Below are 71,207 nucleotides of genomic sequence, written 5' to 3' on the forward strand. Positions count from 1 at the left end.
GGCTGGCATGGCATGGCATGGCATGGCACAACCGGCTTTACTTCCCTGCTCCAGAACTTTCTTCTTGCCGTGTCAGAAATTCACAGCCCAAGTCTATAAAGCTCCTTTTGGCTGAAACCCCGCTATAAAAAAATCCTGTGCCAAGAGCTAATTAGAAATAAAAAGATTAATTTTGAAAAATTAGATGAAGTGGGGTATTTCTGGGTTAGAGCTATTTCCCGATTGCATAAACCCGAGCAAAAAAATCCTCGCATATTAATGACTCCTAAGAGATAAACCAATTTATTTTGCTACATTTAAGAATTAATTTGAGTCATTTTATCACAAGAAGTGGTTTTGCCAGCTTGCACTGCTGGCATTTCCAGCAATAAATGGCTGAGGACTGTTTATTTTGGGATGTCTGTTGCCACCGGGCAGCCGTGGCCGCACAGTGCCCGTCCCTCACAGATGCTCCTTTGCTCCCACCTCAGGAAACCCTAATTTTCAGTGTCGGGTACCTTGTGGGTGATGAAACGGCTCGGGGAGGTGTCCCGGGGGGAAAGGGCGCAGGACAACTGTGGGGTCAGCTTTTGGGTGGGGACGTGGGAGCTGCTGCAGGTGCTGATGGGGGGGTGCTCCTCTGGGCACCCCTCGCTGTCCCCACCAGAGCATGACCAGGACCCTGCCAGGGCGACAACAAAGAAGATAAAGCACATATTCCAGTGTAAACTGCTCTGACTGTTTAATGAGAACCTAGGGAGTGGAAAAACATTAAAAAATCCATATTTGAGGCAATATTCCTGAAGCAGCAGCAAGAATTGCCGTAATCCCTTTGGTAACTCCATGGGCACTGGAGCCCTGTTGGCTTCTTGCATCTATTTTTGATGTGAAACAGCTCAGCTGGTGAAGACATCAGCTAGCCACGCTCACCCTGCTCCGCGAAAAACAAGGAAATAGCTCTCCCCCACACACAGGAAGGGCAGGAAAAAATCCCCAACAAGCGAATGCACGGGTCAGCGCAGCAAAGCCAGGTGCCACCTCCCTCCCTCCCTCCCCAGGAGGCACCTCCGTGGGCAGATGTGCGGGTTGCCGTGGCCGTGGCACACGCTGGGCTCCCTGGAGGTCCCACAGCTCCAGCTCTTGCTGTTTGAGTTCCAAGGAAATCCTGGGGACACTCAGCATCCGCTGGCACGTGAGCGGGCGCAGTCAGGGACGGGCAGCGCTCGGGCCGTGGGCTCCCTGCTGGGGCAGAGCAGGGTGCTGGAAATGGGCCACCACTTAGGGCACACGCACACCCAGCCCCGCTGCCGGGCACTTCCACGCCTCGGAGCAAAACATCCGTCGTGGGCGAGCGGCGCGGAGGGCGGCTGTCTGGGGGGCTGCCTTCGGCCGGGAGGGCAGATTCCCCCCAGACCCCCGAGATCACGCGCGTTCCTCCACCACGGCTGCCAGCTCAGAGGCAAGCAACAGGAAGACCGAATCCTTAACACTGTGCCAGGAAAACACTAATTAGCCACGTTCCATGACCGCCTGCAATGCAGCAGTATCAGACCTTCTTTTCCATTTTTTTCCCCCGGCGACGTTACCGCGCTCCCCGGCCAGACGACACAGCTGCTTGCCCGAGCCGCGGCGGGGAGCTTGTACAGCCTTGGCACTGCCAAAGCAAGCCTGGCAGAGGAGTGATTGCATCTTTTGTTCTCTGCTATTTTTGCTCCTTCAGAGCTGCCCTTGCAATAGAAGAGAAATTAGGAATTGGGCAGCAGCTCCAGGGAGGCTGCGTGATCCTCCGTGGAGCTCCCTGCTTTCCCAGACAAACAAACGTTTCTAACTCTTTATTTCGTGTAGTTCTTGGGTTCAGAATTACCACGAATTAGTTAGGGGGCTTGCTGTCATAAAGGAGCATGTTTTTAAGGACGAGAAAATACATTAATTGGTTTAGGCACTAAGAACATATGAAATAAATTGAATTTCAATTCGGGATTAAGGGGGAAAATCTAGAGAGGCTCCAAGACAAATTTGAGAAAACATGAGAGCTGCAGTTAATTCAAGTGTTTCAAGCGCATTTTTTTCTCAGCCATTTGAAATTTGTTTTCCCAGAGTTCGGATCTCTCAGAGAGCTGCGATTTGGCCTCACACACATTGCTCTGTATCTGATACTCCCCAAACTAGCCGGGATTTTGCATTCAGCTGCAGTACGATGCAGCGCCAGGGTACGCAGATTACTGTCAGCATTTTATTTTTACGTGGGTTTTCTGCTCCTTCTCTCCTTTTCCAGCTCTCCGCTGGCTTTTTCCCCGACCAGAGCGCAGGACAATTTCAGGGACGTTTCACCAGCGCCTTCTGATGTGGCTTGTGCACTCGCTGACATTACCAGGGAGGATTTTTGAGCTGTATGAAATCATAATAAAAATTGCTGTTTTATTCTAAGCCACTTGAAGGCAAAGAACTCCTTTCTGCATGAAAACAAACAGAACAAAGGAAATGCTGGGACCGTGTTCATCCCCAGGGCACACGGTGCAACAGCACTCCTATAGAACTGGTGCAAAATGAGGACCACGTCCTCAGGAGCAGGCCTTGGCAGGCTGCAGATTCTGTTTTATGCAGTAAATCATAAAAAAAAAAAATCCTCTCATCACTATTACTGACATTTGCTCAGCCGACATTAAAAATTGCAGTTAAAAATGAGAAAGCTGAAATCCAGCTGGAAGTTACCTGGGCTCGTTAAGGGGAGTGCGGGCAGAGCTGATGGCTGAGCCCCACAGCAGACCCCTGCCCAGCCCTGGGCACTGCAGCCCCACGGGCACCCACCCTTGGCAGCCCCCAAAAGCTCCGTTGTGGCCACATGCAGCCCCCTGGCTCGGGATGGAGGGGCTGGGGCCGGCCGGGCTCTCCGCAGCCCCTGTCTTCGCCCGTGTTTTTGTGCGGGCACCATTCGGGATGGTTGGCATCTGCGTGTGTACTCAGAGTTATCCTTCCACCCAAACATGGATGGGAGCTGCGAGGCAGGGAAAAGGCTTAAGGAGCAGGCGAGCAGGAGCATCGCTGCCTGGCGTACGGGAAAAGGCGCCGATGAGCAAACCCGGAGCGCACCCCTAAACCCGCGGCAGAGGGCAGGAGGAGGCGAGCACGCACCGGTGGGATCTGCCACCATCACCCCGGTACTGCGGAGAGCAGAGCGAAGGGTGGAGCAGTCCTGGTGGCCCCCCAGACCCCTACGGGGACCCACAGGTGACCTGGGACCACTGTGGATCGACAGCACCCGTGGAGGTCAGGGCAGCTCTCGGAACGGGGCGGCCCTTGGAACGGGGCAGCCGGGCACCCTGGAGGAGCCAGCAGCGCTGGAGCTTTCTGGGATTCGGGCAGAAGCCCCAGGAAAAGCTGTCTACAGCTGCTTCCTGCGGATTTTTGCTACAAGCAGCCAAAACAAGAAGACTAAAACCCTCGTGCTCCGAGCGAGGGGCTGGTGTCCCTGCGCAGGTGCTGCCCGCTCCGGGAGCGGGCTGCGTGAGCGTGCCAGGGCTCTCCGCAGGGTCTGCCATCAGCATCCGACACCCAGAGAGGCTCGTTGCCCGAGGCTGTAGTCAGCCCTTCGAAAACACGTTTTATCAGAGGCCCAAAGCGGCGCAACGGCTTCCTGTTACAACCAAAGGCATCTGGTTTGGGTTTTCGGCTCTGTCCCTCGATGCCCGCCGTAAGGGGCTGGTGCTTTGCCAGCCCATTGTTTCTCCGCTGGAAACAGATGGTGTGGGCTAAATATTTGATTGCGTTCAAACCAAATCCAAAGAATTCAATGTCAAACCGCTGGCCAGATGCGTTTTTAGAGACCTGCCTCTCCACCACCTGAGCGCCCTGTCCCCGGGGCGGTGGTCGCACTGTGGACCCGGGGACAAGGCGCACGACGGACACGCACAGGGTCATGCCACCCTCGTGTTCCCAGGGCAGGCACAGCCTGCGTGTGAAATCCATAACCCATCTGTTTCCATGCTAGAACTGTTTCATCTTCCAGACTCAGATCTACCTCTGCCTGTGGGTTTTCGTCAAACTAAGTGAAATAAAGAACCAAAGGTGATCCGAGAACTTAATTATGACGGAAAGTCTACTCCTTCTTGGAAGAGGATAAATAGATTAATAGTCACTTTCATGGCAGCCTTTCTAAGTCACATTTTTGGTGACTAAGAAACCATAAAGAACAGCTGCTTCTGGGAAGACACGTTTATCCTGATACAACGTTTTCATAAAAATTGATCGAAACGTCGCTGCAGAGTAGTGCAGGAGCTACTGACATTTCAAAGTTTGGCAAATTCAAGCGATGGGGAGAGGTCGTGGTGCCCCGTTGCTTTAATCCCGCACGACGTACTGAAACGAAGCAGGAACAATGGGAAATACTTTCAGAGTGGCTCCGAAGAAGAATTATTGTGGGAGGGTGATGGAAGGACAGACGCCGAGCGCTGCGGGTCGGCACAGCTCTGCTGCAGCCCTGGGATAGGCTCATCCAGCCTAGAGCCCGAGGGCACCGCTGCGGTGGCACAAGTGGCAACGGAAGCCCTCGGAAAGAGACGTGGTCTCATAAAGGCACCCATGCCACAGGGACTTTTCTTCCTCCTTGCTCCCAGGCTTTTCTTTCAGATATTTTATGGCCAAGCCCCGCACTTCAAGAGGTGTCTCGGAGATCTAACATCTGGCCACGGAAGATGGCGTTCTGGATGCTGCTGCGTCAAGGCAACACCTCCACATCCTTCGGGCAGTGCTAATATTTGGACAGCGTTAAAATATAACCAGCATTTCTGAGCTCAGACGGAGGCCCTGGCTGCGCTCCAGGCCTCGCCAACCTGGATTTGCTCCCGCTCCTTGAGCAGCGCAGGGCTGAGGGCTCGACATTGGCACGCGGCGGTTAAACAGAACACGCGCTAATGTCTGCGGCAGCAACGCCTGGGTAATGGCTGCAGGAACAGACATGATTAAGGGCTGTGGAGAAAAACAATTAAGCTCATCAGCCAAAATATTAGCAAACCCACTCTGCAAATACTTGGTTTTTTTCCCTCTTTCGGAAATGAAGAAGGAGCCTGAGGCTGCTGGGAGCTGTGCTCTGAATATTCATAGAATCATAGAATGGTTAGGGCTGGAAGGGACCTTCAAAGGTCATCTAGTCCAACCCCCCTGCAAGGAACAGGGATATCTCCAACTAGATCAGGTTGCTCAGGGCCTTGTCCAACCTGGCCTTGAACGTCTCCAGGGATGGAGCATCCACCACCTCTCTGGGCAATTCATGGTGTACGAGTGGTCCTTGGGCAGCGCGTTGGCACCCAGCGTGAGGACGGGCACCGGCTGTCAACCTCTGCAGTTTATCCTTTCCTTTCCCGCATTAGCATGCCACGGAACGAGCGGGAAGGGGCGGTCATGGCGCATTAGTCCGGATAAGGCTGCGTGAAATCAGGCTGAACTCCCTCGTTTGCCCGCAGACAGGGAGCCCGGGCCGAGGCTGGGGGAGAAGAGGAGGGTTTGCCCACCACCTGAGCGTGCCAGTGGCCCCACCGGGGCTGGGGGGGCACAGCCCTCAGCATGGGGACTGTCGGACATGGACAGACAGCATTCCCGCGGGATGAGCGCTGTGACCTTCCCTCCCGTGATGGAGGTGAACACGCCGGAATCGCGCGCTGAGCGGCCTCGGGGGGGTCACGGTCCTTCTGACTCCCCCGTCCAGTCCAGGGGGAACCCAGTCATTGAAAAATCAGATGCCAAGGGCTGTGGGCAGACACCGCAGGCACGCCGGGCACGCGCACGCTTTGCGCTGTCACAGGTGGGCAAATAAACTGTGGTACCAAATTTGGAGCCATTTTGGGTCAGGCAAACTCCTCGGGAAGTGTTATTTTCCTCCTGCCTGCCTCTGCCCCTTTCCTGGGCAAGTCCCCCTCTCTCCATCCTTCGCGGTTCCCTCTCTGGGTCCGGGACCCACGTGGGTCACCACGTGGTGGGTGCTGGCACTACTCAGGATGGTGCTGCTGAAAGCGAGCGGTTCCTCCCGGAGCCAAACGTCAAACTGCAACGTGGTGGTTGTTTCAAAGACAGAAAAGTGAGCTGCCAAACAGCGCAGGTCCTCTGGGATTGCTCACGCTGTGTGAAGCGAGAACGTGGGAAGGTGTTCATTTTGGGGGGGTTCTAAAATGCAAGCTCGTAGGTAGAAATGGAACAGCCTCTTGCAGCTCACTATGAGCCTGATCCAGTATGAGACGGGGACGCCCGAACGCTCTCACTGGTTTGCAGACCCAAAGAGTGGATCCACGTCCCTCCCTCCGCTGGCACGCCTGCTGTCCCTGGGAGGTGCTGGAAGCACCAGGACGGAGTCGGGCAGTGCCCACGCTGCCCACAGCTGCCCCTGCTGCGTCCCGCTGTGCCCACCCTGCGTTGCAGCAGACGGGCTGGCAGCTGGCGCGGCTGCAGCCGGAGCGGGACATGGGGCATGGGGCACACCGCCCCCCCCTTGCAGCTCTGGTTCCCCCTTGCCGGGCTGCTCGCCGGCGGAGGTGGGGTTTGGCACCGCGGGACGTGGCAACACCCATGGAAAAAGCAACCCGAGAACAGCGCGGCTCTGTCTCTGCGGCGGCCCGGCGTGTGCCGCAGCCGTCTGCTGGCCCTGCTGGGAGGACGCGCTGGGGATTAAGGGCTGAGCAACAAAACGTTCCATTTTGGTTCATGGCATGTGTGTGTGCGCAGGGGCAGCAGGAAGCGCGTTGAGGGCTCTGTTTGGCTTTTTCCCCCCCGAAAAAGGATGATGCAACTCCAGCATCGTGCCCGTTCAAGGCCGTGCAGACACCTTACGTGGTGAACGAGAAAAACCGGCTCTCAGGATGTTCCTGACCACGATCCAGCTCCAGGAGGCAAACACAACCCAAAAAAGCAGCCCCTGCACTACTGGCTGCTGGGATGCTGCCCACCACCAGGCTGGCAGAGCCGGGCAAGGAGGAAGAGGCTCCTGTGCTGCCAATGGCCGCACAGCCGGGCTGGGGGGGCATAGCCCTTCTCCTGCACGGATAACACTGGAGACCAGCCCAGACCAACAGCTGGGTCTCCATCACAGGAAACCTCCCCAGCCACCTGCGCAGGGCAGCAAAGGCTCTGCCCGTGGGATGCAGGGAGGTGATGTCCCTGGGATGAGCGCGGGTCACGGGGCGCCCACCCTGCCTGCGCCGGGCACGGCCCAGCAAACCCGTCCGTCACCACCTGGCTGCCAGGGATGCCACGCTCCGGGGAGCCCGTATGATTTCTCCATCCTTACCTGTCACTTCTTGTCTTTCCGTGAGCTTCTCACCGCGCGATTTAGAACGTCCTTTAGCACCGGAACCGTGGTGGGTGTCTGGAGAGGGACGAGCACAACGGACGTGGTGGGTCTGTAAGGCAGCAGGTAGGGAATAACCACGTGTTAGTCGTGGAGAAGCTCGGGAACATGAGGGGACTCCATAAAGCACAGCTCTGGGACAGGCACAAGGAAACCACCGTCGTTACCCTGCCTGTGAACTGGCTGATGGTGTCAGCAGAGGGATCCCAGGAACGACCGCTCTCTCCGTCCTCCCTCTCCCCAGCGCACCGGCACTGCCGCAGCCGCTTGTTGCGACTCCGGTCTCTTCCAGCCCCAGGAAGGGCCATCCCAACCCCCTGGGGATTTATGGAAACCTCTCAACATTAGGCACAGTCAACTTATCAAGAGTAGTTAATTAAAGGTGACTTGTTGTTTTTAATTTGGAGATTCCCAGAGTAGGTGATTGGTTAGTCCCTGTAAAATCATCAGAAAAGAAAAATTCCTGCAACAAGTTTTCCTCGGATTTGAAAAATGACCTTTCTTTTCTGAGTAAATTCAGAGCTGCAAAATCAGAAGGCTGGTGCCTTCCAGTGGAACGGCTTTCGAGTCCTGTGCCATTAAAAGGTTGCTTTTCAAGCCTTGTCTATCTAAGGAAATTTATTTAGGCAGTCTCGAGGGAAGGTCTTGGCAAAGCATTAATAGGTTTCTTTTATAAAGAGACCTTTATTCACTGGTCTTTACTTTGGCCCGTGTCTCGTTCGGCGCTCGGGGTCCATGTGCAGAGAAAACGTCTGTCTGTGACAGTTTCCACGCCCCAGCCCCGCTGTGGGGCTCCGCAGGAGTTTGCGGAGCCCGTAACGAAACATCTGGCACAACAATAACACAGCTGCACGCGGCGCCAGCGCGCCCCGGGGGGAGCTGCTGCAGCCCCGGCGTGACGGGCACCGCAGCTACTACCGCGTGCGGCTCGGTGCAGCCTGTGGCGGAGGCACGCTGGAAGTGGGCAGCATGGGCAGCATGGGCAGCATGCCAGGTGATGTGCTGGTGCAAAGGCAGACAAGTCACACACAAAAATACCCCTCCCTGCTGTGCAAACTTTCTCACCCCAGCTGCACTGCAGCTCGCTTGCTAACAGTGTGTCGGGACAGGAGATGCTTCATGGAAAAGCCCTTTTTCCCACTTGGGATCATGGATGGAGTTGAAGTGTGGGCAGCTGGAACCCCAGAGGACTGAGCATGCCTGTCGCCTTTGGCACCTGCAGACCTGGACTCCCTCCGCAGGGGTTTTGCCCCGTTTCACCCCACCGCCACCTTCCCACAGCTCTCCCCGACACGGGCTGCTGCGGGGCACGGGGTGCCCAGGAGATCCAGTGGGACAAATTTCTAGCAAAGGCTGTAGAAAAGCAACGGGAGAATTATCCTTGCCCAGCGAGCGGAGCAGGGAAATACGTCAGCACTTTGCACAATTTAAAACAAAAAGTGTAATTAAGAAAAAAGTGCATTCAGGCGCGGCGGCGCTGGTCCTGCGGCCAGCGGGACACGGAGCCCCGGCTGCAGCTCACCCTCAACGTCAGCGACCGGGGCAGGGTCGGGGTGCTGTAGGAGCCATCCCTTCTCCGTGGGGTCCCCTGTCTGCGAGACCCTTGGAGCTGACACCTGGAAGTCGCTCGCCCACGAACAAGTGGCTGCTGGAACGCTGCCCATCACGCAGCGCCCGCAGAGCTCTTTGCTTCCCGGGCAGCCCAACGCCGGTGCCCTGCAGTTTTCCTTCCTTCGCAGCACCGCGCGGACACGTAAAGCTGGAAATCAGGTGTTCCTGCAGAGGGGGAGGCAGGAGGGGAGAGGCACCACCGGCGAGCGCCGCGGGGGCTGCCGGCACCCGTCGCCTCCCGAAATAAGGCAACAATGCATAAAACCCTCAGTGTGGGGAGATTTACTTCTTGGGTGATTTGGCTGAAGAAGTTGAGTTAAAAAGTAAATAAAAGCTCAAATTAGATTTATACAGGCATAATTAACCTCACTTTTTACAGAATAACACGCAGCCATATGAGCTTCATTTAGCTCAGTCCTAAAGCAGCAGCTGTTGCAGGTCCCTGGAAGAGAATTTCCACTGAAACACACCAGCACTTCATGAATACTTGTTTTTGCACCTCTACATTTTTCTCTCTGGGGCTTTTAAGCAAGTTTTACTGCTGTGTTTATATAGCCACCTCAGTCTGCCTTTGGTTTATGTTTTTCTCACCTGAAGCCACTGAATTTTGAGTTTTATTAGTTGTGTGTATCTGAAACCATATTCTTTTAAGAGCTGACTGCACTAATAAAACTCCTTAAAAGTTTCTGTTTAAGGCAATTGTCTTCTGCCCAGGTATCTGATTCTTATGGAGTTATACTCGAGATCAACAAGTTTTCTGTGGCTCTTTGCTACCACCGAGGTAAATAACAAGAATCTCATCGATTCCAACAAGTCAGGACCGAGTCAATTCACCGGAGAAATATTCAAGCAAACTCAAAAGATGTTGGGAAGGAGACCGCTGCGCAGCTTTTCTCGCGGAGGGTGATGCCAAACGCAGCCTGGTCGCCTTCGGTCCACACCTCCGCCTCTCGAGCCGGGGCAGAACAGCCTCTTCCAGGCTGGGAGGAAGAGCCCTGTGGAGCAGCTCCAGGAAAGGGTCAGAAGAGCTGAGTTCTGCCCCCTGAAGGATTTCCACACCCTTTCTGCACGGGCCCAGAGGGGCACGGGGTGCAGAGCTGGCACATCACCCATGTCCTACAGCAACCGGCTCTCCCCCCACCCCTCACTGCTCACTCCTGATGACAAGACTCCTTCTCCACGGGTTCAGGGCCCAGAAACACATCGCAGTGCCCAGATGTTTTCCATAGATCTCTGAGGGAAACCCGTTAAACATCTCCAGATGTGCCTTTTCCCCAGCTCTGCCCAGGGAAACTCGTGCAAAGCAGTGGTGGGAGTGAGCCTTGCTGCGAGGCTCTGACCAGCCCCTGCAACACCGATGGGGTGATGGACACTGTCACTGGAGGTGCAGCCCGTTGCCAGGACGGTACTGGCCTCCTGCCACAGGGGTGGCTAATTTCCTCCTTCCCATCCAACTGAGAAATTCTATTTCAAGTTCTATTGTCTGCCTTAGAATAGGTATTTTAAATACACACAAAGAATTGGCAAGCACGTAAGCAAAGGGCTCCCTTCCTTCAAGCCCACCTCCCTCGCCAGTGGGGATGACCCGGCAGCAAGGGGCGATGCCATGGGCACCCTGGGAGGAGGAAGGCGACCCGAACGGAGCCGCTGTCCTTAAACAGCCTCTGCCTTTCCACTGGCGAAATCCTCCCAAATCACAAACAGACAGTCCCTTTTTCTTCCTCAAATATTTCTCAAAAAAAAAAAAAGAAAGAGGGACCACAAATGAGACAGCACTGCAAATATTTGCAGATTCAGATCAGTTAAGCTCTGAAAAACATCAGCTTGCAAAACTGCAGCTGAAATGTGGTTTCTCCCCAGGCAATGGTTATTTTCTCTCCACCCACGGGCTCTGCCCTCCCTCCCTCCCACCCCAAGGTCCCGGCTGGGTCTGCAGTCGGGGGGAGCAGGTGAAGCAGACTTACAAAGATGTAATGGCATTTCCCTCATAACAAAACAAAGAGGCGGTGATTTAGCGAAGCACTGGGCTTTATTTTTCATCCCCACTTTCCTTATCCAAGGGAGCTTTATTGTTCCTCACACAACTCCAGGTCTACCCACCCTCCCCTGACACAGCATCCCCCCGCGTTTACAGAAGCGACGGCCTCAGGCACTCAGCGCATCCATGGAACAGCTTGGGATGGACACAGACCCCAGGACCACGTGCATGGGATTTTCCTGCTCTGCTCCAGCTCCGAGGCAGCATTTCATTTACCCTCTGTGATCACCCCAGCGCTTCCAGGAACACCAACCACGTCGCAGCCCAGGGCTGGACAAGCCCAGGAGACACTCACACCCCACGTACAGACACGTCTTTACACCACATCGGTCTCGCCTGCCCAAACACAGTGACGGGCGATGCAGGGTTGTGGGGCACCCCCAGACTCACTGCTCCCACCCCGCAGCAGGAACTTCCCCCCAACTCTCATTTGCAAGTTATTTTATCACGAGCAAGCAAACACCCACAGCACAGAGCACGCTTGAAACAGCAACCAGCGTCTTCTGCACCAGAAAGCCCAGCAATTGTGAGCTCCTTGCACACCCACCTCCCCCAAAAATATTCCAGTTCTCTGGCAAACAATGCAGACATTTAACATAAGAAGAAAAGAGTGAGCACGTGGACATCTACCAGCCTGGACTAGCTGATGTTTTCAGGGACTACCAGAAGCATCGCTTAATGCAGGGAACAAACATCTGCAGAGACTCAGTGCTGGATCTGGGATAGTGCCACCCCTATCAGATCCAAAGGGGGATGGGGACCTTCCCCAGGGACAGGAACACCACTCGATGAGTGGGGCAGAGCCCAGGACGAGGGTGCTGCCAGCTCCAAGGGGAGGGTAGGCTCCCCCAGTTCTTGGAGGGGGACACTGACGCATTACGGGGTAAAACTGGCATTGCAGCGGCTCAAGCACAAACTCCCCTAGGACAGCCTAGGCTGGAACACTGTTTTCCTCGGAATTCCTGGTCAAACCCAGCCAAAATAAAGGACTGTACTTTAAATGCTTAATGACCTCCAGCACAGCGGTGGGGACACAATGCCGCTCTGTGGACACGCACTCGGCAGTGGTGATGGGCAGCTGTGGCAGCCAGAGGCTGGGAGCTGGGCTGGCAGGACCTGCCAGGAACGCTTCTGCATTCCAGTTTCAGGGCTAAAGCTCTCGTGGGTCGAGGCAGCGGGCTGCCCCGGGGCAGAGCTGTGCCTTTCCCACCTCACCAGGTTTAAACCTATCACCCCACGTGCCAACTCGTTATTTTAACATTATCGAACACTTGGGAGGAGAAAGCTGCAGCTACCTGTCGCTGTAATTTGGTATTGTTTGCTTTCAGACAGTAATCACCCAGCTTCACCAAATCCTCCAAACCCACTGCTGCAGCACAGTTGTCAGCAGCCTGCTAGTGTAAACTTCCAGTACGGATTTCAAAAACCACCAACAGCCCTTCTTTTTGACCATGACCAGGGTTTAGTATGCCACAAGTTACTTTTGAGATGCGTTATTTCCAAAAGACTCTTGAAAGATCTTAGTCACAAGAAGCTTGGAGAGACTTTATAAAAAAAGCAGCACAACAGAACCTCCTTTTCAGTCCCTCCTAGTGGGACACGCCGTGTACCTCCCACCCACAGGCGTACGGATTTCCTCTGCTTCCTCCCCAAGGAGACACTCTCCTGCAAGCTGTGCTGGATGCAAGGGGGCTCGCTCTTGATTGCAAGTCAATAGCCAGGCTCTAATTTTTTTTTGTTTTTTTAACCTTCCCCTTATCATGTACTTGTCAAATGACCCCAAGTCCAGGTGGGACGTCGGGCAGCCCGCTTCACCCCAGGGTGCTCCCTGCTCAGAGGCGTTTGCTTTTGCTGCAGGTCGTGCACAGGAGGCTGGTGTTGTCCAGAACGAAGGGTTTCCCGGTCAGCAGCGTCTCGCACTCCAGGCAGGCGAAGTGCTGCTTGTGCCAGGCCATCCCTTCTGCCCGCTGGTAGTCCTCCGAGAAGATGATCTACAGGACAGACAGACAGTTGCTTATTCCCACCATCGCACCGAGCTGGCGCAGGGCAGGAGCAGGGAGAACCAGCCCTGCACCTCCCACCACGAGAGGCCGGGCTTTAGGAGGGGTGAACAAAGGGCACGGGACCGATCCTGAGCAATGAAGCCAAAGCCATGGGCTGCAATTAAGCCCTACAAACCCATCGGGCTTTAGATTGTTGCTCTGGCAGATGTGCCACAGCTAGCTGAGACTGCCATTAACATCCATAACCTTTGGGCAACCCCCCAGCTCCCCAGAGCAGCCCTGGGGACCAGCACCAGCAGGATGCTGCTCCCCAGGGGGCAGGTGAGCAGGTTAAGACGGGTGCTGGAGAAGCCCTGAAGGAGCCCGTGCCAGGCCCCGGCGCAGGCAAGGAGAGATGGCAGCGGGTGCCTACCTCGTCGCAGCCGGCGCAGCGCGGCCGGAGGCTCTCGCAGTAGTGACGCCCGCACCAGGCGGCCCCGCTGCTCCAGAAGTAGATGAGGTCGACGAGGGGCTCGGAGCACTGGCAGCACACGAAGCACGCCGGGTGCCACTGGCGCGAGTAGCCGGCGCGGTCGGCGTACACCACCGGGCAGTCCCCTGGCACCGCCTGCTTGCAGGTCTCGCAGCGCTGCAAGAGAGAGCCGGGCAGTGAGCGCGGGGCAGCGCGCGGGCACAGCAGCGACGTGCAGCACACAGGATGGATGTTTGCTTCCCACACCGACTCATGGCATCTTTTCAACGCATCGCTCCTAACGGCGCGGCTGGCACGAAGCGCGGTTGGCGAAACAGGGCGACACAGAGCCCGACCCCGCAGCAGCCTCCACACTGTGTCCCGCCTGGATAAACCACCAGCCCCATCCATCCCAGCCCTGCTTATCTTGCAAGATTTAACAGCAAGAACAAACATGAGCAGCTTCCCAACCCCCAGCTCGAGTTTCTTGCCAATAAGGACTGTTAAAAAACCAACTTATTTGGCTGTTGCTTTCCATAGCAGTTATTGACAGGGCTTTTCCAAAGCATCAGAGAGCTTCCATCCCCCTGCCACTGACACACTAAGAAAGCTGCTCTTCAGATTTCAGATGAGATTACAGCTTAGCACTCATTTTACATCTCCATCGTGTAGGACAAGGAGTGAGGACTGTATTAGCAGTTACCAGAGGTGTTGGCCAAGCAAGCAGCCCTTTCTCCTACGCTTTCCCAAACCTGCCCTCTCTCCACTGGCTGTTTTGCCATGACAGCTCCCACGGAAGGAGCTCCCCGGGCACCACGAGGCTTCCCCGGAGCACCCACTGCATTGCTGGCCTCCAGCTTTTTGAGCTGATGGCTAGTTCTGACCAACTGCTCCAGGATTTGATTTGACCCACCACAGTGGCTTATAACACCAGGAGACTTTCCAGTTCTGGGAGGGTTAAAGATGACTTTACGCTCGGTGGAGAACGTTCAGCTCGTAGGACAGACTCACTACAGTGATGGGGCCCCTCTCTGCAGCCGAGACGAGTTCAAAAAGCTGTTTGAGCTCAGATGCCTCTCATGGTGATTCACATCAGCACTGTGTGTTTTCCTTTACACACCAATTCCAACACAGCTTGCCCAAGCATGCAATAAGAGGTTCAACAACTTCAGCACAGGGACCACACAAACATCCAAGGAAACCACTCCAGCTCGTTTCTGGGTGCAGCATTGGTGCTTTCTGGGTTTGTTCTCTTCTACAGCAGGGGTGGTGGTTTTGTTTTGTTTTTCCACAATCCATAAGTCTGTAGTTCAGACTCACACTTTGATCTCAAATAAGGTGAAGTCAAGCAGCTGGTGCTGATAAAGAGGTTTGGTATTTAACAGATTCAAATCTGTGTCCTACTTCTAAGGGACTCAGTGAAGAACCATCACACAAACTACCTGAAAATGAATCTATGAAAACCAGCTCTCCAAAATAAGCTGTTCAGCACTGTATTTCCCCCACTACGTCCCTGAACCAAAGGCACTCACATCTCCTCAAAAACCCTTCTTCATTGCTGCAATCCTGCAGGTCTTTGAGGGTTGGGACAAACACAGTCCCAGATGAGGGCAGCATGCCCTGCAGTGGCCACAGGCAGGCTGGTGGCACTTGTGGGCATCACCTGCAGCATCCTGGAGAGCAGCGGTGCAGGCAGGCTCAGAGGAGCTTCCTCAGGCTTGGGAGCAGGTGTCACGTTTAACACCCAAGTTTTAGGAGACACACAGGAGAGGGTCACACAAGTGGAGAGGTACCTAAACCTCCACAGTGTGCTGACCTACAGTTCAGCCCTGAATACATCGACATCAACACCTCCAGTGCCAGTGGCTTCGTGCCCTTCATTTCTCAGCCCCTTCACATCCAGTCTCAGTCTTCACACACTCACGTCTGCTTTCAGCCTCACACACACTACAAAGCAAAGTGCTGTTTCTCAGCTTTCTACGGCAGAACTTCTCTTCCAGTGCAGTTTTGTGAAAGCCAGCAGACCTGGAAGTTTAGCCCACTTCAGATCTTGGGACACAGCCCGTTGAGATCAGGCCAGCTGCACTAAATCCTGCACAGGAGATAAATTAAGATGGGCACTGGTTTTGCTGGAGTGAGATACAGGAGGGTCTGTCTTCAGCACAGCAAGAAACCACGGCACCGCGCAGCCTGCTGCGCGCTGAGCCGTGCCGCTTGCCGTCGCAGTGGATCTTCTGCAACTGCTTTTGAAGCTGTTCCATGTTTCAGCCAGTGCCTCTAGAAAAATGATGCTTTAAACTACGAAGGATAACATCACAGTTATGTATTTATTTGGAAGGGCAAACTCACAGTCTAAATAAACCCTCATTGCTACGATGACTTATTGATGTGTTTAATCGAAACCTTCCTTTTTTGGCTATTTTTTTGAGTTTAAAATTCTTTGTCCAATTCAGTATTTTGTTGCAATAGTGAAAAACTTCTACTGTATCACTGGACCCTGAAAGTGTCAGATGCATGTTAACAGAAAAGGCCATAGTGGAGGGGAGACATTACCCAATATGGAACGAAAATGAAAACCACTCTTAACATGTTACAATCTCAGTGCAGCAATGCCTAGAAAAATCTTGCCTTAAAAACACTCAGACATCATTTTTTCCCAGCTTTGAAGCCTCTGCTGCAAGTGACCCTCACAAGGGCTGGCACGAAGTATTTTCACTCACTGTGCTTTATGATAGGCCTTTGTTCAGCAGCCACAATGGCCACTCCAGAGGGTGGAGTGGCAGGGAATCTCAAACATTTCCCTGGGGAAACATATTTTCATGCCTAGAGGCATGCGTGGTCTGTTCAAAGTCTCCCAGAGTGATTACAGCCCTGGGAGCACTATCTCCATGTTCCCAGCTTTGCATCAATTAGCCTGAGCCACCACCTACTGTCACTCATGGTCCTTCCACTCCCACTGGCCTGGAAGCCGAGCTGGAAACACCCACTGAGGCACAGCAAGACACGGTTTCTGATCTTGAGAATCTTATTGACACACAGTCACCCAGGGACATGTCATACCAAATCTTTCAGAGCTGCCAAGAACCCAGAGATGAAATCAGCAGCTCCCACAGCTAGCAGAGAATTTACCGGCCTCGCTGGTTCAGCACAGCTTTTGCTGGGGAGGGAGGAAGATGAAGAGCAGATGACCCACCCTTCCTCACCCCTGTTAGACGGATACCTGTGCTCAGCAGGAGCACGTGAGGGGTCTCTCCGGGGTCCTTCCCAGTGCTGTGCCAAAGCACACCAGGATGCAACCGAGCGCCGCAGCGCTGCTCCGGTCGTCTGACAACGCACCGCAGCAGACTCGGAGAAGCCCGTGGGAGCAGCATTGTGAACAAGGAACAGATAACCCTGGCTGCTACAATAGCTCCCCCCGTCTAAGTGAGACTGAATCCGTGCCCTGAAGGCTCCCCAAGCCCGGAGCGGAGCCGAGACACCCCTGCCAGGACACCCCCCCGCCCCAGAGCACGGCACTTACGTAGTGTCCTGCCGCGGGTGCGCGCTCCAGGGCCCCGTTGGTGGATGCAGGGGGGTTGCTGGCAGCGATGCTCTTGTCCTGCGGCTTCCCCTCCTCCTTCCCGCTGCCACCCTGGCCTGGCAGTGCCACCTCTCCAACACCCAGCGCCTCGGCTTTGTACTTCTTCACAAATTCTTCCATCAGCTTCAGCTCACCCTCCGCGAGGCCACGGCACTGGGACGGGTCCTGGTCGTACAGCGGGAGTTGTCTCATCAGCTGCCGCCGGCGATAGTACGCCCCGTCCGTCCCCGCCACCGGCTGCATCTCCTTCGGGATCAGCTCCATGTACTGCATGGCCTGGGAGGGACAGAGCACCCACAGTTACTGAGCTGTTTTTAAATACAGACTCCCCAGGAAAGCAAAGCAGCAAAGCCCTGCACCACTGGTTTGCACCCAGATCCCGACACTCTCCCTCGCTGGCATCAGCATGCCACTGTTCCAGGTAATGTGCCAACGAGGCTGCTGAAAAGACCAGAAATCCATAAACACCAAAAGCCAAGACCAGCCAGGGTGCTGCTGCCTCGTGCCAGGATGGGGAGAGCTCCGGGGAGCAGGTTGGAGGCTGCACCAAGAGCACCCCAGGGCCCTCATGGGCTGCACACAGCATCACTTACAATAAAAGATCCCCTTTTATCAATTAAAAAACCCATCTTAATACAGAAAAAAACAGTCAGATAGCAGTGGAGTCTGTCTGTAACACTGACAGCCACCAGCTCTACCTGACTATTGATTTTGCAGCAAAGGGAAGGTGTTTGGTCAGTGATGCCCAGCAACAGGGAAAGTAAACACCAGGAAACGATCCAAATGAAGTCTCCTACTCAGCTGGCCACTAGCCACTCTTTACACTAGCAGTGTGACCAGTGATCTTGAGAGGTCTGTCCCACACTGAATTAGTGTTTGCAGCACAGTGGGGTCTGCACAGTTAACTTCCTCTGGCCCACTGCTGAGGGGAAGGGAGTTTCCCACTCCAGGCATTTTTCCTATTGTAGTGTGAAGAGCAGAGGGGCAGCCAGTTGGCTCCCTGCCACTCCGTTTTAAAGACCAGCATCCAGCTGCGTTAGATTTGCTTCTTACTTGGTCAGCACTTGAAAACTGAATTTTAAGAAAAGCAGAGAAGCCATTAACTGTTTACTATACATAGTCTGGTCAGTATGGCCTCGAAAATACAGAAACGTTTGCACAACACGGAACAACTCATCATATTTGCAAAAACTTCAAAGTCAGCTTCCACCTCAGCTGCTTTCGGCCGGATCGCAGCGCTGCAGGGCTCCCTCCCTGGTTCTCAGAGTGCACATGGACGTCGCTGCATGTTACGATATCAGACACCAACACTCAGGATATTGTGCCTCCCTGCAAAGGGCAGGATTGATACCCAGCAGTTTACTGGGGGAGGGTTGTCACCCCGTGGCAGAAGGTGCTGCTCGGGAGTCGCAGGATGCTGTCGAAGTGATCCGGCGCGCAGATGGCTTTCGCAGAAGTGAGACATCCTAATAGGAACTCCAGAAGCAAGAGCCAAGAATTCCCTGAGAGCTCCTCCCGGGCCTCACACAGGCACTGCCCCACAGAACAAGGACCACCAGAGAAATCCGACCACTGGGAAGAGCAGCAACCAAAGCCTCGATGCTGCACAACCACGAACGCAGAGACCACGTACAGCTGCAGCACGAGCACTCACAGAGGAGTAACCTGGTAGAATCTTCATGGAAGAAGTTTTAATGGAAGAAATTCTCAACCCAGTACAAACACGCCAAGACTCGTGAACACTTCACAGCAGAGCGACGGGCACAGCCCCGCGCCAGCACGTGCACCTGAAGCGCCTCGTTCCGCTCCAGCGCCCAACTCTCCGTTGCCAATAAAATCATCTGTGCTGAAGGCGAGAGAGAAAAGCAAAGTCTCAAACCCAAACTGTTCTTAGAAATACGGTCAGAGCAGTCAGGGGCACTTTGCAGTATCTGCACAGATGTGCAGTGGGATTTCGCTCCCTGATCAACGGAATGCTTAAAGTTTAATTGCAGATGTCATAAAACGTGTCCAGAGAATAGATCAGGAAAAAATTCAACCTGACACCAGAACTGAAATGAAGGATAATAAAAAGTTGTTTCTTCTGCTGCTATCACATATTGTTACAGTCAAACGCTTCACTACGTTGCCTTATCACAGACAATTTTGAGGAAAAGCATTTGAAGTTTTCACTGTTAACTACTGGATTTTGGAGATATTTTATGGTCTGTTCTTTTCACTTCCTCCAAGGACTCTGAACATCCACTTCATAACTTCTCCAGGCACGGCTTAACGAAAACACGCTCTGAACTTCCTCCTATTATTGGACCATCCACTTCGGGATAACAATATTACAAACAATCCCAAGTTCCCAGCCTGCCTTTGGAAGGAAATCACTGGAGCGAGTCAGTTATGCACTAAAAGCTTTTTGGCCCAAATCCCTTTTGAACTATCCAGCATTTCTCCTCAAAGTTTGTCAAGTCGATCTCCAAGCCAGAATTTACCACAGTTGACTTCAGATCTCCTGCACACTGGTTACCCCACCCGAGGTATCCATAGTCCCTTTGGGCACAGCAGCTCCCAGGAAGTGGGTGCCCCCCGAGCCACCCCTCGCAGGGATGGGCACACTGCCACGGGTGCCACCGGGCTCCCTGAAGAAGAAAGCCACCTACCATCCCTCAGCAGCTCCCGATTCCCCGTGGCACCCACAGAAGGCAAACACTGGTTAAACAAACATTCCTGCTGCACCAGAAAGGCAGAGGGCTGCGAGCAGCAGCGCTGCGGTTCACCAGCCGGATGCACGGGGGGCTTGGACCCTCGTCACAGCTCCAGTAAGCACCACAAGCCCCAGCTGTGTGCCCACACGGGCTCCATGCCACCCCTGTCAGCCTTCCCAAGGGGGTGAGGGCAACTGAGTTTTAAGAAGAAATAATCTGTTGGCCTCTCGGGTCTGCAGCTGCAATTTCACATTTTTACCCCCCCCCCCAACTCTTCTTTAGAAAAAGAATCTGGTTGCAATTTTCAGCAGCTTTAAGCTATTTGTTTAATTTGAAGAGCAAAAGCTGTCCACTAATGACAGTGTAATACATAACAATTTTAGTACCACAACAGTTAAAAGCCAGTTAAACGCGTTCCCCCAAGAAGGGCTCTGCTGGCTAACGCTGCCGTGTGCCAAAACCCACTTCCCTTCGTTCCCGCGTGGCAGTATCGCTCGCCTGGATGGAAACCAGGCGCTGGAGGGAAGGTGGGGCTGGGCTGGGGGCTTTTTTCCCCTTGGCACTAGACCACACTCCTCATTCTCCCCGTTTTACCCTGAGTCCTCTTTACAAAACCTAAGCAGAAATATTTTTTATGCAGACCAGACTTAAGGGAAAAAACCTCCCGGCTCCAGTGCTGAATGCGGAGAGGTCTCCCAGCCGGACGCAGCTTTGCTTCCCTCCAGGCTGGCACACCTTGGCACGACAAGCTTCTCCGCTCCCTTTCCCTGGGGGAGCACACAGGGCCAGTCGCTGCTGCATTCCAGCAGAGGTGGCGGGAGGGTCCCCGGGCACAGGGGCTCCAAGCCCACCACTCCGCTCGGCCACCCCGGGCAGGCATTCTGTACCAAGGCAGTGCCCCTGGAGACAGCAGCCCTGAGGGCAACCCGGCTGCCCACCCACCACCAGGAGAATTTAAACCCCCTTTCCCCCCTCCTCCACTTACCCAGCAAACCTGAGCCAAGTCAGAGACAGCAGCACTACGGAGGAGCTAAGCCGTGACACGAGCGCATCGCCCCGCTGCCTCGGCTCCGTCTTGGTATTCCCATGGATGCCCATCCAGGGCTGAGGTGCTGCAGTGTCTGACAGGCAACAAGGCTGCATTCTGGGGAGGTTTAGGGCTCTTCTGTGATTTACAGAGGCACAAGCGAGCACTAGTTGCACTCCTGGTTAATGCACCTGAGATGCCAGGCCTATTTTAAGTCCAAGATTTTAATGAGTATCTCAGCAAGCAAGGAAAATAAGGCTTTCTGCCTCCTTGGTGCCCTCCCAGGGCATTCAGGGAAAGGACCAAATCCCAGCCCAGACCCCCCAGGAAGGCCTGGAGGAATCGCTCCCGCTCCAGCCTGGGGTTTTGGAGCGTGCAGGCGGCTGCGGGGGCTGCACAGGCGTGGTACGACTGGCAGGACGGCGGAGGTGGGACCTCTGCTCAGCCATGTTTGTGTTGGCCACCAGCTTTACCAAAGCAGTGAGCTTTCTAGTTGTAAAGCCCATTAAGACTTCTAGAAACGTCAGCCAACCTATGAACACCCAAAGGCAATCCATTCCCCTCTCCTACCTACTCTGGATATTTACGTGGTTTTCCAAAACACAAAGTGTTAGGCACATTTTTGCTCTGCAAGGCAAGCCAGATGTTTTACTATTTTTCCCCCCAGTAACTTTATTCCAGAGCCGAGTTATGTTCTCCATTAAGCACCACGACTACCAGCCAAACGCGCCGCGGATCGTCTTACCAGCTTCTGGGTGAGCCCCGGGGGAGCCCACTCGTACGTGATGGTGTCGAAGGTGGGGTCTTTCCGCGAGACGATGGGGTTGGTGATGATCATGCGGTTCCGCTTGTAAATGCGAACGCCGTCACCCCCCTTCACCCGGGCGGTGAGCGTGGCGTACTTGGAGTCCGCCAGCAGGCGCCCAATTTTCCGATCGTCCTCCACGTCCGAGCTCAGGCTGTGATCCTCCTGGCTGCACTTGCATGACTTGCAGATTTTCCTGCGGGTGACAAGCGAGATCATCTCTTGGCGTGAGCTGGGCGGTGGGAGGCTGAGCTGCTGAGGGTCAGCGTCATCCAGAGGTTAAACACAGACCAGGGTTATGGCATCAGACAAAACACTCCTGTGGCCTGAGCCACGCGTGGGAATTCAGCACGACTCATCCCAGAGGGGTCGGCAGCAGCACAGGGCAGAAAACTGCCAACCCCTGAGTGCCATCCCAGGGCAAAAGCAGCCACAGCTGCGCCAACAGACTGCTGCATTCCACCACCCAGGGAGCCGCCTGGAAACCCCTCTGAGCATCACTCAACCTCCCACCCTCACCAGTGTCCACAGCCCAGTGCAAGCCTCGCCTCTTGGAAGCTTCACATGCCGTTAAAAAGCTGACAGCTAAAAGAGAAAATGACAGACACTTAAATATCAATTCAATTGTAACAGCTACAAGTCACAAAGATAAGGCCACTCTCTGCTGGCAGCTTCTCCATCCCATGCCAACAGCAAAAGGACAAACTCTGATGCAACCCCAAGTATTTCAGCAGGATCCTGGAACAAGCACGGTTCAAACCAGCCTCTAATTGACTCGATTAAAAAAAGTAATTCAACCAAATGAGTGTTTGAAAGTTCAGATTCCCACAGAGCTGAGCTGCTGGCACCAGGAGCCGAAGGCGGCTGTGGAGGGCACCGCTGGGTGCCACCGCCGTGAAGCCAAGGGAAGGACTTCAGCAGCACAGACCATGCAGCTGCGCACCGCTGCGACGGGCCCCGCGGCACGGCCACGGCACGCACCGGTCCTCTGGGCCCACAGAACAGAGCCCAGAGTTTTGCAAGACAGCCTCAGAGGGTGTTAATTCTTTTTTAATTAATGACATCTGCATAGCTCCCATTTCAAAGCCCCCTTTGTTTCCCCCATTCTGCTTTGCAGGCAGACGGAGCAGGGCAGCAGCTCACAGCCCCTGCCCAGAGCCCAACACGCAGCACCGGTCTGCTCCCACCAGCTACTGATATTGGTGGCTTTTTACCTAAATTAGTGTTTTTAGGAGGAAAAAAAAAGAAAATAAAGTATGAAACAGATGTTTCTGGCAGTAAGCACAGCACTTCGGCTGTCGGGGAGCTCAGCACAGCCAGCAGCCACCGTGGTGCTGCCGAGCGGGACGCAGCACCGAGTCCCCACCGACGGTGCTTCGTTCCACCCTGCCAGCTCTGCGCCCCTGCCCAGGAATGAGGGTGACAGCCAGGCCCTCAGCACAGCTCCTACCAACAGTGTGGGATCATCCTTCTGGCTGGCATTCCCCCGCCCCCAAAGCCAGCAAGGACAGGTTTGTTTTCCACTAACTTGCTTCCAGGCAATCTGGCAGGCTGGGAAGCTGGCACACGTGGGCAGAGGACCCCCCATGCACGGGCACACACACGCTGTGCAGGGCATCGAGTGGTTTGTGCCAAGCACAGCGTGCAGCAGCTTTTGGCACCATGCCCCACTCCCGGGGTCTTGAGACCAAAGGGGTGGTGCCAGGGCAGGGTCCATCAAGGCCAAGACGTTACCTCCAGGAATGTGGCTCGAAGCCCGTGCACGTCCCTCTGCAGCGTAAACAGGGCACACCTCTTCCCGACGGCGGCTGGCTCACCGACATCTGGAAAAGAACAGGACACTGAGTTGGAAAGGCTTTATCCTCAAAGATAATCTGAGAGTACAGTACTAATACTGTGTTTTCTCCGTCAGATGTTGACTTCTTCAGCCATGTCTTATGTCCTGTGAAGCCTCAAACCTCCCAAACATCATCTGACCACCGTCCATGCAGACCTGCTGCAAGTTTATGCAGGGATGCTTGGGATGAAGGTTTTTGCCTTAAAGTGAGGGCAGATGGAATGCCTGGAACAGCGTGGGGAAGATGACACATCAAACAGAACACACCCTCATCTCATGCGCAGAAGCCTTCGGTCTCATTAAAAGGTTATTTTGCTTCAGCTTATCCATTGCACATGAACCTGTGCAAGTCAAACTTTGCGTGGCGAGACGGAGAGGGGCATTGCCATGACCCAACGCTGAACTTGCTTTACTGCAGCTCAGACCTCGTTGGTCCTTCTCCAGGGGCTCAAGTGTTTTGGGAACACGGTGTTTCCACACCTCTGGTGCTGGGCTTTAGGGGTGGCTTCCACAGCAAATAGGAAACACAGTGGGGAAAGGGGACAGGGAAAGGCAGAGGGGGACAGGGCTGTGGTTGTGCTGCACATTCTGCTGCCCACCAAGAGCAGAAGAAAGTCCATTTCATGCATGGGTGCCCACTGCTGCACCGAGACAGTCCTAACAACCTCCCAACAGGGGAGAGGCAAGTGCAAAAAGCCACAGCAGAAGCCAGTAACATTGAAAATAAACCTATTTTAGTGTCTGTGCCATGGATTTATCCAACATGGCTTTCTGAAGGTGAAGAACACAGGAGGGTATGATGGGAGACAAACACAAAGTATTGCAGAAGCATCAGGGAGGTGACACCACGGGACACTGAATTTTTCTCAGCCTTGTTGTCTTTACAAAAACTCAGACTCCTGTCTGAACAACTCATTTGTTCCCTGTAAAACCAACTCGGAGTTCAGAGTAAAAAGAACTATCAAGTCTCCACCTCGCTCATCCTTGAGGAACAGCCCAAAGGGCAGGAGATGGCCCATTTCACCTCACTTAGCAGTCCCTTGGGCAATTTCCTTTGTGCCTCAGCTTTCACCTGTAGTTTTCACCTGCACTCTTTCCAGATATTTTGAAGCCAGTGAAAAGACCACTCACCCTGCAAATTCATAAAACTACATCTTTAAAACGGTCTTAACATGCGCACGCACACTCCCCCATGCCTCTAATGTCCAGAAAAACAGGACATTTTTGATTCTTCAGCTATGTGCCAGCTCTCTGGAACAGATAAGGACATTTAAGTTTCCAGCACAGACCACTTAATCTCGCCAGTTCTGGAACCACGTGCTAGATATCTACTAACTGACAGGGTTTTTTAACTGACTCTGATCTTAATGAGCCAGACAGAAGCTGAGTATAGGCAAGGGACCATGAATGGTTGTTTATCTGAAATACCAACATCTGGATTAAATAAACTCATTTGGAAAAGTTTTATTACATACAAGGGGTGAAGCAAAGGGAAAAGCATTGTCAGGAGCAAGAACCAGTGTGTGAACCCCCCAAGACAACCTGGTGCTTCGGAGCCCAAGTGTCAGTGCAGGAACTCACAGCTGTTTGGGGGTGGCCATCAGCCTGCAACCTTCACATCCATATGCAAATCCAGCATTTCACTTCAGTGCTTGAGTATTAACAAGACCCTTTCTTGGTAATTTATTCTACTCATCCAAATATAACTTCTGCTTCACGTCCCAGGTCCAAGTTGAATTGAGGTTAAGTGCTCTTTACTCAATCTAAACCCCATGGAGGTACCTACTGAATCAGTACTCTCCAAAACACCCACGTACCTGCTCTCCAGAGCAGGCTGGCACTACTCATCACCCCAGTCTGGCTGGAGGATCCCTGTGTCCAGGCTGCTGGATCTGTCAGACACCTGCCCAACTCCAACCACTGCCACACAATGGCTTGGACATGACTGCCCACTGCCAAGGGCAGGGTGAGCATCCTGAAGCCCAATGGCTTGGAGCTGGGATTGAACAGGTGGTGCCCCACACCACAGGGGCTGAACAGCCAGCTCAGATGGATGGACAAGGCTGGCACGTGCTCCTGACCTGAGGGGCACCCCATGGCACAGGCAGCAGGGCAAGGCAAGGCTCACCAGAGCAGCTGAAACAGGGCCAGCTGCACCTTTCCACCCGCCGTCCTGCATGGTACCTCCGCCAGCACCAGCTTTTGAACTGTCACTGCTGTCTCACCACAGTTACACATTCCCTCAGCCCAAATAAAGAGCAAAACTGATCAGATCTGTAACACAGCCACGTCTCAGCTCTTGTGTTGAGCTGCTGTTACTGTTCCACTTAAAGAACAAACCCGTTGGCATCAAGAGGCCACCCCCACCTCTGGGTTATACAACAAGCTGACCATCCGTTGCCTTAAGACAAAGCTCAGCAAGTCCCAGCCCTGATCTTCAGCCACATGCAGAGGACCTGGTCACTGGCCCTCCCATGTGCACTGCTCCAGCCAGGACCAGACCGCAGCCTTGGTGACCAGGAGCTCCTCATCGCCTTGGGAACTCTTGTTTGCAGGTGTCAGCGGCGTGACTCACTGCTCCTCTGCAAGTCTGGAGCTATAGGAAAGCATATGGGGGAAGCACTGGGGAAACTGAGGCACTTCAAGGCAACATGTGGCTCCTGAGACAGCTCTGGTTTCCCTACCCTTGGAGGTTCATGTCTCCAGACAGAAGGGAAGGCACTGGGATGGCAGCTCATCCCACCACTGCCAGTGCAGGTGATACCGTCAAGCCTCAAGGACATCCCTGTGGCACAGGCAGACCCTGCCAGGGCAGCAGGAGCAGCCTGGGTGAACAGAGCTGAGCCCCCCCGCACTGGGACGGGCACTTCCCACCACCCGCTGCATCACCTGCCCCCGCGAGCTCAGACCACTCCGGGCAGCATCTCCTCGGGAGCGCTCGGAGTGGAGCCTGACCCTGCCAGGAGGACCCTGCCAGGAGGACCCTGCCAGGAGGACCCCCTCATTCCTCGCTCCCTCGGAAGCAGAGGGAGGTTTGAGCCGCTCTCGTTTCCAGCTCTGTGCAGAGGCCAAACACAACAGGCACCGCCGCGGCGTGTCGGGCTGCCCGGTCAGCAGGACTGCCTGCCCAGATATGGAGCTCCTCCACACAGCTCTGCTCCCCAAATATGCATAAAAGGAGATTCCTTAAAAACAAAAAAGACATAAGACACTGCAAAAACCCAAACCCAGTAAGATAATGCAAAACAAATGCTCACTGACTATCTTTAGAGTCCACCTATGCCCAAGTCCACTTGGAAACATCAGTGTTAAACAAGGAGACACTAAAGTTTAAGATAGTTTGAAGACATTTGTAATGCCTTTGGGGAAAAAAGCCTGTGTCAACAAACTGCTTGGAAGAAAAGCAAATTCTGCTCACCATGACTAGATAGACAACGCGTGAAGGTTTCTGTTCTGGCTTTGTGTACTGTAGCATTCTTGCTATTAAAGGAGAAAAAAGCAAGTAAGCGCAGAGGAAATTCTTAGGTAGTGAAACGATAGGAAATTGAGGCCATTCTACCCACAAAAACATCTCTGAACAATCTCAGGAACATGCCAGTAATACCATGGTTCACTGTTTCACTGACCAAAGGCAGGGCCATCCCAGGCACCAGGAAGTTCACTCAATGGTTGGAAAAGAGAGCGCTATAATGACAAGAGACAAGGCAAAAACCCAAACGTGGCTCTGTCTTGATTTAGAGCTTGATGACTCCTGTGGAAAGGAGCACTGAGCTTCCAAGGCAGGTCTGGCGAGATGGACCTCTGGTTAGAAGCCATGAGCAGGTCAGGGTCCAGCTCCACCAGCCTGCTCCATTCACTGCTCAGGCTTCACAAGGTTCTTCTAGTGTATCATCCTCCCACCAGCCCAGCAACTTTGGCCAACGTCCCTTTGCCAAAGGGTCTACTGAAGCTAGTTTGACAATTGAGTTTACTGTGAGGAGACTGTCCTCAGTGACACATGAAGGAAGCTTCTCACATCCACCACTTGAAAATCCTTCTGAGAAGTGGAAGCCTCTTTCCACTCTCCTCACAACTACGGCTTTCAGTGCCAGAGATTTAGTGCATCCAAGAGGAACAGACTTCAGACTAAACGTAGGTTAAGCATTTCCCAGTGAAGGCTCCTCCAGAAATCACCAGGCTAATGCTACAGGCAGACAGGTCAAACAAATGGGCTGAACCCAGACCTGCCAGTGCTCAGACACACCAGCCATCATGAGCACAGGCCCTCAAACATCTCCTCCCTTCTAGAGCTGTGGCTACACAAGTACTTTCCTCTTAGGCATAACTGGATATATATGGACACAGCCCCATTAGCTGTCACAGTTTTGTGGTCTCCAAGCATCCAGTCTAAAGCTGTAGCAATAAACAGCTCACTGCCAAGAGCATCAGTCACAGGACAGCTGCTGAGATCCTCCTGCAGACAGTCACGGGCAGGCTGATGGTAGGGAAAAATTGCCTTGGGAGGTATTTAGCACCTCTTCCTACAGCCACAGAAGTACAGGCTGGCTCCAGCACCCTGCTCCTGGGACACTCAGCACACAAAAGATCCAACTTCTACAGAGCAGCAAGTAGAAGTAATTTAATTGTTAATACAAATTTTAACAAAGCTTACAGGGCAGCCAATGAGGGAAAGCTAACATCCCTACCATCCTCCACTGACAGCTGCTTTTGCAGAGAGGTTGGTTGATCTCAAGTCATTGCGGAATCAGTAAGTCCCACTGAACATCCTCAGCATGTGGAGTAACCCACAAAGTGCCATGAGAACCCGTAGCGACCTTCTGCTTTCCTTTAAGGACCTCGATGAGTTTGACACACGAGGAGAACTGAGCACAGCAAGGGCAGACCAAGATCTCACGCAGCCGAGCGTGTGCCCCAGGGGCTGTTTCAGTGCCCGCACCCTGGGCCCCAGCCAGAAGCACCCACCTCTGCTGAAGAACTTGCTGACACTCCATAAGGGAAACGCAGTCACAAGTCTGGCACTTGCTTTTTGGTGATGCTTGCTTCTCTTTTGCTGTTAGACCGCTCCTTAACACACCTCTTTGGTTATGCAGAAGGCGCAGGGTCAAGACAGGCTTGATAAATTAGTTTTGACCTCCAGCAGAAGCATGCTACATGTCATGAGACCACAGTGCAGACCAGGGACTTGGTTAAGTGACAAACAAGGTGGAAATAGGAAAGTGGAGCCAGCTCCAGCTGCTAAATCAGTCACTGTAACAAGATGATGACAACTGAAGTAAGGAGATCCTTATCTGATCAGGGATGCATAGACCATACTCTTGGAACACCTTCCGTTCTCTTTTCTCCTGCATGTCTACAGGGACCTTGGTCTACTTGCAAAAAGAGCCCTGCAGATGGGAAAAACACCCTGAAAAGCCACGGTATGTGCTGGCAGGACAGCACCACCATCAGCAGCACACGCACTGCGCGCCACGTGAAAACACAAGGCAGCTTCAGCAGAAGAGGACATCCCTTCGGTCAGCCGCACCACCGCAGAGGGGGAGCAGACCCGGGGGGGCAGAGTGCTCCGGGGTTGTGTCCTCAGGGGAACTCTGCAATAAGGTTGAGTTTTGGCAAGTTTGGCCAATACGGTTATTAGCCAAAGGCTGCCGAAGGCTCCAAGCTCCCAAGAGTTATGCTCACACGCAGTGACGGGACACGAAGCAGGACTCTGCTTGGTCTGCTTGATGCCAGCAAAGAGCACAGGTGCCGTCAGAGCCGGCTCGAGGGGCTGAAGGGTAACCCCACGAGAGCGTTGCTCCTCCCCAGCACTGCAGCACGAGTCGCCCACGGCTCACCAGCCTCTGGAAGGGCTCTGGGACCAGCTGCGCAGCTCCAGAAGCTCCTGGCAAGGCAGGACTCTCCTGCTGCTGCAGGGAGGCTTCTGGATCCTGGAAACACTTATTGCACAACACCTTATTTGGAGACTAAAAACAGCAATGGAGACACGTAACTACCTCAAGTATGTTTTCTCCTCCTTTTTAGGAAGGGAAGAGGAAAAGCTGGTTTCCAAAAAGTTACTACAAGTTCACAACAGCCCTTCGGAGCCGAGGTCCTCGTTTCACCTCTCCTCCGCTCCCTGGCAAGTTCCATGTAAACCCTTCTGTGCAGCCTCTGCAAGACCCTCATGCAGCCTTGGCATTTGATACCCTGCCCCGATAAATCAAAGCTGGGGCAGAGGAGAGCTCAGGAGAAGCACTGGGGCCACGTGAACACTTTGGGTGGGGTTCCTCCAGCTGCAACGAATTTTGGAGATTAACAACTCTAACTTTGAGAAAGTCCCTTGAACAAAGGGAAAAGGAAAAGTCAGATGGTATTCACATGGGTGGGACCAGTTTGCTCAGCACAATTGTTGAGGGGTTTAGGGATATGGATGGAGAGCAATTACTTTGTTGTCACTGTTTGACTATAATAGAGCTAAGCTTCCATAATAATAGGGAGTTAACTCAAACTTCCTTACAGGTTTCCAGTAACTGGAAGGCATAAGTGTTCACATCTAGCAGAAAAGGTGTCTGTATCAGCGAGGGGAATGCTGTGAGCTCTGGAAAAGTACACCACTAAGTTAAAGCTAAGAAGTATTTACATGGGCTGCAGGAGAAAAATCAGCCAAGCCCAACAGCAAAATATTAACCCATCCAAGGAGCTGTGTTTCAGCTAAAAGCAGGAATAAAGCCAGACTCAGTATGTTCAAAAAGCCTCTTTGGTTCCATTTCCCTTCCTGTTGTGGGTCCAGCAGAGCAGATTAACCATTATTGTTTTATTAGACACAACCCTGGGTTGGACCCAACTGCCCCTTCCCAGCATACAAGCAGCTGCCTCTCCTCCAGGAAGGGTGGGCTGCCTAGCAGCCTGTTTGGCCAAAGCTGGGGACTTCTGAACTCTTTCCTCTTCAAAGCACCACCAGCAAGTAAAACATCTGCTACTGGCCAGAAAAAGCTGCTTCTGGCATGCCCAGGGCTCAGTGGCACAGAGCCAGCAAGCCTACCTGCTGCCAGGTGACCTGGGGCTGGTTGTCCAAAGCAGCCCCCAGCCCCGTGGGGACCCTGGGCTGAACTGGGGCACTGCCCTGGCTGTGCCCAACACTTCCTTCAGAGCACCCCACGGGCAGCAAGGTCAAGTACTTGGGTCAGATCTCTGCAAATCCATGGGGTACCAGCTGCAGGGACAGAGCCATCCTGGGGTGCCAATGTTAATATAGGATTGCCTTAAATTTCAGGCAAGGCAGGACACTGTTGTGCTGGCAATGAAACATCCTCTGCTGCTCCCCTAAATTCGTGTAGGCACTAGAACTACTCCATTCCTGAGCCCACACTGCTCTGTAGGCTATCAAGGTTTCCAACAGCTACATATAGCAAAGGTAGCACGAGGTAATATTCACTCTAAACTAACAAGAAACCCATGTCAAATAGTCTCACTCTTATTTTAATTTCCTAATTCAAGCTGAAAAGCAGATGCACTAGAAGAAATAAGAGTGTCAGTTATCTGGTCAAATTACCAAGATTGTTTTTCCCCTTCAGTGGTTTCTAAACTATCAAAAGGTTCACATCAGTCTAACACCTGAACTCACAGGTGAGTGCTTGAAGGAGGCCCTTCGATTGCCATCATATGGCTGTTTTTTTTTTATATACATTTAAGTGCAAGGGCAGTTATCACTAACACTCCACAGGGTACCAGTATATCACCCCCTGCATTTCAGCACAGCCTGCTGAAGCCTGAGCTGTCCAAAGCTCTGTGTTCACAAGGTGCAATTCAAGGGTATCTCAAAAAAAAAAATCAAATCAAATCTCATTTTTTGGTGTAACCTAAATGATGAGCCAGAATTTCAGGTAAACACCAAAGGCACTGAAAACTTGGCCCAAATGTCCCAGTAGGAAAGGCTGTATATGCCTGAAAAACCCACAGCTTTGTTTAGATATTTAAACAAGTAATTGCTTTTTATCCTAAAAGACTGAGTTATGGTCCTTTCACCACACAGAAGAGCCCAAAATCAACCCTCTGTGGGCAGCAGAAACCTCCTTTCAAGAGCTTGGCCTCAAGCACCTTAATTCATGGTTTGGACAGGCAATCCATCTCATCAGCACTTTCCTAGATAGTTTTCCCATCTTGGAAAACCTCTTAGTAAATTCCTTCAGGAAGGGAGATCACCTGCTTCTCATTAAACCTGCCTCAAATTTTTTGGGGAAAATTACCCCTAAAAGACATCATTGGAGAGCTGAAGAGTTCCAAAAAGCTCTTTTGCAGAGTTGTTCCTCAGCTCCAGCACTGGGCATGCCCTGGGGCAAGCGCGGCTCTGGTACAGCCGCTCGTGACACCAAGTGCTGGCAGAGGCTGGGGATGCAGATGACTTGACCTCAGCTCGCTGGGTACCAGTGTCAGAGCCAGCGCTGCCCCTGGCTCCTGCTCAGGAGGGCACGCCAGCCAGCAATGCCACCCGCTTAACTCCTCTTAAACACACACTAAAAAGACAACTGAGGGACTGAAGGAACCCAACGAAGCAGCCCTGGGTGACATGAAATACCCACGTCCCAGCTGGAGGACAGGGAGTCCAGCTTGAGTCACCATGGGGCTTGTTCCAGCTCATCCTCTCCTCTGGAACACGGACCCCACGAGTCTCACAGGTGAGACCCTCATCTGGTTTCTCCACTCTGCCATTCATTAGGGCAGATGTTTGCTGCTCCTGCTTATCCAGCAGAGCCAAGGTAGGACACCAGTCTGATGACATTGGTCTGACACAGGTCAGCTCTGCCCTCAGCCCCTGGAAGCATCACTCCCCCCAGACATACGGGAGTTTGCAGACAAGGAGGAGGGGGAAGTCAAAGCTGAAGCATTTGGACCAATTATGGCACAAAAAACCACCAGCTCTAGAGGTGCTCCTGGGGATGGGGACTCTTCTCTCCCCTTTGTCAGTGTCAGCACTATGGATGCTGATACATAGGGCAGAGGAGCCACTCCTGAAACACACTGACCTTGTCCAGCAGCTTTACATACTGGTATTACACTAATTTCCCCCCTCCTGCTGGTGACCAGCAAACATCCTCCTTTGACTGTACCTGATGTCCACTAAGGTCCAGTTTGTGTGCTCAGGAGCCAGCTCCCAGTACCAGCACAGCAGAAAACTGTCCAAAACATACTTTGAACCAGCTGCAGGCTGACCTCCCATGGGAGCACCAGGGCTGTGCTGGACAAGCTCTCCTGGAATGTGCAAGGGGCTCCTTGACAGTGTCACAAGGGGAATAAGTTTGCACAAAGGCAAACGACTACTCTTAGAAGTGCCCTAATCAATACACACATTCCTACTATGATTTTGATGGAGAACAGCAAAGGATTGTTCCGATTTGTTTTCCTCTCATTTTCATAGACAGAAAACATCTATTGTAATCATGACCTGAGAGCAATTTGTTCCCCTGCCAGATTCAGAGCAAGCAGTTATCCAGATAACCACACTCAAAAAAAAAAACCAATTAAAAAAATCACTTAAGGGACTGTTTTTCATCTCAAAGTCTCACTATAGGATTTATTTAAGTCACCAGTGAATGAGTTGGCATCATCTGGAATACTGGAAGCACTTACTGATATTCTACTTTGCAGAGCAAGACATTTGTTGCCCGTTCGTTGCCTTTTATTTTAGCAACATAAAGACCAGGGGAAGGCATCGATATCTGAGAAAACTATTTCAATGGAGCTGCCAGATCCCAACCTACAGGGTGACAGAGACAGAACAGAACCAGAGCCTCTGCAAATATCTCACTCTTCCAAGAGCACATAGCTGGCAGCATTCCTTTCTCCACTAACAATGTGTGAATTAATGATAAGAGAAGGGCAAACTTCGAAAAATCAGATGAATAGATTTTTCCACAAGCACGACAGTGCTTCAGACACTTGGTCTTAATTATAAAACCAAACCAAGCAAGTGAGTAGGTGTATGGAATGGGAAGAACCCACCCAAGTTTAATTAAACAGCAACTCTGCTGAGTTTCGGAGCACTCAGGCAAGTGTCTCATGGTAATCCTCAACTACCATCGCAATCCTCAGTCACCATCAGCCATCTCTGTCCTTCCCACCTCCTGCACGTGGAGAAGGTGCTGGACCACCACCAGGAATGGGGGTCCCTTGGTACATCCATACTTTGCGCTATAGGAGCTGCTCCCATCAAATTTCTGTACACCACCGATTTAGTCTTCCTAAATATATACCCACCCTACTACTTGCACTTGGCAGCTGAGGAGATGAAGACACAGGAAAGCTGAAGATGGGCCTGGGGTGTTCCACAGCAGGGCAGAGGGGGCCCAGGCCTCCATCCCTCTCCTCCATCCCATCTGCACCTTCTCTGTATCAGCCCAGGGTTTCTATAGGATCCAGCCACTATCACAAACACCTCCAAAACCTCAAAAGGCTCATCCAGCTACACAAGAATGCCAAAAAAAGGCTCGGGCTTGAAGTGTTTAAGAGGAATGGTGCAGCAAATCAGCAGCCCTCTGACTGCTACCGAGCAGCTGTCACACCAGCCCTGGGCTGCAGGTCTGTGTTCCCATCCCTAAATGTCCAGATCCAGACAGGCACTTCACAGTAGGAGAAATACTGCTCAGGCACCATATCCTGATGCTCCAGATTAACTCCTATGGCTGAGAGGAGGCAGCTGGCTGTCCACTGGCATGCTGCCCACCGGTGCCAGCACTCCAGCACGCTCTCAGGGAGCCTGAGCAGACTCAGCAGCACATGTGATAGGAACACATGGGATTTCTTTTTTTATTTTGCCTGATGCTTCACAATCTTGACACAAGTTACCCTCTTATACAGAGGGAAGATAAAGCGAGGTGGTTTTGAGTGTCATGTTTCCAGGTCTCCAGAGAGCAAATGAACAAGCCCAAGTTAACGTTGTCACTGATGGTGCCCTGAGCCCTGACGCAGAAGCTGATGGGCTGTGTCTCCTCAGACACTGGCCAGGCACGGGCAGTCAGCCACCATGCTTTGGGGTAAGTCTGCTCTCCTGTGTTCCCCTGATAAGGCAACAGTAGATTTTTTTCATCCCAGGACTGGTTTCTTCCAAATGAAACAACCTGGAACAATTTGCCAAAGGCAATGTGTAATAGCCAATCCTGACGGAATTCAGCCCGTTTTCTTAGCAGGTAAGGCAATAAACCCCCAGCATTTAAAGCTTCCAACAGACACACACAACTACACCAGAAATTAGTAGTGATGTTTGCACAGCAGTTTGCACACAACAGCCACCCAGCTGCTCCAGGGCTTCGGTGTTTCTCTTTGCCAAGGCTCTAACACGGCAGGCACCAGCAAAAGTTACCTTCCTGGGAACATCTATGTCTGCATCTCTGGAAGATACAGCTATCAGCATCCACAACCAAGTACTAACAGAAAAAACCTTTCTACTCGTTTTTCCTACGACTCAGCCATCCTCCTCCATTTCCCTTGTATTTTTATTCCCATCATTTGAATCTGAAGCAAGCCAGTGGCAGCACATGCCCCTGTGCACTAGTGCTTGTTTTCACTCTCCGGGATCCCACATCCCTTGGGACAAGGAAGAACAGGTTCTTTTCTTTGCCTCTGCCATTGACTCAGAAGAGCTGTTCCTGAACAGATATTGCACCCAGTGAGCTAAACATTAACAATTTTCAGTGCCTTATCTGTCAGCAGTTAAGTCAAAGCTGATACTCGTTTCAGTTGTACCAACTGCTTTTAATGCACTGTGCATTTGACTCAGGAAAACACAGAAAGTACAGGGGAGTGCAAAACCAGCCCGAGGGAAGAGTCCCCCATTGCAGAGGGAAACAACTGCTCTGGAGCAGTTCAGAGGCTTTCAGCAACTGAAAGTGATGAAGTCGAAGGGTTCAGAGGAGGTGAGATGGCCAAAGTACGAGGAATCAGGCTGGTAACCAGCACTAGGCAATTCTTGCTCTTCCAAAAACTGCAAATAGCTGCCCCAAAATCTTTCCCTTTCCCTGAGCCCCATCTTTAAATGGAGCAATACCTTCAAGCAAGGGCATCTGAATACCTCTTTTCCTGAATGGCTGAAATACAATATTTCCTTCTTGAAGAGGAAAAAAACTCAGCCTAAACAAATATTCCAGACACTGCCTCCCTGCAGGACGAGAGGGATTTGGTAACTTGTAAATTGTATTTTATGGGACTTGAGTCAGCTCTGAGTCCAAGTCCCAAAATAAGCTCTTTAACCCATGTGCTGCTTCGTGATTTCATACCTATAAATACTCGTTCAGAGCTAAGCAGGTTTCTGCATTAAGACCAACATCTGTTTCCCCGTGACAGCTGCAGCAGCAGCTCCCCTGGGCTCCAACACGATGACGCTGTCCTTGGACAGGGGTTTCAGTCCCACAAGGACAAACTCAGAGGGGCACACGGGGTGACACAGCCATCACCCCAGGCCATCAGCCACGCAGGACCTGTCACCAGCACAGGGACCAAACCCCTCATCCGTGGGAGGAGGCACCAGCTTTTTGTAATGCAGCTCTGAGCTTCAGCCAGGGGAGGCTATAACCCTAAATCGTGCACACGAAAGAAATCTGCGAGGGATAAATAACTTCCAGTGGTCTATTTTTTAAAAATTCCGAGGTCCAGCTTTCACCAGCAGAGATGAAGTTGCTCGTACTGTTACCAACAGCATTTTCACAAACGAGCACCAGCACGTTCACATGACGAAGGCGATGGCAAGCGCTGCACCCGCAGCGTGTGCCTGCGGAGCCGTCTGTATCGCCGCGTGCCCAGATCGCTTCAAAGGGGGTTTGGGATGGGACAGATTTCCCAGATGTGTCCTGCAGAAGGCTACTTCTGGGCACAGCCCCCGTTATTTGGGAGCCGTTTCCCCACGAAGCCCACCCGAGCGCTGCAGAGCACTCGCCATGCTGAGGGATCAGCCCAGGTATCCTGTGCACCCTGACCCAGGGATACAACTTAGGGAAAAATGAATGGAAAAGCTGAGCCTCCAACATATTGCTCAAGATTTTTAAGAAGCTCTAAGTTTTCAGACTTTACAAAAGGCAAGTTCCCAATCCTCAACAGCATTCCCATCCGCTTCTGCGGATACATGCAGAGGAATCTCCAAGTGTCCAGAAACATTGCTGACGGAGGGGGGAGGCTTCTGCCTCTCCAAGACCCCAACCCACCCAGACCCCTACAAACACCATGGCTGATTCATCACAGCAGCAGCGATGCTCTTTTCCCATCCTATAGTCTGCTTCGGATGTTTGCAAAAACCCTCGCTACAGAACTGAAGAAAAAAATTAAAGAACCAAAATTTGTATTAACTGAGTAAACTTTACCTTGGCTTTGAACAGCACTTTTAGCTTTGTGGGTTATTTTCTTCAGACAAAAATGGACTGAATCTAGTGAGAACAGTACACAAACCCCGCTGCTGGCGCGGTCCAGCTGCAGCAGCTCCAGGAAGGCACGCAATGCCAGCCACCACGCAATGCCAGCCACCACGCAATGCCAGCCACCACGCAATGCCAGCCACCACGCAATGCCAGCCACCACGCAATGCCAGCCACCACGCAATGCCAGCCACCACGCAATGCCAGCCACCACGCAATGCCAGCCACCACGCAATGCCAGCCACCACGCAATGCCAGCCACCACGCAATGCCAGCCACCACGCAATGCCAGCCACCACGCAATGCCAGCCACCACGCTTTGTCTTTGCCTTGAGTTTTAACTCTCCATTTAGGATTTAATCTAAACAACCCATTTGCCAAACAGAACGCCGTCCCACTCACGCTGGTTTAATTTCCTCAGAAAGAATCCCATAATACGCTAGGCAAGACATCAACAATAATTAAACCCAACAGTGATTGAAAATCAGATTTTCAGGGCCTTGCGACAAGCCCTAATGAGTTCCAGACTCGCCTTCCCCGACTTGCTCAGACTGGCTGCGCGACGCTGCCAAGCCAAATTAAAATTTGACAGTCTTCCACCCCATGCCCAGAAAAAGCACCCTTCTCCCGATTCAGGAAATTAAACAGCCGTCTACTGCAAAGACACCCATTTGTCTTTGGACATATATTATTCAGACAGTGATCCAAGGTCTGTATTTTTTTTTTCTTGTTTTTATTATGTCATTTCATACCCCTTTTGAAGCGCAAACTCGCTGGGACTTTTCCTTTTTTATGGTACCGTGCCCAGTTCCAGCTCAGGTGACAGGAGACAGGCAGCTGGTCAGCAGGACCAGGCAGACCTGGGGCACCACTGTGCCTCCCTCGCCCCGCAGGGTTACACGGGGCAGTGCCCACCAGCAGCCCCGAGGAGATCTCACCGCAGACCTACGCCCTTCCACTGCAGACAGTTCATGATATTCCCCTCACAGCTTTAAGTGAAATTAAAGATGTCTTGTCCTCTGCCCTTCCTCCAAGGGATGCCAAGTATCCGGCCACACATTTTGGAAAGGCTCTGAAGGTTTCTGCCTTCATGAGCCTTTCAGAAACCTTTGGACGGTGCTTGAGAAGCTCCTGGGAGATGGGTCTGGTGCAGAGGTGGCTTCGCTGGGGTGTATTTCTGCTCCGCATCACAGACTTGCTCAGCTCCCCTTGCTGCTCACGCCTAGTCCTGCTTCTCTGCTCCCTCCCACAGGGACCCCAGGCCAGGGCTGCTGCCATGGGCTTCACCCCACTCACCCCCCATGTCCTGTAAGCAGAGCTCTGGGCACAGCAGGAACTGAGCTGCTCTGACAAAACCAGATTGACCACATCCCAGCAAACAGCACAAAAGCCACAATTCCAGTTGCCCATGAAAAAAGATCACTTTTCACTCTTGCAAGACCAATCTCCACTCAGTGCCCAGTAAGACCTTCTCAAAGGTGCCCCCCCCAAGCAGCTGTGGCAACCAGGACCCTATGGACATGCCTGAGGGTTATCAGCAACAGGGACCCGCTGCCAGAGGACACACTGCTCTGAGTCTTTAGGGATGGCACACCAGAGCAGACCCTCCCAGCAGGTCCTCACCAAGCCCTGGCCACCCTCCGCACGCCTGCGGGGACAGGATCCCCCCATGGTGCCACACCAGCAAGTGCTGACAGGGTCCCCGTGGAGGGGTGGCCAGCAGGATCAGCAGGGAGAGGGAAGGTGGACAGAATTGGGAGAAAGAGAGAAGAATCCCTTAATTCCACCCCAAAGCATCAGGTATTTCCAGCAAGACATGCGAAGCACAGGGCACAGCTCCAGCCACCCAGACAGCAAGTCCTGCCACCAAACACCAACATTTGCCCAGGGCAACCTGCAAGGAGATCCAGCTTTCCACAAAACCCAGCAAATAGTTTTCCTTGAGATCCAGCAGTAGCACAGTCCAAACCTAACAGGATAGAAAGCTACAGACGGGCTGATCTTCCCATCCTGACAGTCAGGGAAGGCTCTCCAAGGGCAGCAGTGGCAAGAAACTTCTCATGGAAGTTCATGGCAAAGGGTGCTATCCCCCCCCCTCCCTGGGAAGGTCTGAGGTGCCCCTGTGCCCGGGCAGGCCAGTCTCAGGGCACAGCCTGGTTGGGGCCATCTGGCACCCGGAGATGGGATTACAACAACGTGGAAACCGAGAAGTGCTGGCATTAGGTGTTTAACTCATCTCCTAATCATGCGGGGACAAAGGTACAGCACAGAAGGTCGCAGAAGCAGCTGCTCCCTGACAAACCATTCCACACGTTTTTTATTTAGCAATTAAAATCCCTTCCATTCAGCCCAACGCCTTGCCAAGAGGGAGTTTCAGTTATTCTGGCTCTCTTGCTCATCAAAAGACACTGTGGCAGAGAGCTGGGATTTCCTGGGGAAAGCAAGGAATGCCGGAGCACCGGGAGCCAACACTTCCCAGAGGGTCTAACAGCAGACAAACGACTGCCTCCAAGGACACAAGTGGTCAGAGCCTTACACAAGTTAATTTAGACAACAAACAGTTGCTTTTCCAGCAAAAGCTTTGTTGGAATAGGTTTCTGGTAGAGAAATAAGAACAAACCCTGAGGCACCATCGGACACTGGCTGGGCAGTCCCAGCACATGGCCATGGGGTCACAGACACACAGTGGGATCTGCCCACTCGAGATGTAGGAAAAAACTAAAGTGCTTCAGAGATGGTGTCTGTGACTCCCAGAACATCCATGCTCCGCGACACTCCTCGCAGTCACACGGCTCGGTTTCAGGCAGCCCTGCGAGGAGCAGGGAGTTGGACCCGACGGGTCCCTTCCAACTTGGGACACTCCATGATTCCCTGCCGCTTCAGCTCCTCACTCAAACCCAGCACAACCGCTGGGTGAGTTTTGCTCCAGAGGACCCCGGCGAGTTTCCAATCAGGCCACAGACGGGAAAAACCCAAACGGGAGCGAACCGCCCCCGCAGCGTCCGCTGCCAGACGGGCGCCCGGGGGCTCAGCCCCTCCCGAGCCAGGGGAACACGGCAGCAGGCACGGCGGCTGGCACTGCCGGGGCAGGAGCAGGCAAGCGGCGCGGGGATACTGGGGGGGAACGGAAAAAACCCCGAGGATTTCCAGCCCCGCCGACGGCGGCGGTTCCCAGGTGCGCGCCCCCGCACGCAGCCGCTGCCCGGCACCGCGCAGCCCCGAGCCCTGCCCGAGCAGGGGGCACCCAGGGAGGAGGGAAGGGGAAAAAGCGCCTCACGGTGCCCCCGGGACGGACAGACAGACAGTCGGTCGGTCCGCCCGGACTCACCTTCTGCACGCCGGGGCTCAGCTCCATCCCGCGCCGCGCCCGCCGCTCGCCCGGGGCGCGCCGCCCGACCGCCGCCTTTCATTGGCGACCGCGGCTGCCCCGACCCGCCCTCAGCCAATCCGCCGCCGGCAACAAACTTTCCTGCCCAATGGCGTGCGGCGGGGCGGGGCGCGCTGGCCAAGGCGCGCACGTGTGCGCGGGGGCGGGGCTCGGCTCCGCTCCGCTCCGCTCCGCCCGCGCCGTAAAAAAAAAAGCGAAGACGAAAGAAAAATTGTGGTTTTAGGCGCTCCCGCCCCAAAGCAGCGGGGCTGGGGGGTGCGGGCCCGGCCGGGGTGGGGGCGGCTGGCAGCTCTCAAGCCAAGGCGTCTTGCTGGGCTGGGGGCTGCCCCGCCGTCCCGCTGTCCCACCGTCCCAATGTCCCACCGTCTCGCCGTCCCACTGTCCCACTGTCCCACCATCTCGCTGTCCCGCCATCCCGCCGTCCCACCGTTCCACCATCCCACTGTCCCACCGTCCCACTGTCCCACCGTCCCACTGTCCCTCTGTCCCACTGTCCCACCGTCCTGCTGTCCTGCCGTCCCGCTGTCCCTCTGTCCTACTGTCCCACCATCCCACTGTTCCACCATCCTGCTGTCCCACCATCCCACTGTCCCACCATCCCACTGTCCCACCATCCTGCTGTCCCACTGTCTCGCTGTCCTGCTGTCCTGCCGTCCCACTATCCCACCGTCCCAGGCTCTGACACCAAGTGCAGGGGAACAAATTTCCCGAATCAGACAGGAATGGGCTGGGGCAGTTTATGACGAAGACAGATGTGGAATGTTTTTAAGAGAAGAAACTGTCCGAAACCGTCTCTCTTGTTATTTCAACGTACGTTAAGCATGGAATGACGATCTGTGACCTTTTGGGGTTTTTTTTTAAGACAAAATGGTCTTTCCAGCTTTCAGCACACATCCCGCCTGGCCCTGCCTTGGCCGGGAGGTCCCGCACAAAGGCCCTTTGTGCAGGTGCGGGTGGGAGGGCGCCGCGTGCTCCCACTCCCAGCTCCCGCCCCCGCTTCCCCCTTTCCAGCCGTCCTCCCTTCCACATTGTGCCCGAGTGCAGGAAAAACCCGTGTTGAAATCTCAGAACCCGGGTGTGCTGGGTTTGGGGGGGCTATTAGGGCAGCAGGGGAGGGGCTGCAGAGATGGCCCCTGTAAGGAGATGCGAGACGCTTCCCCAGCGGGCTCCAAAACTGGCCGGACCAGTCTCTGGCCAGGTTGGACTTTCACCACCCCTCTCCTCCCCCTCCATCCTGGGCCAGGGCTGAGCCTTTGCGAATGCCCTAATGAAAAGGGGGACAAAGGGACCCACACCAGGCAGGACCTGCAGTGAAGAGAGGGGAGAGGTGGGGAGCTACCCCCTGGCCTCCTGGGCAAGCAGCTACCCGTGCTGGGCTACTGCCACTTGACTGGAGATGGCCATGGTGGTGCGGCTTGGCGAGCTCCAAAGTGCCCTGCTCCTGGGGCGCCCGCTGGGCACAGCTTATCCTGCCAGGACTGCCGAGGTGTGTTGAGCCTGACATGGCTGCAGCAGAGAGAGGGCTGAGACCTGACAGAAGTGGCCACGCAGACATCAGGTCAGTGCAGAGGGAGTGGGAGGAGGTGTGCCGGAACTGGGATTCTCCCGCAGCCCGCGGTGCGGTGGCAGGCGACCCCCCTGCTGCCATAACAGCCTCGGTGGAGCAGGGACTCACCCACAGCCTACAGAGAAGCTCACACTGGAGCAGAGATGTCTGTGCCTGAAGGAGGTTGTGGAGAATTGCCTCTGTGGGAAGGACCCTCCACGCTGCTGGAGACTGACGGTGAAGCAGAGATGCAGCTGAAGCCCGTGGAGAACCCCACACCAGAGCGGGTGTCTGTGCTCTAAGAAGCTGTGACTGTGGGAAAAGCCTGCACTGGAGCAATCTGATGGGTAAGGACTGCATCCTGCGGGAAGGACTCACATTGGAGAAGTCTGAGGAGGGGCCCTACGGAGCAGGAGAGGAGTGTGAGGAGTCCTCCTGTTTAAAGGAAGCCGCAGCAGAAACAACGTGTGATGAACTGACCTGCAACTCCCATTCCCTGTGCCCCTGCACCATGGGGGGAGGAGGTAGAGCTGGGAAGAAGGGAGGAGTGGGGGGAAGGTGTTTTTTGAGATCTGGCTTTGTATCTTGTTATCCTCTCTGAATGAACTGTTAATGAATTAAATTGATTTGTCCCCAAACCGAGTCTGTTTTGCCCAGGCTCATGGTCAGTGGCTGATCCCTCCCTGTTCTCATCTCACCCCTCAGGCCTTTGTTACCCTTTTGGCCCCTCCACCCCACCGAGGGGGAGGTGTGAGCCAGCGGCTGCCTGGTGGCTCCGCTGCCGGTTGGGCTGAACCAGGATACCAGGATCCGTTGCCTCCTTATGCTCCGTGATCAAAGCAGAGCTGCCAGGAGGGAACACGAGCGCAGCTCAGGACTGCCCTGTCTCTTTACAACTGTAATTTGAAAAAAAATAATACCCTAAACTCTTATGTTGATTTAATATCTCACATGTTGGTACATTTTTCTGAGAATTCTTGCATACCCTCCTGCACAGAAGGGAAACTGATACCCCAGGCTCGTTTTGACCTGTGTTAATTCTGTTCCTTTTGCTCATCTGCTTCCACACATGACCCCGGTGGGCTTTATTAGAACCCACGTGGCGTTTTGACCCCAGCATACGCTTTTCCAAAACGAAGGAATACAATGTCCTGTGGCCATGTGGGAAGGAAAATGAGCAAACGTCGGCAAAGACTGGCACCTCACCGGGAGGGGACCGGGAGCACAGTGCAGGTGCCCGTACATCCCGTCCCGTGCCACAGCCGTGCGGTTCCTCGGTCTGCAGAGGGTAAGGGCTTTCTGCAGCTTCCAGCCATGGGTGTACCACTCGGGTGGGTGCGGAGAGGGTAAACCTGCCCCCAGGGGCAGAGGGGCCTCTGGATGCTCCAGTTGTGCCTCAAAATGGCCCAGGGACGGTGATGACGTCGTTCTATGGGTGGTGAACGCCGGGCTCTGCTCTGCAGCCCCGTGCAGTGCCGGGTGCTCTCCCTCTCCGGCACAGGACTGAGCGGTTGATGCCTCCCAGGATCCGGTCCAGGGAGGAGGGACTCGCTCTGTTCGAGAGGAACAACCTGGATGGAGCCACGCAGGTAACGTGGCCAGTACAGCCAACGGGCCAAGGGCCCCTGGGGCTGGGCACCCCCGGGAGCGGGGACGTGCCCCGACACACAGCGAACATCAGCATTTCTGCAGAGGAGGTGCTTCAACATCCTCAGAAAAATCCGGGTTAAAGAGCAAAGGCAGAAGAGAAATTCTGGAAAGACAAAGTCCCTCTGGGGAGGGTGTTGGGACCTGACCTTCCAGGGACATTTTGGGAGCGAGCGGAGGGAGCAGCGCAGGGATATTGTTTTTCAAACCCGCGTCACGAAGGGCTTGGCAGCCCCAGGAAACGTTTGAAATGGCAACGGGGTGACATTATCTCACTTTCCCAACGCACGCAGGCACACACCGACCTGGGAAATAGGAAAGAACTCACAAAGGGATTTCTGGAAGCCACGAGGTGCAGGGTGCCGGGCCAGCACCCAGCGGGGAGCAGTGGCAGTGCCCCGCTGGTACCCGGCCCCAGGGACAGCTGCGGCACGTCCCCCCCAGCTCCCGCGCTCGCCTGGAGCCGAGATGCGCGTCGGACAAGGATGGAGGGAAAGCGATCTGCTTGCGGGTGGCAAATCGTGTTGCAGGGACTTGTAAAAGTCCTGGTTTGTTTTTTTTTTTTTTGTTGTTCCTTGGTTTTAGTTCTAAATAGCAGCTGTAAAGGTCTGCACCAGCCGGCTGCGGGTGCCAGGGCAGCGACCAGGCGCTGCCCGCGCAGCGAAGGCTTTTCGTCAGCACTGCGAGCAACGCCTGACACTGTGTGAAATTAGGCTCTGTGATTTCTTAATATTGGAAGATAAAAAAAAAAAAACAAAACAAGATTAGAATGAGATTTAAAAACATCCTAGGTGCTTATACTTACAATAAAATCCATCTGGAATTGTTGTAATTAATGATAACACAAATAACTCATGACAAGCGATAGCTGAGCGCAGCCGGAGCAAGAAGCCCTGTCAAGGGCAGCTTATTTCTGTTATGATGTGCAGGAAGCCCCGAGAAGCACCTGACGGTGGGTGCTCCTGGAGATGAGAAGCTCGGCCAAACTGGGTTTAGTTTCCAGGTGTCTGAACGATTCAGCCTGTCAGCAGGAACAAAGAACCACAAATGCTGGTTTTGAGGATGTCGCGGCGGGCTGCGACGGAGGGCAGGGCACTGGGGGTGAGGAGAAAGCCAGCTCCGAGCAGGACCCGGCCGCTCCGACCGTGCCTCGGGAAGGATGCCAGCGCCGGTTATCGCCGACGGCCTCTGAATAATGAGTCTGTGCTATACTTAGCTCTTTGCGAGGAAGAGACCAAGTCATCCCATGACTAAACACAGCTACATCTCGGCAGTAGTCACTCCCCATAAATCGCAAAGGGGAAAGATGCTCAATTATGAGAAACAGAGATTTCGGCTTCCTGTTGATTCACCAGCAGCTTTTACTGGGACAGAACTCTCCCCCCCGCAGAGGTGTCACCAGTCTGTTGCTTCCTGAAGTGCACTCGGAGGTCAGCGGAGCTCTGAAGGTGGGAGCCTGTGCCACGGGTAGAAAATAGCTGCTGGCTGGTGTACTGGCAGTCAGAGATTGGCATTTGTGATCGTTCCTGAACCAAGCAGAGCTCCTCACTGCTTGGGACAAGATGCTGAAGGTGAAGCCAGACTTCCCCTCTCCTTTGAGTTCGTCTTTATTGTTCTGCAAGGTCAGGAGTTTGCTGGAGTCACTGAGGACAGGGGAGGAAAAGAGGCGTTGGGCTGTCTGCGAGGGCCATCTCTCCCAGTGCTTCATCCTCTGTGATGTAAAGCATCTTAAGCAACACCCATTTCTCAGGTCGGAATCTGTACTTTCTAAGATGGATTTTGCAAAGTCCAACCCAGTTCAGTTCACAGCTTTATTCCTCATTTCTGTTCCTGCCCCTCGTATTGTTTCAGCGTGGCTTTGAAGGATGGAGCAAGCTGCTTCCCAGCCCTTCTGCATTTTGAACCTGGAGAACGAAGCCACGTCCTCCCTGCCCCATCCCGAGCCCCCACACTCCCACCGATGCTCCCCTCGGCGTGCAAGTTAAGACGAGCCCCGGGGGTCGTTGCCACTGGCTGATGATTTACCAGATCAGCTCGATGGGCTGGAGCATCCCTGTCCCCTCCTTCACCACTACCCACCTGCCATCCCCGCTGTGGCACAAAGGAGCTGCTCGACTTGCTCTTTGACTGATGTAAGTAAAAATTTGGCCCAGAGACAACAGAAATGGCCAACAACTGTACATCTTTATGATGCCACGGACTCATCGAAGTCCCAGACAGCACAGCCCGACGTGCCGGTGCGGAGCCCCGCAGCGATCAGGGTCTGCCTGAGCTGGTGGAGGCTTTTGCCTCTTGGCGAGCAGAGTTTGTGCGCTGCAGATCAAGCAGCCAGGGCTACGGTCAAAGGGATTACTGCAAACTATGCTGTGTTTTCTACTGAGAGAATTTGTGGTATTACATTCTTGGCTAATTTTCAATTTTTCTCTTTTGTGCAAACATAAAGGGATAAATGAAGTAGAAAATACTGCCCCGCAGCTGATTTTGGTTAAGTTTTTGCCCCTCTTCCATGAACGTAGTAGTAAAACTACAGATTTGGTTGAAATATTTTGGAAGAAGTTTTCGTCTCAATCAGAACAACACAATCAAAGGAAAAAGACAGAAAAATAAAGGGAAGAAACTAATCAGAAAGGCAGACAAAAGACAATTAAATCCAGGCAGCTCCTTTTCTATTGATTATTGAGTAAAACAATCCAAATTCCTGTATGTGCCAATTTTGCCCATGGCTGGTTACAAAGAGAGATACGTTTGCAGTGGAAAGGAAAAAAAATACTGCATCAACTCTAAGAAATATTTTGTGGCAACATACTATGTTTTTTTTTCACTGGTCGTGATCAAGTGAGTCATCTAGTTTGTAGTCAAAAATAGATCCAGTAATGTAGATTAAAAAATAAAACAGCAATACATGTGGTCATGAACACAGCTGTTACGATATGGCTTTCCTAATTTGGCTATATTCGTGCGAGGTCTTTCTTCCAAAGCTTTACGCAGCCAGTTTCATCATCAAAAGATTATTTGTAGTGAGTAAAGCTCTTGAAATCATGTATCAGCCTGAGTCTCTGAATGCTGTAAGCCTATCTATGAAGTCAGAAACGACATAGAGCGTTTACGAAGAGACTGAATCATCCATTTTGCCCTTTTATTTTGAATCGAGGACTTTTTTTACTTTTGCCTTGGCCACTCTGCTCAGAGGAAGTTGTTCCCATGCAGACAGACCCGTTGGGAAGTGGCTGCGTGGCACAACGGGCTCCTGGCAGGCTCCACGCTGCCCGGGGGTCCGGCCGTTGGTGGGGGTCGCAGCGGGCTGCCACTCTCTGCTGCTCAGGGGCTGCCGGACCCGCCGCCGGGCTCCCGTGGGACCAGCACTGTGGTGGGCAAAGCTCCGTGGTTGGCATTGCCTTCACCCAGGGCTGAGAGCTGAGGGCGTTACAGGGCGGCCATGTCACGTCTCCATTGCCCGGTTGGCATCCTTTGTTAACGCTGCTGAGGATGGAGTGGGTCTATCCCACCTGGTAGGAAGACAGATCTGGGAAGGGAAGAAATTGAATCTGGATGAGGCAAAAGCTCTTGAGAAAGCCGTGGGCGTACACAAGGAAACTGAGAAGTGTCCCAGAAAGGACGTCCCAGGGTGAAGGGCTGTGTTTAGCTGACGTGTGTGGCTGTAAAAGGTCAGCAGACGGATCCGGAGGGCACTGGCCGGTCCTGCGGTCGGAAAGGCAGCGGAGATGATGAGGGTGGTAGGGCAGCAAAGACCAGCCGTTAGAGATCATGGCCATGGGAACCAGCTGTGGTCCCTGAGCCACCGCGATGCCATCATGGAGCAGGAGCGGTTTGGGTCAGGGCTGTAAATCTTTTCGCCTGCACATGGCAGAGACCTTCTGATGCAGCAACCCTGGTTCCTTACCATGCATAGCAAGTACATGTAAATAGCATGGTGGCCTCCTGTTTTGGTTCTGCATCAAGCATCCGTGTCACCCTCTCTGTGTGTGCCTGTGTCAGCCTGGTCGAGGTGCCTGTCTTTGAAGACTGAAGTGTTACGGCATTTCGACCTTTACTACCAGAGGGAAGAATCTTAGAAATGCAAGAATACAAAAGTAACAACAGTAATTTTGCAGATCATTGCAGTTAAAAAACTGTTAGCAAAGTAGAACTAACCTTGTCTAATGCTACGCTTTAGAGTCTGGTATGTCGTTTTATGGATTAAATAGTTTTTTGGTTTGACACTACGAGTCCTCTTTTAACTTTCCAAAAGGCACATCTGAAAACAGCTCAGGAGTCTCAAAACCAAAACCACTTAAAACCAGAGATCTTTCCTCTGCAAAGTGTCTTCTCAATTGAAAAACAGCTCCAAAAGTCTCTCTCCCAGCTCCAACTTCAAGCCCTCTTTTGGAAGAATTTAGGAGTAGCCTTCTACCAAACATGCAGTAACGCCCACCAACCCTGCCCAACGCATCCCTGCCCCTCTGGGATGGGGACAGGAGGAAGGACTTCTCGCAGTATCTTCTATGAGGAGAACACTCATTTTCACGTTCAGGTCATGACTGTTCTCCCACTTTCTTCCTTTTTTATTGCCACTTGCAGTGCAGAACCGCTGGTGCCTCACTTATCGATTGCCCGTGTAGTCCTACGTACGGGCTGGAATGATCTGCTCCTGCATGGCAACGTGGTGCCATTTAAATCAGTATCACGATGCTTCAGTAATTCCTTTTAAAAGGTTACCCTTACACTGCCATTATTCATTGCAGAAGGACCCGTTGTAGTTTGATAGTAGGTGTCCTGTTTGCTCAAATTAATGACATACTGCAGAACTGCTAGCATACATTTAAGTTGCCATTTACTGTAGTAATAAATATTAATCAGCCTCTAACAGAAGAAACGTGCCATTGTTGGAAGGAAGTAAAAGAAAATTTTATGTTACCCTAGGCTGTCTTGTTTCTGCAGGGACACAAGAAAAATGGTGTTTATCATTTGGTATTTCAGCAGAAAAACACTGTAGGGCCTTTCTAAATCCATCCAGCTAAACGGGTCGCTCACAAGTTCAGAAAACAATGACGGATTTAAAAAAAAGTATTTATTTCCCTATAGTTTAGCTACAGTTTATCAAACATTCTTGCAAGCTGAAGCCACGCACCACTGAAGAATGAAAGGCATCTCTGTCCCAAACGGGCTGTTTCCAAGCAGTGGCGAAATCACAACTGTAATAGTTTCCATTATTTGCTCCAGTGGTCGTAAGGGCACCAGACATCACTGAAGGGTTTCGATCCCAGTGTCAGCGCACCCGCCTGGAAGGCGAGCCCGGCTCCATGCGACCAGCCCTGCCTGGCAGCGGGGCTTCTGCGAGCCCCTGGGCTGGGCTGGCTCTGCGCGGTGGCACCGTGCCCGGCTCTGCTCTCGCGTGGCCAACCACCACCTTTGTGCCGGCGGTGGGAGCTCTGGCAGCTCTCCAGGTGTCGGGCAGAGCTCAGAGCACCGTGCCGCAGGCTCTGCTCCGCTTCACAGCCCTTTGAGCCCCGCTAGTGCCTCCTCTTTTATTGTCCTCAGGTGTGGGCACCAACGGCAGCGCCCTGGGCAGGCGCCGGGCTGGAGCCACGTGTTTGCACAGTCACGCTCAGCAGCTCCAGAGGAGGAGGCAAATGACCCACTCGTTACCCTTTCATGGTCTGTGGACGGACAGAAGGACGGTCTGTAGAGAGGAAGTGAACCTCTCTGGACTCACCAATACAGTTGGAAGCTATGGAATGGACGAAGCTGGGATGGGATGAAGTCTGTCAGTCCAGAGGCTTGGCTCCTTACTCCAAGTGTATCAGGTCACACAATAAAAGCTACTATCCCTTACCTTACCCAGGTTTTGTCCAAATAAATCTGAAGGACAAGGAACTTCACAAGACCTGCTTACAGTAACAGGGAAATTCTGCGTCAGAGCTGCAAAGCTTCTCTCTTTTGCTGTGGCCACGAAACCATCTTTTCCTTGGGAGAGGCCTTTGGACTTCTGTCAACGATAAGTCTACCTATTAATCAACAAACTCCTTTGTTAAGTTAACGTTTAACCAAAAACGACTAAGACTTCAGACCACACCTGGAGATCTGGCGCACTGACATCTCTTTGTAAACCCCTGACACAGGTTTGGGGTTGATGTGGGCTGCCTGGGCTTTCAAAAGCATCTGCTCTGGCTGGGAGGGAAGGAACGGGACGTTTCCACCTCCTTTTGGTCTTGGTGTGTAATTTGGGATCAATTTGCCAGTATAAATTTCCTCTTTTTTTCAAAACAATGGCTGTAGGAGCTGTTTTTGTGGCACCTTGAGCATATGAACTTCTTCAGGGGCCATCTGTATGAAGCCGGGGGACTGAATGCCATGTGCATGCCCATCTGCATCACCGGGCAGCTGAAGTGCCTTCCCAAACCTGGGGCGAGTAAAGAGCAGCAGCTTAGGTGAGCAGCTCTTTTTATCACGAACAGTGAATTCCCTTTCTTTTTCCCATTCATTTCAGAGCAGATCATTCACGCTCTGTTAGCACAGTGTAGGATTTATGTCCGTGATTTAGTAGGTACGAGTTACCTACTCCTGTCTCCAACATGTTGCCAGAAGTCTGGCATGCAACCCCCTCTGACATTACATGGATATTCCGGGTATTTATCTTCATTCCTCCATTAGTTTTGTGTTAATCTTGTTTATTACCTCGTTGTTACTCTTTAAAAACTGCCAGCTCGTTCGTCTCGCAGAGGCTCCCACTCAGATGCTGTCTGCTAATTTGATTTAAGGGGCTGTAACTCTTGCCACCTGTCACTGGAAAATATGCCCTGTTTGGCTCAGGGCTGCTTCGAGGAGCCCGCGGTCTGCATCAGCATCGGGATGGAGGGGTCATTAAAGCACATCTCTGCCCAAGAGCCAGGGTGGCAGAGAGGCACATCTGAAAATGACACTTCCCAACAGGAGCCCTCGTGTTTTTGGTCAAGTTTGGTCAACCGCCGCGGGGCCGGACAAGCACCGGGGCCGGACGCTCCCTGCTCTCGTAGCAAGGGACACGTAAACTCAGCAGGCGGCAGGAGGGGAGAGCAGATGGAGATTTTCCAGTCCCCAGTCAAGGTGTGGGGACCCTGTGAAACCATGACCTCCCCTCGAGATGCTCGTTTCCCTCCATCTAGGTTGTCTCTGAGGCATCTCGGGCCATTATCCCTCTGTGGCCAGAGCACCCGCGCTCGCTGCAGCGCTGCTGGAAGCCGGGGAACGCGGCTGGCTGGGACAGCCTGACAGCTTCACGTATTCTGGGAAACGTAAACTCCTTTTCGAGATCTCTGTTGATCACCTCTGGGGCTCTCACAGCAGAGCTTTTCCCAACAAACCCACTCGAACCAGTCTGTGCCCTCACCCCTAGACACCCGCCCTCCTCCACCCCCAGAGCACTGGGAAGGGGTCGGAAAAATGGCCCAGAACCACAGCACAGCAGGAGGGCTCAATGGGGGAAACTGGAGACACGGGCAGAGGTGCTGAACAGGGGACGTGGGACAACTGACGTGCTGAGCACGTTGCTGGCAATTTCTGAGGGATGCAGCACTGAAACCTGCAACTAGGAGTAAAGCAGAGGATGTCTCAGGATTTTAAAAGATAAAGTTATTTCTGTTCTCTGATGGAGTGTTTGAAACATCTCCCTCCTGGGAAATTCATATAAATGAGAGATGTACTCCAGCTGCTGTCTAAATAACAACAATATATTCATATTTTAATTCTATAATGTGGGCTCAGTAAAATAAACTATGTCAGAACGTAGAACTCGGTGATGTGCAAAACAGAAAGTCTCTTCTCATTTGCTTGAAGCAGAAATGATCATGTTTCAGTTCTGCTAGATAGCTGGCTCTCAGAATGATGGTGCAGAACGTTTTTCTGTGCACGCATCATGAACGGAGCCGAAATACCCGCGGATAATAGCGGTTGATCCTAATATAACAGGAAAAACCAGGAAAAACGAGAGAATGATGCCACAGCTTGCGGCGTATCTGGGTCCTACACAAACAGACTTGCTCTGCTCTTCAGGCAGCACCTCCCCACCACCAGTACCAAGCCTGTGTCCTTTTGTAGGACCCAACACGTAGATTTGATGTGCAGCAAGGATGGACACCCAGGTAAACTGCTGGTGTCCCAGCCGGCAAGCCAAGTTGATGCTGATGTTGACTCACGTTTTTCCACTGATGCCAGATGCCAGACAACTTCTGACCCACTATATAGCTGGCACAGCACGGACACGACACACGGCCCGGCGTGAAGTGAGGGCGGCCAACCATCCCAGCAAACGTGAACCTGCTGAATGCGTTTGTAGTCGGCGAGTGTATCGTGTGTCCTTGGTGGTTTTCATAGATTTCTAGGTTGGAAAAGACCTTAGAGATCATCCAGTTTTGTTAGGGACTAGGGACTCTAAAGCTGTTTTTATGGAAGCATCACATGATGGACTGAGTTATAACCTGGAGAAGGTGCTGTTGGATATTAAACTTACATATGAGGTACCAGGAAAATTTGGGAAAGTTAATTGCTGGCCATGGTTGGTTGTGACTGTTGTGTGTGTATCCATCCGTCGCGGTCTGACACACACACACGCATTCAAAACATGATTTTGGAATGTGGCTATTGGCCGCAGACAAAGCAGATTTACGGCTCCCACCTGCATAGCAGTGTGTAGAAGTCACTCTGGGCAAGGGAATTTCCTTGTACCTGTCATTATATAGATTTCATACAGCACGGTTCCAGGAAAATTATTTATCTGTAGAATCACATCAACAACAGAGGAAACAGAGTGCTATATAAGCATTACAAGGAGAGATGATTGTGCATCTGATATTTATTTGACTCTTAGTCAACTGAACCCTGAGGTGTTGGAAGGGAACGGTGGCTGCTGCTGGCAGGGGCATGTTGAAGGCTGAGCAGAATGCTTGGGGGCATTGGGTCTGGGGGCATCGGATCTGGAGGCATCGGATCTGAGGGCATCGGGTCGGGGGGCATCGGGTCTGGGGGCATCGGATCTAGGGGCATTGGGTCTGGGGGCTGTGGGGCCTTCCCAGCGTGCGAGAAGGCAGAGTTTTAGCTGAGCCTCCAAGTGCTGCCAAAACGGGTCACAGACTTCTGTTGAGTTGGTAATTGCTGTTTTATGAGAAGCAGAGAACTGTGCAGTCTAAGGGAAAAAAAAAAAAAAAAAAAAAAGGCAAGCAAGCTCGAGTGTAAGTTAGAGCTACCCAGGGATTTTTCTAATTCATTTCCTGGCCTCAGTTATGGTTTTATGTGTCTCTTTCCTTTAAGCAGTCAATAAAAACAGTCCTTGCTATGGTGACTACCTCCTTCATCATTTAGATGGACGTAACGCGCTGTTCTAAGGACGCTCATGCCAATTAGCACTGAAAGCTTTTATAGACACTACTCGGTTACATTAGCATTTTCCATTAACATCTTCACTTTTAATCATTCAAAACATGTATGAGTGGTCTGGTTCCAACTCTCTACGGGGATAATGAACGCTGGAAATCTTGCAGGGATGGTGCTTCCTTGGGAGCATCCCGGCCTTCGGTGCGTGCAGACCTCGACCGCAAGCGCTCGCACTCGGAAGTCCCAGCAGAGCACAATCCTGAATCAAAAGGCAAAACTGCTTTTTTTAACTTTCAGCTGCAGCACGGTACATACCATATTTGCAACACAGAGCTTGGCACATCCGTCTGCATAACTCATTGCTGTGGAAAGAGTCATCAGGATGATGTACTGAAACACAGCCATCTCCATTATGGTATGCCATGTATGTTTTTAAAAGCTATTTTTAAAATTAATAGTACTCCGTAATGCTGATAAAGTAGAAAGCATTTATAATTTGTTGCACTCCCAACCTCCTTCTAAATCCACATTAGTCTGCTTTCCACTTGACCAAAGCGCATTTTTTTCAAGGTATGATGGTTTGAAATTTATTAAGTGTATTAAGGGAACAAAACCTTTATTATTTGATGGGTGCATCATTTCAAAGTGTTATATAAAGGCTGTTGTGCTTAATTCCCACTGCTAATTTACGTCTTGATATTTTACGTGTGTGCTCCCAAGTGCTTGGTGCCCCCAAACGTCTCTCACGGGCTTCTTTCGCTCCATCCAGGGGTTGCCCGAGGCATGGCTGCCCTGTGCCAGGAGACACCCACCCTCAGAAGCTCTGCCTGGTCCATGTGCCAGAAAGAGCCGACACCGGTTCACATGAATTTCAGGGCGAGGTGTTTAATTCCACTGTGGAGGCTCCAGGAGGCAGCACTTGGCACTGCATTGAACTTTGGGTGTAGAGCTTTGATTTCTTTATCCATTGGGTTTGAAAGACCTGGATTTTCAAGAAAAGGAGATTCAAACAGAGTGAATTATTCTTTAGGGTTCTCCTTTAAATAGGCATCTCTCTCTCGAAGCCTGTGACTAAGACAAGGAACGGGACCTTCTGGCCATTTGCCTCTTTTCCAGCTTATGAAGCCAGGACCTGCAGGCTCCGACGTGACCTCAGCGCAGCCACTGGCTTCCCGCACCTCCCTCCGTGTTCCCTCCTCCCACCTTTGCCGTGTGCCCCGCAGCTCTCACCGCCCTCTTCTCCGTCCCCGTCCCCGGAGGCTTTGCAGCCACCCAGCACCGAGCATCAGCAATTATTTTTCTACTGGGTGCTAATAAGGTGCCAGACCGAGCAGAAACATTTCTGCTCAGGAGACACCTTGACGTGAGAGTATTGCTCCCAGGAGGGAGCTGCAGGTCTTTGGTTTCAGGAGACTGTCCAGCTCAGTCCCTGCCTCGGGGTGGTTGCCCCAGAGCCCCCGTGGTAGCCCCCTGGGCCAGTGCACCATGGATTGGGCGCTGCTGCAGCTCACCTCCTGGCAGGGGGAAGGTCAGGCTGAGAGGGGCACAGCTCGTCCCAGGGATGTGGGACCAGAGACTGACTGTCACTGGGACACCTGATCTCGTCTGCCGCCAGAATCGCACCATACAGAGCGATGGACAAAGACTAGGGCATAAATATGCCTGAAAGAATCTATCAAAATTATTAATGGTGTTTCTCTAACCTTTTTAATGAGGAGATACTCACTTCCAACAGCACTGCCAGCATTGGCATCCTTGATTTTATATTTTTTTTTCCAAAGAGGTTTAATTGAGCTAGGTATAAATAGCATATCAGTAAACAAGACCTTTTGGCTCTGTGAATCATGCCCAAAATATTTGCAAACCCTCCACAGCCTCTCTGATGGTGAAGAATGTGCTCATTAGGCTGGTCCAGATGCATTCTGCAATCCGGCGAGAACCTCGCCTCTCCAGTAGATAAATCACTGCGGTACTGGTGGACTGGTCCGCAGGCAGCAGGCGGTACAGGGCGCAGGCAGCCGCTCGGAGGACCCTGGCACGTGTGTCTGTTGGGGCTTCCGAGATTCAGGGTCCCACCCCAAAAGGGTTTTGACACGAGAATCGCAGGGACTTGTGTTTATTTAATTCCATTTCATCTACACCCTGTCTCTGAGTATTCCAGGGGACTCTGAAAAAATCCCATAAACAAACCTGTACTGGAAACAAAACGGAGACTGGAAAAAACAGCAAGTTTTGCTCTGAGTTACTTACTTGGGAATTTCTCAGCTGACCGCTTGTATGACAAACATCTCTATCTAATCTTGCTTTGGTAATGTCCGTGAATGGCCCCCATCGTCTTCAGGGATGCATTTTTTTTTCCTTCAGTAATCTCCATGGCATTAATTACGTCTGTTTAAGTGTATGTGGAAGTGTTTGCAGCATTGTAAACTCTCTCTTTATTTCTGAAGTCAAACTAGACATAAAAGCATGAACACATGTGGATACACACCCAGATACCACCTAATTACCTAAATCACAAAACAGACTTGTAAAGCTGAGGTCAAAAAATGGAGACAAAATGCCTCAAATGTAAAGGATACATGGAGTATTGTTTTCACCTGAATATTAAAAGTGAAATCGCAGAATCATCGAATGGTTTGGGTTGGAAGGGACCTCAAAGATCATCTAGTTCCAACCCCCCTGCCATGGGCAGGGACACCTTCCACTACACGAGATTGCTCAAAGCCTCATCCAACCTGGCCTTGACCTAGATGCCTAGACCTAAAAATATTCTAGATTATACATAGGACCTAGATTCTTCAAATTTCCTTAAAATGCAAATATGGGGATTGGAACTTTTCTTGTCTTGCCTAACTCCTCTTGGAAATTTAATTTGTTGCATTTATAGAGTGCTTTTTATCTGAGGATTTCAAAGTGTGCTGCTGATCTTAATTAGACAGATTGCATGTAGGGTTGCATAAGGTTTAAAAGTCTTGATCAAGGTAAGGAAAAACAAGTTGGTTAAAAAGAAAAGAAAAAGCAAGAAACCCAAAAGGCTGGTGGCACACGGGAACACGGAGTCCAAGTCATCTGCCCAGGTGACCTGCTGATAACTCCTTCCATACACCGGCATCATCCGTGGTGTCCGGTCCAAGACCCAACGGAGAAGAGCACTCGCGGTGCTCAGGAACCGCTCCTGGGAGTTCTCGCTGCTGTGAGACGTGCCGAGCCTCACCCCACTGCTTCAACTCATCAACCATCCCTTTTGCCAGCTCCTACATTAGGAGCTAATAAAAATCTCAAGCAGAATGGATGATTTTATTTTGGTAGTCTTAGTGCTAAGTAAACTCAGAGATAGGAAATACAAAGACAGTCCATAAACTATGTATTAAGTGATTATTTTTCAAGTATTTTACAGGCTGAGAGGAGAAGAGCAGCCAGGTTTGGATCCCTCGAAGCCAAAGCACAGGTTGTCATCAGAACAGCACGAGATGGCCACACATGAACTGAGGCTTGTTTGGGATTCGCTCGTTCGCAAAGCCCGGTTTCGATTTGTGCTCAGATAAACACAGGCTGGGATTCTTTTTTGGGAAAAGTGGGAAGGTTGAAAAAACAAATGTTCTTGGCCATTCCGGATTTCCCTGTTGTCTAAGTGCTGGTGACGATCTCCCCTGCCCATTAACGTGCCCGAGCGCAGCCCTCAGCCCCCACTCCCACAGCCCGCGGCGCTGAGCTGCTGGAAGGGGCTGGGGGCTCATCCCAGACAGGGGCCACGGATTTCGGATCCAAGCAGAGCCCCGCAGGAAGCCTGGCTGCCCTTGACTGAGGTACAGAAAGGTAAGTTGCTATAGATTATGAAATTTCAGAGGGCATGGAACAAGGTAGGTGTTTATTTGTCACTGGTGCAAATGAGTGCATTTAGTCGCGCAGTGTCCAATACACGTTGCCTTGTGCTGCTTTAATAAAAATAAAAAAATGTATTTTAGTTCTATTGCCCATTTCCAGGCACTGCACTTCCATGTCCTGGGAAAGCTCATATATTCCAATGAATCACACGATTTTTCTTGTATAATCACCAGATCCCTGAACTAGCGCAGCGGTTACAATTCACTGAAACTATTTGTAATCATTGGACAAGCTCCTCAGTGTCAGTAAACCAGCGTCTCTCTGCTGACTCTACTGAAGCTGCACTGATTCACTCCAGATCTGAAACTACTACATTCACTTTTTTAACTGAACCTTTTTCTTTGCTGATGTGACATCTGTGAAGGTCACAGCTATGTCTGGGTGATGCTGTATGAAAAGAGGCAGTATGAGGAGATAGTCTTCAGTAAAAGAAGTTGATTCCAACTGATTCAGAAAAAGTCCCAGCACTGCTACGCACGCCCCTGTGCTCCTCCGTCGCTGGAAGGCACTGACGGTGAATCCGTGAGTCCAGCTGTGGGACTTCAGTCCATTCACTCCTGAATAATGCTGCTGAGACTGTCAAAAAAGTGAACTTTTAGTACAAACTGTGGTAACGTTTTCTGCGGTTTGGTCACAAGTCTGATAAGAGCCATTTATCAGGTTTGTTTCAGTATTTCCAAAGTTCTGGTTTTCTATAAATCTTGAGAAAACAGAAACTGGACTAATGCTCATATGCAAATTGCACCTTGCTGAAATCCACGAGACTACTTGTAGATTGGACAACTCCCCTGGGTAAAGCAGGGTCCTTGCTAACTTTATCTATTATTCACCGTTTCCCGTATTGAACAACAGTTTCTTCTCTGGATAAACGAAAGGACATCTTGATGAATTCCCCAGAAACAGAAGTGCAAACGTGGCGATAGCCCTACGGTCAGGAAATCTTTCAGTGGCAGAACACGAGCACCCAGGCTCAGCAGTGTCCCAGAGAGCCCGTGGGCTCGGACACCATCCATGGACCTGGCTCTGCTACCCGTGCCCTGGCTTGGGGCATCCCCCTTCCTGCAAGGAGTCCCGTCAAGGGGAGAAGGTGTATCAGATGGCGATGTGCTCCGCTGGGGGTTAGATGACAGACTCTAGCCCTGTGCTCATACTCAGCCTGTAGGTGTAAATGAGACTCAAGGAGCACACACGCAAATATTAAGAAAGCATTGATTGACACCTAACTCATTAAGTAAGGCAGCGTCTGCCACCTAGGGAGTCCTGCAAGAAATGCAGGGAAACGCTGAAGCCGTTAAAACTGTAAATAAAATTTTCCTCTTAAGCGTAGACAGTTCATACCCGTTTTGACCCTTCCTGTGCTCCTGCACCTGCCATGAGGCAACCTGAGGTGTCTGTGCCAACAGCCCACCACAGAGGCCCGGATGCCACGCTTCCTCCCACGGAAAACTCACCGATGTGGGGCAGCAGGGTGGGCTCAGGAGCTTGATTTTGTCTTCATGGCAAATATTGTTGTTTTAATAATGAAAGAGAACAGAAGTGCACTAACGTGTACTGCTGAACAGGACGTGTGTTTGCATCTTGCCGGTGATGTCCCAGCAAGGTGCACGGAGAACAGCAGGTCGGAAGCCACCAGAGATCACCGCTTTGGTACTGGATCCCTTCTGTAGTGGAGCAATGCACACATGTTGTCTTAGTTTTTGACCATTTCGATGAAAAATTCCTTACCTACTCATGTAGCAGAGCCGTGAAGACGTAGACTCGCTGCCACGTGACGTCTTTGAATGAGGAACGGGCATGAGCTGAGACCCACGGGCACCGCATGGGCTCGGGCAGCCAGGAGAACCGCAGGGCTGGGAGGGCTGGCGCTGGGTGCCGTGAGCATGGCACTCCTCTGAGGTCATAAACTCCCCACTGCTGCATCTCATATTTTTTTGTTAATAATCTTCACTTCTGCTAGCTATTTTTAACCTGATGTTGCTCTTTTTTCCTTCATCCATCACTGTCCATTTCTTACCGTCTTGAAAAATAAACCAGTCATCGCTGAAAAAGTCAGGTCCACGAAATGAAGACAAAGGGTTTATTCCTGCAGCAAGAGCACCAGTCCTAACGGCAGGCTCAGCCCGACAATCTCGCGACCACCACTACAGCAAAACCACAAATAATTTATTCAATAAATTTTGCCTCATTTTCTTGTCACGAGTTGCCAGTATTCACTGTTCAGTTCATCACAAAGTAATTTCTGCAGACAATTCTTGATCTGAAGTTCATTTGTAGTTCATCTTCAGAATTAATTTCTTTTTGTTGAACACATTAATGGCACGTTACTTGTAATTCTTCTAATCAGGCTTCCAGCTTGAACACTTGCATTTGCAAGTTCAAAATACATTTTAAGAAAAAATTCTCTACTTGGTTCAAATTGATTTACAAAAATGTCCAGGTGAATTGCTAAATATTCCTGAGAAGTGGATATAAAATTCCCCGTAGCAAATCTGAAATCAGCTAGCCAAATATTTCAGGGAGCCACTTCTGGCTGGGAGCAAAGGGAAGCTGGTGGGACTGCAGGGTCCTGCCCAGGGTGACCCCGCGGTGGATGGCCCGCTGCGTCAGCATCACAGCTACGTCCAGCCCGGTAACTGTCAGTTTTTAGGTCTTTCCTCCACTGTCATTATAGTTCCACCATCTGAATTATAATACAGTCGCAGTTCGCTGGGTCGGACATGTGAGAGCTCCAGGCTGCGGCACTGGTTCACCTCTTGCTCCATCACTGGTTTAAATTCAGTGGCATAACAGGCAGAGAGCAGCTGCCTGGAGACCTAGGGAACGAGGGGCCGAGAAATCCTTCTGTTCTCTGGGTGAGAGAGGTGTGTGTAGGCTATGGGAGATGCCAGCTGGGGCTGGGGCTCTCCTCCCTGCCACCCCCAGGAATGGGAGTCCAGAGGCAAAGACGGGGGCTGAGAGGTCTCTGCATCTGCAGCGGCTGCTCGCTCGTCCTGCTCGCAGCAGGATCCTGCTTTCCCCGGCTTTCCGTGGAAGAATTCCATGGCTTTGCATAAACCTGAGTTTTCCTGGTTTCTGAAATATTACTTCTTTCTGCAGATCTCCTTTTCCTCCCGCATGACCCACGCCGTGCCATGGCTGTGTTCAGCTCAGGGTACCTGCTCCCTCCCGCAGCAGCGGATGCCCCGGGCTGGGCAGCTCCGCGAGCGGGCAGTGCCCCTCTCCTACAGACCGATTTCTCTAACGCCTCTGGTGAGCACCCTTCCCTGCCTCTGTTTTCCCAATAACATTCTAGGTTACCTGTTGTCTCTTAGCACACTTGTTTTTAAATACTTTTAATCTCTATCTACAATTTCTCGTAAAAATCTCCCTACATTGACTTTTTAAGCCATTCCGTCAGAGATGTTGAGTTCTCTGTGTTAAATGAACAGTGAGTTAATGAGTGGCACTACTTCTGCATCGAACCTTCTTGGCTTTTTTCAGTCCAAAATCAGAATCAATAAACCCTTGATCAAGAACATGGAGATGTTAGACAACGATGTTTTTCAGCGGTCTATTGAGAACAAATGCGTTTAATGCTTCTGTAGGGATGCCAGATAGAAAAGTGGGGTTATTTTTCTCAGAGCCTTTGCCTGATTTCTCTAAGCTATGTGTCTACTGGAAAATAAAAGGTCTTATTTAAACGATATAACCCTTGCCACTGTCTCCTGCAGGTGAAGTCCACGTCCCTTGAAGACAAAGGCAGAGCTCCCGTTAAGATCGGACTCTCTGCACGGGCTCTGGGTGATGAGGGGTTACGGATCGCACTTCCTCTCCGAAAGCAGCCCCGAAGGTGGCCTTCAGCTCCAGCCACCACTGCCCCTTTCCCTGTAGGAATGCTTCTGGGATGGCTTTAGCACCTGACGTCCCTCTGGTGGGTCTCGCGGTGGGAGCTCAGCCCAGGGCGGGCTGAGTGTCCACTGACTTCAGCAGAAATTAGCTCAAGCCATAAGTTGGCAATGTCAAAAATGGGCACTTATTAATTTTTCAGATTTATATAGTTATTTTGCATATTTTATAGCATGAGCCTTTGCTATAATTAGGTATAAAGACTGTTTGCTGTTGAGGAAGCAACAAAATAAATCAAGTGCCTGGATAAAAGTCAGCAACTCATGTTTATCCATGATTAATTACATGTTACTTTTGAAGTAAAAAACAAAACAAAATGAAACGAAACCCAAAGGAGCAGTTTGTGTTATGGAGAACAAAAACATAACTATTTTCTTTAACAGACTGCGTTTTTAATGGGTGGGAGCTCGTGTTGCCTTAATTTTTGAAAGAATCAAAGACTATGGAGAAGGCTGGAGAACTGCCAAGGCTCGTACCAGAGCATCCCGGGAATCCACGGGAGCGGTGACATTACTGGATGACAACTGAGAGAAATTTCTAGAGTTTTTAAAAGAGATTCATCTCTGGAATTAAAGGAATGTTGGATTTTGTAGTGAAAAATAAATTATTTGGAAAGGAAAATTATAACCACGCAAGAAACTTCTTGTCCTGATACAAACTTGTTGCCTATATAGTTTCTCTAATATTATTTTTCTTGTCCGTGTTGTCCTCCCCTCAGAGATCATTTTGTCATTCCCAGTGACTAGCCCTCCTATACCCATCTTTCCATCAGAAGCACCCACTGGCATCAACACTTCAGAAACTGGGAAAAAGGGGCCAAAATACCAATTGTCCCCGGAACAACGGCATCTGTGGCTGCTTCAGGAGCAGATACAGATCTTCTGCTGCCCCTACGCTGTAACACCGACAGTTCTTCTCCAGGAGCGATGACAGTGACACCTCCTGCAACTACGGCTGTCCCTGGAAGTTGAAGCTCTTCTGCCAGGCAGGACCATCAGCAAAGAGCCCCGTGGCATGCGGGGCCGGGGCCGGAGCGGAGGGGCCGGTGAGGCAGAGCTGGTGGGGATAACGCGTGGAGCCGGGCTCAGCGTCGCGGCGATGCCGTGTCCACGTCCCGATGTGAGGACACGAGAGGGCGATGCCAGTAACACACCGCGGCTTTGCGACTGGTCGGAGCAACCGTGGAAAACGAGGTTGTGGCAGCCGTAGGGACAAAGCCCAGCAGCGACCTGCGGTTCCAGTGCTGCAGGAGCAGCCTGGGTGACTCCGCTCCGCCGGCCCCGAGCAGAAGGGCTATGGGAAGGGTCAACGCACTTCTGGTGGGTTCACATCGGGGATTTTTACTTATTACCCACCTCCTGCATGTGCTGGAGTCAGACAGCTCTTTACACAAGCAGCAAAAACCAACATTAAGCACAATAAATGACATTTCTGAGGCATTATACTGCTGACACTCGCTGCGAACGGGCATTCCCAGCTGCTGCTGCTGCGCCGTAGCTTTGGGATCAAACCTTGTCCTCATTTCCATTCAGCAGGTCCTCTGATATTAGCATCTAAAACGATCTTTTGATCCCCAAAGTGAGTATCTAAATCCACAGCACCATGGGTGAGAAGCTTTTTCCTTACGTTACAGAGCACAGCACATCAGAGCCTGGATGACCGGATGAGAAGTGACAGCGGGACCACAGGCAGCTGGAAGGGCAACGATGGGCTCGGGGGCCGTGGAGCCAGAGGGATATCAAACGTTCTTCTGCTAAAACACATTTTCGATGGAGCCAAGCATTTCTGAAGAGAACAGGGAGGAAATAGAGCATATGGGTTTGAATACGGCTGAAGCTCCACTGATGTAAGGCAGTCCTGAAAAAGCGTGTGTGTTGTGTCTGGTGAAGGTTGTGACACAGCACCCAAGAGCTACGGATGGAAACTCCTACAGCTGCCACGGGTGGGAGTGGGCAAGTTATCAATTTCTAGCACCCCAACTCTGCAGCGTCCATCGCAGCTCTGCTTCACAGGGATTCGCACCGCTCTGGGGCAGCAGGTCCGGGCAGCTGTGCCACCCTGAGCAGGTGGCCATCAAATGGGGGGACAAACTCCTTTTCCTTCCCACACCAGATGTTAGCCAGCAGGAGCCGGGAGACGCCACTGCTCGGCAAAGCACAGTGCTGTCGTCAGCGTCCTGTGGGCAAGGAGGTGGCTCTGGGCTGTCTCTGAGGGCAGTGGCCAGCAGAGCTGGACCCCTGTACAGGCACTGGGAGCCCCCACTGGGGCTGGCACTGGCCCTGCCACGTGTCCTGTGTGCCACTTGCCAGGGTGCCCTCCAGCATCCCTGCATCAGCTGTGCCAGGCGGTGGGCAGCAGGAGGAGCTCGCACGAGTGGCCACTGCTGCAGTGAGCGTGTTAGGGAAAGCAGAGGGGATGAGGATGTAACTTCTGGATGAAAGTCCCTTGCCAGTTCTTCTTCTCAGCACAATGGCCCATCAGAAGAACATCTGACACCTCATCTGTTCATCAGGAGGGAAACCTTCTGCTTCTTTATCGCTTTACTCCGATGCGACTGGAAAAGCTGACCAAGAGGAGATGCAGGAGCTTCAGAAATGGTTCAGTTTTCGTTCAGCTTCCCAGAGCGACGTAACTCGCTGTGCCAGGCTCAGGAGAGTATGAAGCATGAGGCGTCCACTGGGAAACATAAAAGGAAGTTGCTATTCCTGACACTAAATATCTGTAAATATTAAATGGGCTTTACAAGTATTTTCCTAGTTGCTGAACAAATCTAGAGCTTGAAGTATTTAAAGGGAGGGAGAGAGGAAGGAAGGAAGGAAGGAAGGAAGGAAGGAAGGAAGGAAGGAAGGAAGGAAGGAAGGAAGGAAGGAAGGAAGGAAGGAAGGAAGGAAGGAAGGAAGGAAGGAAGGAAGGAAGGAAGGAAGGAAGGAAGGAAGGAAGGAGGAAGGGAGGATGATACTGACACTGGAAACTTTTTTTCTGTACTTCTTCGAAAAGCAAACACATTTACTTCAGACCATTTATATGCCACCTGTAAAAGTAAAGTGCCATCAGCCTTTCCACGATTTGTGGCTTGTTTAGCCTTTCACTGCAAATTAATTACATGGTTTTTGACATTTTTGTGTCACTTTATTTTTATTAGAAGTATTAATTTGTATATTCTTAACATGTGATTTTGCAGGTCAAGAAGAGAAGTGGCCAATACTCTCAGCAAACAAAATTAGCTTCTCTGTACAGCAATGGACAAGCTAACACTCTCCAGCATAAAAAGAGTAACTACAGGAAAAAAAAGGAAAAAGCACTGACTATAAAACCTTTCTGATCTGTTTACAATTTTTTGCTTTGACTAGTGGACTCTACTGATTTGGTTTTGAAAAGTTGTTCATAGGTACAAGCAATGGTTAAAGGATTCAAACTGAAAGCTGTCTGTAATCACATGTAGATAAGCAGGACCAAAATCTAGCTCTTACGACAAAAAGAAGTTTCCCTGTGTTAGAACCCCCCAGTCAGACAGTGGGCTCTTCAGGACATGGATGGTCTTTTTTCTGTCTTCAGCATCCTCTGTGCCCCGGCCCGTGATGGTACCACTGGCTCTTGGCTGAAGCTGGCTGCAGCTCCCGGTGCACCCTGCTCCCCTTCGCAGGGGATCTGACGTTACTCCCCGAAATCAGTGGTGGCAGTTTTCCTGGTGTAAATTCAGGGCACATGAATCCCACTGTGATGCTGCAACTTGGAGTATCCTTGTTCCTCAGAGAAGCGTACAGGAGCAAAAGCAGGGATATAGCAAAGCACTAGTGTCCCCAAAGCTATGACTTTCTAAAAAAGTTAAAGTCCAGATAATAGGAGGAAGATTGCGGGAGCAAAGATATGATGGATTATTCAGATATAGAGCAATAGGCATGAAAGAGATGCTTCAAGAGCCAGACGTAGAGATGATATCTACATTTGGAATATCTGAACCGAGTTAATCTTATCTTTTATTAAAGCCCTCTATTGAATTTATCTGTTAATAATTAACTCTCGACACGACCCATCTGTCTCCATGGACAGGCTCCGACTGATGCGCGGCACATTAAGGGGGCGAATAAGAAGGACAGAGCCCGTTCCTGCAGGGCAGCGAGCGGTGACTGCTCAGTGCCAGGGTCAGGTGGTCCTGTGAGGAGCAGGGAGCTGGACTCGGTCATCCTTATGGGTCCCTTCCAACTCGACATGCTCCATGTACCAGGAGAGGCAGAGGAGTTTTTCGGGGGCGCTGAAAGCAGTAGGACCTTGGGGTATAGGCTTGAGTAGCTGGATGAAAATAGGCTGGATTTCTGGGAAGGGTATTGGACTCTAATGGAACTGAGTCTGCTGTAGATGACATTTTAGGGGATTTGCCTGTTCCTACAACTCTGAAAAGTGCATTCAGTGCTGGCTGACACATTTTTGAACTATCTGAAGCTTTAGAACTAATGAGGAAAACCCAGGGTGACTGCAGTATTTACGAATAAAGCCTCATTACTTGATGACAATCTTGGGACACCACTTTATTTAGAAACTCACAGCATTGCAAGCAATTATGTTCGGCAGAGCTATGTAAACCTTTCATGCTCACAGGGGTAAATGTGCAGGGATTAGTTCAATGATCACCCCAGCTGCTTTGTTTCCTTGGACTCACACTTTGTAAGTCCTCTTTTTAGTTAAGCTGTTGTTCTGCACTTCTCAGTACTCAAAGCAAAATCACTTGTTTTTAAGTGTAAATCACATTTGAACATGAGACATCTAAAATTTTGAAACATCTATATGTGTTCACAATAGCTGGATAATTGCTATCAGTGTTTATGCAGCGTCTCTCGTTGCACAAGATCCCAAAAGGACTTTGCAGATAATATCCTGCAGAAGCTATTGTAGCCATAACACAAAACATCTGGTCCACGGCAGTTTCAAAATTCCATTTTAATCCCAGCTCTGCGTCCCCCTAAAGCCAATGGACTGTTTTGGCTTCCAGAGTTGAATTAAGCCCTTTGTTTTCTTTTGGTCCTTGAAAATAAAGGAGAAATGAGCGATGGCAGTTTTGTTCAGCACCTCTTCCCTGCCCAGACAGCTGCTGGCACACACAGCGAGGGTGGCTGGGGTTTCCAGGTGACATGCAGCCTGATTAGATACACTTTTTCAGGGTACTGGGGACATCTGGAAATCCCAGATAAGTGTTTGCAGCCTCGACAAAGACCTGAGCATCTGAGTAAACCTGAATATATTTGGTAACCTTGTGAGTGGCAGCAGAAAACAACCCCTGGAACTGTTCACTCTATATGCACAAAATCATGCAACACCCCCAAACTTTCTTGGGTTAATGAACTCAAAAAGCAGAATTGTTCAGTACTGCCACCTGACCACAAAGGACACCACCAGGGAAGAACAAGTGCTGGGAATGAACTACGTGTGCATAGAAGGAACATGATTTCTCAGGCTGCTTTTTAACGCGTAGGGGATGTAGTTTGAACATTGGGTCTTGTGCATTTCCCGCTTGTGTTCTGTGCTGGTTTGTGCTGGAGCTGGAGCCCGAGCAGGGCCGGTGCCACCGATGTGGGCTGGGAGCACTGGAAGGTGCTGGACCTGCCTCCCTGGGCTGCCCAGGGCCCTTGGGCAGCGGGGCTGCCAGCGAGCAGCTGCTCTGGGCAGCAGCACAGGGGTGGGTAGCTGTCTGAGTCTGGCCAAGGAAGGGTTGGCAGAGCTGTTTCATGTTCCCATCACTTCTCACTCAGTTCAAGCTTGAGAAGACTTCCAGAACGCTCTGGTCTGGACTTGCAGCCTGTGCATGGCAGGACTGGGGAGGTGGGACTCCGTCGAGACAAAAAATGCACACGTGGGGTGTGAAAAATTGAAACAGAAAGGTTGCTCTGGCAGCTTCGGTGCAGTTGCTCAAAACCAGAAATACCAGTTGGCTGGAGACCCGCTGATAAAGGTTTTCTTTCTTGTGCTGTCTGTGCCACCCCCTCAGACATCCAGCCAGGGGCACTTTCCCGCAGGGAGAGGAGTGGATAGATATTCATACACTATTCCTGCCTGTGGCCTCCTGTTGGATACGGTGGGGTAATCAGTGAACAGGAGCTCTGCTTCAGGCTGCCTGTTCCCCCAAATGCAGAGTGTGGAATTGCAACCCTCGGTAGCTGTTCAGGGTGCAGGAACAGGAACATCCATATAAATTGTTTTCTCCCCATCACTACGAGATGCTCAAAGCTTAGGCACTTTATTTGAAAACATTTAGGCATTTTCTTGAAAGGTGCAAAGTAAGCCTTCCTATTGCTACAGTCAAAGGATGCAAACAGCTTCTCTGGATAATACAAAGGCAGAAGAAGACAAAATGGTGTCAGAGGCAAAAACTCTCTGAAGTCTTTGAGGAAAACTTCCCTATTACTCTGTGCTGTAAGTCGCTGTGTGTATGAAAGAAGATGGAGGATAAAAGGGAGCGAGTTGTCTAGGAAGGAACAGGAGTGGGAAGGAAGGAAGCTTGATTATGAAGAGCAAGATAGAATATGAGTTATGGAAGCAAAACAGGCAGAAAATGAAAATAATGAACAAAAGAATAGGCTGGGAAATTTTGTCAGAGCTGCACAGCATTTCTCTTTGTTAAGTCTACTTTTATTTCTGGTGATTCATGAAAGTTCAAATGCACACCAGATCCGTCCATCTTTCCCTCATGGCCCATGACTGTGGAATACAACGTACAAACGCAGTGGCACCCGACTGCTTTAACTGGGAATCCGTCCCGCGGAAACGAGCGTCACCCCTTCTGCCTTCCCAATTGTTTCCAGCCATGAGCACGGACAGGACAGCTAACTGGGGCAGACAGGGTGGGACTTTCAATGGTGCCATCTATATCATCCTCGAGAATTTTTCAGACTGCTGTTAATACCTCAAGCAACGATGCTATACCCCCACAGACAGCAAACTGAGTGAATTTTGCTTTTCTGGTCATTTTCCTTCATCGCCTTGTTTTTAAAATGCCAGAGGCCATTCCCAGAATTTGCTGAGGGCAAGTGCTGCTTCAGTTGCATTGCCTTTGCTACCCAGGATTCTAAGGCACTATAAAATCATCTTCCTTGTGTCTGTTTACATCTTGTAGATGGCGAATCGCCACCGAGCGCGGATTCCGAGAGCAGCAAGTTCTTTTTGCGTTGTCAGCGATGAGATGCCTCGTTCTGCTTCAGGGGATTTTGCTGGGGGACTCTCCAGGGAGGTGTTTCCACTCTTGTTCCTGCAAATCACTCCAGCAACAGCCCAAGAATGTAAGCCTGAAGTCAGAGGGAGGACCACTGCAGTAGCAAAATATTCCTTATCCAAATTCCTAGCGGTGTCACATAAAGGATCAAACTTTCCTTAATTCGGCTCAAATTTTAGTGGTTACTAAATGACTATTATGAAATTATCCTTAAAATTACTTCTAATTTTATATAAAGCATATACAACACTTTTCTTGGCAGAGCTATTCAAATCACGCCACGTATCAGAGGTTGAGATTAATTCTTTGTGAATTCCTGTGGTATTCATGAAGGAGAGAAAATCTTAGTGTGACATTATTTCTGGGAATAAATCAGTCAGCCCCAGTATCTTCAAACGGTTTAAAATGTCTTCCTGTGAATTCCTATCAAGTATGTTTCCATATTTAAATAGAACATGTATTGAAGGAAAACCTCCCAGGAGGGTTTGACGTGAGGATCAGGGATCACACCAGGTGCTTGTATTGCAGCAATAATATGCAGGAGCAAACACAGAGACAAAGAGATACTTGGGAAAAAATCCCCCTCATTTCTCCACTTATTTCACTGGCAGCAGCATTTTACCTCGAAGCTGTGGTTAAAAACACTCGTGCATCCTTCCTCCCAACTAGCACCGGAAATCCCGGCAGGAGCGGTGCCTGCGGACGGGTTCCTGGTGCTTTCCGTGGGGGTGGCAGAGATCTGCTGTTTGATGGGGACAGGGCACCGCTCAGTTAGAGCACAGGGCCAGAGAACTTCTTCCCAAGGATCCTGCGAGATCAAAAATATTGACTGTGCTTTCCGATTCAAGGCATAGACAACCATGAGATATGTCTGCTTTTGGTCTGTAATTTTTAATCTTCTTTTTTAATCTTCCACTTGTCAATTCCCTATCAACCTTACATGACTGGGATCATAAAATGAGCACGCCACACCCTGAGCTGGGATAGATGCAAGGAAGACAGAAGGGAAACCTCTTGGGAAGGTTTAAAGAGAACGCCCATGTGATAGCGTTGTCCCATTGTCCTGCTTCTAATTCAAACCCTCCTGTAGCTGCATCCTTCAGTTGTGTTCTGAGATCTCCTGCCACCCAACGTGTCCCTGCTGAACAGGGCTGAGCGCGCTCGATGCACAGATATCTGCTTAAGTGACTTGTTTCTTCATAAGGCTTCCAAAGCAGTCTAAAGGCTGCGGTCCCACAAATCCTGCTGAAATTCTGTAGCTGTTGGGTCCTTCTGTGCCTGAATTCAAATGCAGTTTGAACTTGCCTTTACGTTTTATCTTCTCTTCTGTTTAAAATGTACCTGCTGCACTTGACCTTGTGGATCATAAACCTTCTTGGGTCGAGTTGAACTTGTGGCACATCCATTACTGCCCTCCGAATTTGGTCCTGCTTACTGTACTCTGGTAGGTTTGTATCCAGGAGTATTTTAGTCTCTTCCTCCAAAGCCACTTTTTCATCCCCCGGGGACACCTTTTATTTGGGGCTTTGACGTTATCTGGACTACGTGATGCTACTAGGAGATCTGGAGTGTCAGCACATTGTGAATTTTCTCATGCACATGCCACTGATCCACAGCTACGCTGTGCTTTAAAACCTCCTGTCCCCGAGGTGCTGTCTGACTGCCTGTCAGACATTTGCAGTCGGGTGAGCAGCAATTTTCTGTAGCTGAGTATGGTGAAGACAGAGGGAATTTTCTCTGGCTCCATGGAAGCAATTAGCTGCCGCAGCTCTCGGTGCTGGGGGAGGATTTTAGCAACTTGACCCTCTGATGTTTGGACCCAGAAATGATTCAGGTTTATTCCGTCATCCAGATGAAATTCAGCTTATCCAGTGCTTTCATCTGGAAATAGGTGTTGCTGCAGAGGAGAGGCAAAAGTCACACTGATCCTGCACCCTTATAACTCACTACTGGTTGAATGTCCTGACTGGCATCATGAGGAACTGGCTGCTGTGGAAAAACAGCTCAGTCCAGGAATACGCAGGAATACTCAGCCAGCCATCTCCTGCGTCCTCGTGGGAGACACAAACCTCTTAGTTTCTGCATCAGAAGCAGGACTAAAAAGACCCTTTTTATCTTCATTCCAGTAAAGAGCAGAGCTTCTTTCTGGGATCAAGTGGCCTACTGCAAATGAAGTGACAAGTTGATTTTAATAGTATGATATATGAGTACTATAAGTTCTTGGTTTATCATTGCCAAGACAAAGTGACTGCATTGATGAGCATGTTTCAGGGACTGGGCCAGAACCTTTCAGCATCAATAAGAAGATTTCCATTCATTTCCTTTGGCTTTGGAAAAGGCATCCACAGAAACAAGCCAGAAATTAAAGTGGATGCAATTTGATTTATACCTGAATGACTTGACATCTACAAGGGAGAGATCCAACTAAGCATCAGCGGTGTGCAGTCCGTAAAAGCATCTGATAGATTTTTAAAGTTGTAGCACAGACACACAGGAGTGGACACATGAGGCTGCATGAAAGTTCAGATCCTTTCCTGCCTATTTTTTAATCTAGTATTAATTAATCTAAGAAATTTGCACAGCTGGTTTGTTCACCCCAAACAGGCAAAGGGTGGGGGAAATACCCCAAACTAACAGACAGGAATAACGGGTTGGAGTAATGAACTGTCAGGATGAAACAGATAAAAATGATTTTTCTACTACTAGGTCTTTCCATCTTACCAATTCAGAAGGTGAGTACTCATGCAAGTTTTTCTCAACTGTTTTATTCAATTTTGAGATAAAATTTGCTCTCGAACAGAGAGACAGTGACAAGGCAGTGCAACAGGAGCACTGGCACATCATCTTAAGCATGAGCCGAAGCGGCAGGGAGCTGTGACAAGAACTGTCCCCTAAACTTTTCGTTCTTCCCTTCCAGGTCTTCTGGACAAAGAGTGACTTTGCTGGACAGAAAACCAGCACTGCCTCCTCGTCAGGCCTGGACAGTGACTGTGGAGCAGTGACAGTGCCAGGTTTTGCAGGACTCTCCCAAAAATCCAGCTGGGAAAATGCTGCTGCTCGGGACTGCTGACACTTGTCACGACGCTGCTGCCGCACGGGCGCGTGCCTGGCTGTACCTGCTCGACCATGAATTCAGCAACAGGATGAAAAGGAAAGTAGCACAGCAAAAAAGTTAAGTGAATAGACTGAAAAGGGCTAACTAACTGTATTATAAGTGGTTATTAAATAATTTACTTAGCCCCTTTGAGGGAGTGCTTTACTTCTGGGGATCTGAGCTTGAACAATGTCAATTAAAAATCACCTTGTCAAAAAAAATATGATTAGCTTAATTTCTGTCGTGCTGCTTGTTGATAATAAGCAATTTAAGAGTCCGTTCTCTGTAAGACTCAGAATTTTCTTCACAGTTAATAACTGCTTCACTGTTCATGTGACACAGCTTTGTGGAAGCACTAACGTGTTCTCAGGGACGGGGAGCGGCGTACAGAGCCATGGTTTGTGACTGCTTTTTTCAAACTTCATTTCGTCTCTCTTTTATGCAGCTGTCAAAAACATCAGAAACCTGAGCAAAATGTTC

At 51.3% G+C, this 71,207-nt stretch overlaps 1 protein-coding gene across 1 annotated transcript; it reads right to left on the minus strand.

The window, feature by feature from the left end:
* Window positions 1-12,793: 12,793 nt before the first annotated feature.
* LMCD1 (LIM and cysteine rich domains 1) lies at window positions 12,794-23,346 on the minus strand. Its single transcript, XM_086619065.1, has 5 exons — window positions 23,258-23,346; window positions 21,464-21,719; window positions 16,936-17,271; window positions 13,377-13,592; window positions 12,794-12,952 (listed from the first exon to the last, which is right to left on the minus strand). Exons 1-5 carry the CDS (start codon window positions 23,344-23,346, stop codon window positions 12,794-12,796), a joined length of 1,056 nt encoding a protein of 351 aa, XP_086475191.1.
* Window positions 23,347-71,207: the final 47,861 nt, after the last annotated feature.

The sequence above is a fragment of the Tauraco erythrolophus genome, chromosome 12, assembly GCF_009769465.1.
Source record: "Tauraco erythrolophus isolate bTauEry1 chromosome 12, bTauEry1.pri, whole genome shotgun sequence".
NCBI classification, from domain to species: Eukaryota; Metazoa; Chordata; class Aves; order Musophagiformes; family Musophagidae; genus Tauraco; species Tauraco erythrolophus.

Coding starts and splice junctions, on each gene's coding strand:
- LMCD1 (XM_086619065.1), bottom strand. CDS start 23,346: ATGTCGGTGAGCCAGCCGCCGTCGGGAAGAGGTGTGCCCTGTTTACGC. Junction 21,720..23,257: donor TTCGAGCCACATTCCTGGAG/GTAACGTCTTGG, acceptor TGTCACCCGCAG/GAAAATCTGCAAGTCATGCA. Junction 12,953..13,376: donor GCTGCGCCGGCTGCGACGAG/GTAGGCACCCGC, acceptor TCTGTCCTGTAG/ATCATCTTCTCGGAGGACTA.